The following is a 60,960-nucleotide window of genomic DNA, read 5'->3' on the forward strand; positions in this document are numbered from 1 at the left end:
CCGCCGCCGCCGCTGAGGAGGGAGGGCTGATGACGCCGCCGCTGACGGCCACACGGGGAGCGATCAGCTCCCGCAGGTCCCGGCGGGTCCCGGTGGGTCCCGGCGGGTGCCGGTGGGTCGGTGGGTCCAATGGGCGGGTGTGGTTTCATGTGGGTGTCTGTGAGAGTGTCTGTGTCTACTATACAATACGCTTGGGAGCGGTTGAGCTAGTGAACTCGCGTTCTCGTCAAAAGACGTCTGCAATGACATTTGTTCACGAGCAAGCAGGGTTTTCGATGTAGGGCACGATGCAGGTTGTTTTGGATGTGTGGTTCCGTAATTCAGCTGCTGATGGAGCTCAGATGAATTTACTGTGTCAGCACAAACTGGTCCGAACACGTAAAACGCTAATTGTGTTGAAGGAGGATTTCTGGAAATATATCCCGTCGCACAATCAACAGTGTCAGCCCATTCTCACCATGCCCCAATTCATTTAGCAGTTGAGAACCAATTGCGTCATTCCTTACGTGTATTTGTCCGGAGGAACGAGTCCGGTGCTGAAACAGCGTTTGACCGTACCTGCCTGATGCCGCCGGCGAGCCGCAGCGCCATGACGGTCAAAAACTTTTCTGAAACGGACCTTGCTCGAGTGGAACACTTTTCAAACCCCAAAACGGGCCACAGCAACATGTCACGCCCTCATTTAGATTTCGATTGGCGTACTTTTGACTCGTTACCTGTGGTGTGTCTTGTGATGGATTATTGAAAGGTATCATTGCAAATAACGACAAGATAAACGTCTTGCTTGCGGGTCACAAGCAACTAAATACCAGGCTATTGTATGACATTAGTCAATGTCATTGTTAATGTGAATGTTATTGTCTAATGCGCCTCTGGCTTGTTCCCAGACAATGCAGTAGCCATTGGCTTCACATAATAATTTTTGACGCTATGCTTCCGTTCATTCCTTACACTAATTCAGTCTTAAAGGGAAGTATGTGTGGGATCGGACCCGCAATCTGTAACACCTCCGCCTGCCCAGACACTGTCACCCTTTTCATAAACCTTTCTCAAACGACATGGAGGTAACAATAGGCGGCTATTTATTCTGGCGACCTCGACACGGACGGCATTTGGCTCGGGGCGTATGCTTAGCAGGGCCTGTTGCTTGTACACTGAATCCATGACACAGGCAATGCTATTCAAATTCAATGGATCATGATGCCGACAGCTTTCCGCCAGTCAGGATATATGTGCAGGATCGGTGCCTTCACGACTTCCAAGTTTTTATATTTAGGGGTCCTTCTGCGTTTGTACAGAGAGCATATCATGCGCACAAAACCCCGCGAGCAAAACAAAATGAATAACGGCATACGCTCGTACCTCCTGGAATCAAAACCGTGTTTTCATCAACTCCAGATTCCCGACCGCTACCAAGGCCTCCTCCTTTCCACCCTAGCAGTTTCCTCGCGGTCTGGGCCGGCCCGGCGCGGCCCGAGGCTCAAACTCCCCACCATGAAACGGCACGGCCCTCGGCAAAAAGGCCCGGGAGCCGGTGGTTGGGACGCAACGCTAATTTATGCACTGGTGCCGACAAGTCAGTGAACCTGGCGGCCTTTCTTCGCCTGCCTGTCTGCGACCCTGCGGCCCACACCCCGTGGGCTCCATTAATTACCGGCTAATGATCAGCTCATCTCCAGCGGGCCGCCCAATAACAAATAGGCCCGGTGATCCGCAACCAGAGTCGCGGCGACACTGTTTACACCGGCTATGTGGAACTACGGAGAAAAGCCATTAATATCACGCATTCATCATTATTCCAGAGACACATATTTTTGAGTCGCGACCATCAATAACATCGGAGCTCGTGATTACTTCTGGTTGGCTTCTGGCGTTGGCTGGCGACGGTCGCCGGGGCCTCAGGAGGCCTGAGAAAGCTGCGAGTGGTGTGGATCAGATCAAGCGGAGATCTGATAAGGTCCTGAACGGCGCTGATCAGGTGCTGAGCGGGCTGATCAGGTCCTGAGCAGAGATGAGCAGGTCCGAAGCAGATCGAGCAAGTACAGACAAAGGTTGATCAGATCCAGAGCGGTGTTGGCCAGATCTGAGGCAGAAGCGATCAAGCCCGGAAAGGAGATACTCAGATCCGGAGGACTCTAAAACACCCGAGTGATGCTGAACAAGATGCTGAGCCAGGTTTACGCGCAGTTGGGTTTCGAACCGGAGCGGCACTACGGGCTGACCCTGCAGCGCTGAGCGAGCACCGCGTTGTTTGCTTTGGTCGCGACCGCGCGCGACCCAGCCGGGTGGGAGGACAATGGGAGCCGTGTCCGCCGCCGTCTCTCGCCGCCGGCTAATTAATCAGTACGCTGGAAGGGTGAGTGACACAGCAGCGTCCCGCAGCCGACCAGGTCGGGTCCCCGCACCGACGCCGCTCCAAAAATGGCCCCACCCACCGCCGAAACCCGACGCCCGGACAAATTCGCGACAAGGATTAATGGCTCGGCTTTTTGCCAGTGACACACACTTGTCCCACGGCTCGATGTGGTCAAGCCGAGGCCGCAGACGCGAGGAGGATAATCGGAACGCTGTTGAGGGTGCTTACCGTTGGTAAGCGCTGGTAGGTGCGCAGCTGAGAAAACAACGGTGACGCATCGCATTCGAATGAGTTTTGGAAGTCGGCCAGGGTGAAGCGACCGGTGAACCTTAAGTTTTAATGCGAGCATATAAGGGAACAAACGTGTTGCTACGAAATACAGCTTCAAATGGTGTTGTACATGTCTAGTAGGCTTGAGCTTCCTTTTGCCGTTATAAAAAAGACTAAGGATGGAATATTAACATAAAAAGCCCAGATCTTAAACCTCTTCTGGGTGGAGTGGGGGGGGGGGGGGGGTCCGCCGTACTCTCGTAATTTTTCGTAGGTTTCTCGCGAATATCTTTGAGGAGACAATTGAAATTTCTGAAGTTTTCTAAGTATTCTGTTGTACGTGTTGTATCCAAATATCGAATACACGGTAAGCACAAGCGCAGTTTCAGGCCCCGGTATTGGGGCCTGAATAACATTGAGCAGCAAAAACGTCCTGGGTATGTCATGAGTTTTCAGTTTTCACCTTTTGCCTTAACATACCAAACATAAAACCGTTATCTACCCATGTGCAGCGACTGCGTCGAAATTGGTCATCACACGTGAATGTTGATACGAATAGCAACATACATCAACTTTGATTGTTTTTCAAGCCTGTCGTCGTCTCTTCTTTTCCCGGAGAACGAATACACGACGCGCTGACGGCTGCCGGCTGCCTATACTGCTCCTTCTCGATATGACTGCAGATTAGGTCCTCGAAGTGGCAGAAAGGTGAAGCAAACACATTTTGTATAAGTGAGACCGCGTTCAAATGATAAACGTTCAAGGAAATGGCTGAATGTCGCAATTGCATAATCGAACAGTTTACGCCGGCTCAGGGATGCATGAACAAGAAATCCATGTATAAAGTCCACTTAAGTTTGATCAGCATCGAAGACCCTGGCGCGACCTTTTCCCCCAAAAAACAAGCGTTGCGCGCTTCGTCACGCACCCTTTTATGGAACGCTTACGGAGAGTGTACATACCAATAGCAAACGCATGGTGGACAGAAAAGTGCCAGAGGAGAGTAATGCTAAAGCTAATGGCTCGTAATATTTTGGAACTCAGTTCGTAGGGTGGATGAATTCGGATTCGGATTCGAATTCGTGATTCCAAATGTTACAATGGATTACCATTTTTGTATCGGAATCTGGAACAAACACAGTATAAAACAAAGCAGAGCGGGCGACTCTGCCCCATGCAGGACTGACACATTAAATTCGCTCGACTGCGTATAAAAATAACGGCTTTAAAGGTTCGAGTGATCTCAGGTTTCAAATCAGGATTTTCACCGCCCGAATTTGTTGCTTTTAGGATTCGAGGATTCGCAAGATTCCAATCCGCTCAAGTTTGTTCGAATCCTGCTTAGATAGATCCTCAACTACGTCGTCAGCTACGTCTTTTGGACGTCTTTAGAATAGCAAGGCATTTTTAGCACCTCAGCCTTTGCAGACAGCTTGACAGCTCCGGAATCCTTGATAATCTTGGGTGCCTCGCCGGCATCACGCCTCATGGCATTATGCCAATTTTGGGGACCTCGTCGACAATGTGGTGGTCACTTACGTGGCCCCTGGAACATCTAGGTGTGCCGCCTGTCATCAGCTTGACGCCCCTGTCACGCTCAGCCTCTCTCGGGAACCGGCTGACCTTTTGGGTAGCGTCCATCGACTTGCGGTCACGTCCATTTGCACTCCCCAGCGCGTTTGGGTCACGTAGCTCTTTTGGGGCCTGGCATATTTATGGACCGAACAGGTGTTCCTTTTTAAAGATTATTGTCATTCATTGTCACGAGAGCCTCTGAAGCATCTCCTGTGTCTTTCACCATACCGAAGCCACCGTCGGTTTCCACCGCTGCCGTTTATAGGGACCCTTTAATCTTTCCGTCCGACCTTTTCGGCGTGGGGTCGCTTAACAGCTAGGGCCCTCTCCCTGACCCGCAGGGCCTCATGACCTGAGGACGGCCTCACCGTTTCGAGATCCTTAGCTGTTTGGGGGGTCTTTATCTGCTTCAAGCGGACCTTCGCTGTCCTTGACCACCCGTTGGACGTCTTCTGGCTTTTGACCATCTCCGTACTACATCCCCGGCTCTGGCTCGGCGGACCTTTGACGATTTTGATTTTTTTTTTTGACTCTACAGAGAACTTAAATGCACTGGCCCATTTGGTTATATGGTGACCAATTCGCTGTCTTGTGGTTTCCTTGCCGTTTCGGGGCCACTTGACTATTATGGTGGACTTGACCATGATGAAAGTGGAGATACTTGACTTCCTGATTTTTAAGCGTGTAGGGGCCCTGACATTTTCGCTGAATCTGGATATGGCGCAAAGAGGTTCGACACGTTAATGACCCTTTGTTTGTTTCATGCCTTGCAGTGCTTAGGACTGATTTCGGAGTGAAGCATTTTAGCCCTTGGCGACTTCTGAGAACTTTTAACAGTCTTGAAGCACTGGGTATTTAAAGGCCATTGAGGCCATTGGCCGCTAACAGCCCTGCGATTCTTTCCTGTCTCAGGGTATTTTGAAAATTATGCAACCCTTGAATATCCAGAGACCTTCAACGCCGAACGGTAATTCCGTTTCAAAGGCCCTTCCTGGTCATGGCTCTTAGGCCTTGAGAAGGTCTCACCCACGGACGCGGGCCGGTGCCCGGCCCCCCTCCCGTCCTAGCCAGGGACTTTACGCTTTATGAAGGGTTTCTAAGAAATATTGTCCAAATTCTCTGAATTTCCTGGACAATTTTCTGTTTGTCCGCCCTTGAGGATAACGTCGACCACATGTTTGTTTTAACCTCATTCCTCTTGGCCTTGCTGGTCTCTTTCGCTATCCTGGGGTGCTAGACTATGCCGGGGCCTGCCAGTTCCAGACATCCTTCCTTCCTATCGCCTATGGCCGTTAAGAGCACCGGGCATCCCAAGGCTCTTAGGTTGTAGGCCATTGATCATCGCCGTGTTCCGAATATTCCGAATGGTTTCAGAGGCCTCTTCCTGTTTTGTTGTTGTTTGTTTTGTCCTGCATTCTTCATTTTCTTTAGATCTTTCAGTATTTTGGCCACTTGGCCATAATTGGGCTGTTGACCACATCAAGATTATCGACAATCTGGTCTTTTACCTTGTTCGCACCATTTGACCATCTCGAGGACCTTGACCAGCTTTAAAATCGATAGTCCATGCGGAGCACGCGAAGGTTTTTGAAGGGCCTTGAACGTACCGTTGAAGGAATCCCCGTAGCCATTTTGGGCTCTTTGACCGTAGCTAATCTTAATCATCTGGATTCCCACGCATTTTGCTGATTTTTGGCCCCTTTACCAACCCGATGTATAGTTTGAAAAGCTCATCGGGCTTTCTGGACACCTCCTGCAAAGCTGTTGAAGAGGTCTGAAGAGAAAACGTAAAATATTGGGAGGCCTCCTGGTCTATGGAGTTGTGTGGGGCAGGACGTGCAGTTGCGCCCTCGTGTTAGACCTCAGGGAGGGGAGGGGGCAGCTTGCATCATCCCGCCATCCATCCTCTGCATACGCTGCCACTCTTCCCACGTGATTTAAATAAGAACCTGCTACTACTTTTCTTAGTAGGCACTCAGCAGAGCTGTCATAAAATCACTGAAAGACATTGTATTTTAGTTGTTATATTCCAGGTCCAAATAATGTGGTATTGTATTGTATTTCCTCAATAGGGTCATCCACAATGGAGCGTGGCCATTAGAACCCCGTGTCAAAAGCACAGGAGATAAGAACGCACAGGTAAAGAACAAAGCACATAACACACAGACACACACGCCGGCTACCAGCAGCATCAGCGCTCAAACGGCTGTGCTCTCACCGCGCGTACGAAACACTGCTGTGTTTGTTGATATTGGGAAAATCATGATTGCCATCGAACCCATTAGGAGCGTTTTCAATGCATGCTTGCGTGGCTAGTAACTTCTAATTTACTTATTTATTAGGTACGTCTGTCGTTCTGTCCGTCCGCCCGCCTGTCTGCCCGCTTTTCATGAGCCAGAGGCACTGCACAAACTGCTGTACGAATCGCCGTAAAATTTGCATATGCGACGGGTTCAGCCTGAGACAATCTTCGGCATTCACAACCGTTCGATACCGGCATTATTCACAGCGTGAGGGAGAGGGGGCATGCTTTGGCATCTAGCAGAGACATTTTTCGCATGTGTAGGAGACACCACTTATACAAAAACAGAACCGTCGAAATTATGCAGGAAAACTCCAGCAACTGATGCATATAAGGACTCCAACCACAGGGTGCTGCCAACTGAGGCAAGCACTGAAATTTTGGCAGCCAAATCAAGGCACGTAACGCATCATTTAGATACGAACCAATCGCGTGTGTCTAAGACTCTGACGTCAACGGCGCTGGCTCTTCGCGCAGTAAAGGAAGCATGCGCTACAACTGCATCACATTTGTTCGATGTTCCGAGTGCGTGGAACAGTGTTGCACTGGCAGCATCTCCGATTAATCCATGAGTGATATAGATAATAAATCTTAACTCAGGGACAAGGCTAAAGGAGTCTACAGGCGATGAAAGTTCTCATGAGTCATAATATTTTTACACTAGATACTGAACAATTTCGCGGGAGTTTGATTCAATTCGCGGTAGTTCGGAGATCATTTAGCATATCTCCCCATGAGCAGAGCTCGGAGTACGCGTCTGTGTTAAATGAGGTGCATTTTCTCACTGTTGGGACATGAGTCAACGTTACGTTGTTGGTGGCGGAGCTACAGACGCCAGCAGCGTCGCCTCTTCGCGCGATGAAGCCAGCAGGACCTTCTCGTTCCACTTCAAAATGAACGCCGCAACATTATCACATACGGCATGCGAGTTTCCCTGACGTATTTTCACATCAATTACGTGATCTTCTCGCCTATGCACCACCAGAATTGAAAGATGCAACCGTGTGCGCATTTTTGCTTCGCATTTCTTCATGCATAAAATGTTGCGCCGCATAGCTTTGTGTTATCTTGCTCATGACTCACGCAAATCTTTGTGCCGCAAAGTTCCGTACGGCACAAATAATTGTATTGTTAACTACTAGACGTATACTTCGTACGAGCACTTCTCTGCATCCACGTTACGCCTTCGCATGGGTATGCGTGGGTTCGCAGCGTACTTCTTTCTTTACATCCCTCTGTTTTGAGAGTGCTGTTTTCGGATCACATTTTTTCGCACACGAATTCGTGTACTATTTGTTCGTAAAGGGGATTTTTTACAGCACTTCATCACGCGTATTGCTCTGCAAGACTTTGTATTACGCCCTGACGTTGCATGAGATAAATGAACTTACCACCGGCGTGGTAGCAACGATTTGACTGCAATATCTCATCAGTAACATGCCCTATTTAATCAAAATGTGTTTTGTCACACCGCTCCTTCCCTCGCGGCTCCACCGTCGCTTGTTGCCCCACAAATGCCTTCGTCCCGCTGCTCCACCCTGCCCGTGTTTAAACAGCATATCGAATGTTTCGCATGCATGGCTGGATTCATAGTGTTTTCTAAGAAGAGCTTGCATTGTGTGTCCTGAACCCACCTCCCAAAACTGGCTGATCCTGTTCATCGAACAGTTTTATATAAGGTCTTCTTGACAGACAGGACCGCACATTACAGACAGGACTGACTGAACATTGCACACTTGACAGACAGGACTGAACATTGCACACAACACGCCAATATCCCTGGCGTATTTTTAAATCCATTAAGTGATCTTCTCGCTTATGCACCACCATAATTGAAATATACATTACCAGAATTGTGCGCGACTACAGTGGTACAACACGAGCGCTCCGGCTGCGGTCGACCCCATGCGGACAATTGTTTTGGACAGTTATTTTGGGCAGTTGCTGATTTCCTGATGTTTTTGTGTCAGCCGGACAAAACAATGCGCCCATTCATGGACTCTTTTTAAACGCCGTCCGATTAACAGCCCAGCATCTGTCCTCTGGACCACGGGAACGGCAAATTGTCTGAGAGTGGTCGGCGGGAAGTGCTCGGCAAATGGTCTGGGAAATATGTTTTAGCGGCTTTTTGGTGAATGAGGCTCAAGATGGTGATGGGGAAAAACGCTGATGAAGAAGCAAGCTGAGTAGAACGCGGCTAGCTACGGCTAGCTAGCCCGTCTAGCTCAAAGATGCTGTTTTTGGTACACCCAAGCACATGTAGATCGGAGCCAATGGACGTGATTAGCCGTTCGAGACGGCCCCCTGACGAAACTCTTAGAGGGAAATGGCAAAAATGATGGAGAAGGTTCTTATGAAAACAGCGATCATCATAATGCCTTGCGCGCCAAATGGTGGTGGCAAAGTACCGACTTCCAGCTGGTTCGTAGTTCAGGCGGTAGGAGTGGCAATAGTAATTTAAGCGTTGCTAACTTTTCTTGGCATCGTGCTATTGTTATTGCACATCATAGTATATGCTACCACATTTTGTGGCCATCGTCAGCGATTAAAAGTCATGCGAAATTGTTGCTATAATTAGCAGCACTGCAGTCACGAGCTTCTACAACCTAAAGACTAAAATTGACGAGTGAACATCGCCTAGTGTGCAGCGACAGCGGATCCTCTGAGTAAATGGGCCGGGGAAAGCGCGACTTTAACCACACTGCTTTCCAGGCAAAGCCTTCCATATACGCTTATGACCTCTATATAATACCTGACTAGAGTTGGCGTCCAATGCCTTCAGAGGCGGGAAAAGGGCGGTTACACCCTACGTCCGCCTTTCCGCCGTCGCTGGCAGAATGCCTAAACGGATGCTGCCACATCTGGTGCGGTGGCCAACGCGACATTGAACTGGTGCCTATAAGCTTGGTGCCAAACCCGTTTCTTTTGGGAAAGCGCAAGGTACAACAGCTGCAAAATTTGCCTCATGCCTTCAATTGGACGTTCGGAAATATGACGCCCATCTGACAAGCGTAGTACGGGTGCCTTAGCGCTAGATAGAGCCCCACTGTGTGCGTAAAGCGTTGCCGTCTCCCATGGTGTGTAGCCGTTACAGTCGGGGTCTAACACCAAGAGAACACGCCACACGGCAAGGTGGTAGTAACGGCGATAGGTAGTGGCAAAGCCAGGGAATCGCCGAAGAGGTGCCAACTTAAGTCATGTTGAATCTGGCCAGAGAAAGGGCCGTGTTGGAACGGCAGGATCACACCGTAGCCTTACTACAAAATAAGCAGGGTTCATTGTTATCACTTTATATATGTTCAAAAGACCCCTCATTTTGGAAATTGTTTGCAAAACGGTGGACCTCTGAAGACTGACGTCTACTTTCAAGAGAAGCCGCGAGATCTGGCACTTGCTGTCGGGTTGCAAAACATGCATTTATTTAAATCAAGGCAATATCAGAGGCCCACTCGTGATCGTAGGGGTGCCCTTCAAAGAAACCCGTCGGGTTGCCATGTAATATCCATCAGAATGAGTGAGCATGAGGTGGTGCTATATCACCGCGAGCTGTATGATGTTTGCCCAAATATTAGTATCAAAGACGAGTCTGCGATGCGCAACATCTGTCTGCACTCAGCTCAAAGAAAAGTGTAAATTCAAAACAAACAATAAATAACTCAGCGAAAGTATTCATTTGAACTTCAAGTTACGTTGCACGGTAGACTGGAAAAATACGGTCAAATTTATCAAAACTGATTTATTCGCCAGACAGCCCTAAACTTGTTAAACAACATCTAGCGAACAGACAAACATCAACACAGACATCGGAATAGAACGCAAAAAGTAAACAAATATCAGGACGCTAAGGCACGTCCATGTCCATGCACGCGTTTTTCTGAGAGACAGCTCCGTTAATCATGAGCTTCTTGGATTGTGCATGCTGCCGTGCTCGGATCGATGGAAACGTGTCGCTACTTCTTGCCGAACGCGTATCGTGAGGCCTCTATGAACGGAAAGGATGAAACGATGAAAGGAACGCGTATCGTGAGTTGTCACTAATCTCTTGACGGTCTGGGAGTGACATGGCAACCAGTCGTGTGTCCGATTGCCGGTGGCTTAACGATTTATCCTGTGCGGTTACCTCTGGGTAACACAAGCTCAGCTCAAGAACACAGAGGACACGAATATGCCGCGTGTCTCGTTTCCAGGCAGTAATAATCCTCTCCGCTGCTTCCTCCCACTGTTCCGCACCCCTTGCTGCTATTGCAGTTGTCAGCTATCATGACCACAAACACATTTTCGATGCGTGTGAAATGCGTTTTGTTTTGCACGACCTTGCAGGTCACACTTGGACTTTTTGACCGTGACCTCAGGAGCTCCAAGGTGTGGAGGACATGGACAGTATCAAGTACCTCTGGTGAGCTGGCAGGGTTCCCTGGCTACCAGCCGTGAGCAGAACCACGTGAGCCGTGAATTTGCTGTAGACGCAGGCGACCGCCTTATTTCACGGCACCGGTTCCCGGTTCGGGTGGACAGCGCGAAGATCGCCCGTCACCGCCAGTGGTAGCCAGCAAGAGCGACCTACAGACTGTCAGTCACTCCAGTTGGCCAATTACTTAGTTTTGTAAAAGTGTTGTATTTTACACACCTTCCGCACGTTTATTTGAGGGCATGAAGCAAATTTGTCAATTGTTGTATCTTTTACTTTCCAAAGAGAAGCGTTTTTAGCCCCACGCTAATAAGCACCAGTTCAAAATTCCAAACCAGTTGCTCGGCAAAACATAAAGCATCTATGTCTGAGACCAATGTTTTTTTATGTTTCGTTTGTGCCTGCACCGAGCAGCCCGCTCCGGCCTGACAGTAACATACTGATGGTGCAAGTTAACACCGCTCATGGCAAAGCCGTAACATCCTGGTGATTTCGCCTGCTTGTTCACAAAGTACTGGTTCACGGGTTTGGCACTAACTGGTACATACATAGGGCATGCAAAATTGAATCGCGTTCTCGAATAGGTATACACGAATAGGTTTACACGTAACTCGAAGCTTAACACAGTTAGTTTGAGCTGAGGCAGACAGAAAGATGTTGCTGCTCTGATCACGAACTGAAAACAAACAGATGATGGTCACCGCAGAGACTCATTATCTTTTCTAATATTCAGGCAACAGATCATAGAACTCATGATATGACGACACTTATTATTACGTAATCACATGGATGGATATTACATGGCACTCTGCTGAGTGTTTTATCTTAAAGATAACCAGACGATGAGCAGTTGCAGGGGTCTCTTGTATTGCTTTGGCATAACACATGCATGTATTGTGATCCGACAGGCAGTGGTAGACCTCGAGAGGAATAATTCGGTCATAGCTTCCCCACCGGAGTTGGATTGCCCCGCTTCAGAAGTGTGCTGTTTTGAAGACAATTTCGGAGTGAGAAGCCTTCTGACAAACTGACCGGATTCTGAAATAATTTGATTTTTTAGAAACATTAGGATGTGGGCCGGCCGTCTCAACATGTCCGTTTTCCGCATCAGATCTCACATGCATTTTGGTGACCTCTCTTTCGCGCTTTCCTGGGTATGACACTGCTTATAGCGCCATTAACATCACGCCATTCGGCGGACGCCATATGGCGTTGAGCGCAGGCTGCTGAGTCACGGCATCACGGGAGACTGCAACACCTGAGGGACGCCGCAGAACTTCGTTAAGCGGTGAGGTGGCCATGTTTACGCTGGTCAGATAGACCTCAGCTTTGACACGCAGCCATTTCAAAGTGGAAGTCTTTTCAATAGCTGTGCCTTGTGATTTGAAAAGGGTGTTTTGGGTCCCACTTGGTCCCTGCGCACCAAAGGCTTTGTTCGCCCTCTAATGGAAATTCATGTTTTGTATAACTCTGGCCAAGCCAGTCGATGTACGTTTTCCTTGCCATAGAATGGGGCATGCTTCGGCTAGGCTTCGATTGTGACCCGGCCATCAGGTTTTGAGAACTGATGAATATTTTCTGTTTGGACGTTACTAGCGTGTTTGTAATGATTTGGACCCCGCAAGAAAGTAAGGATCTGCCTGTTAGTGCCTGTTAGTACATAGCATAGATCTGATCTGATCTGATCATAGCATAGATCATAGCATAGTACATAGATCTGCCTGTTAGTACATAGCCAAAACAAACTGTTGCTGGTTTGTTTTGGCTATCGATTATGTGTTTTGGCCATAAACCGTTGAAGCAGTCCACAGAACCTCGTGCCGTGTTGGTGAGCTGCGGAATGAGGTCGCTCTGCGTATCCCATGAGTTTTGCCGGTGAAGAGCATCCTTTTCATGAGGCAGTCGCAACATGCCCCTTCTCGCTTCCATCGTTCCTGGCAGAATGCTTAAGAGATATGGTGTACCCGATTATCCGCATGCGAAGATTCATGGACGCGCATTTTTGCGGATGTAAATATTCTCGTACGAAGAATAGCATTCGAGAGAACCATGCGCTGACTTCTGTGTTCTAAAGAATATGGTCAAGTTTCCCCTCATTGCACGCAAAGGGGGCGATACCAGGGAAACGAGGCGAACGGATAGCACAACAAATTGAAATCCACCATCACGCCTCTGGTGCTGCATGGCAACAATGCGCCAAAGCCCCCATTTGCTCCCTGCAAGGCCCTTCCGCCCCCCAATTTCCTGTCTATGGCACCGCCTCTGGTCACAGACGAACAACCATTAGGTGTGAAAAGGTTATTCGATTGATTTTTGAACGACAAACGGCCCTCACTTGCTGAGCTGCCCGGAGAGGCGACGCCGTTGGGAGTACAGCTGGATTTTAGGAGAGGCATACCAGAAATCTAGTTCACATGAAACCCCGACGACTTTTCCAGACTCTCAGTAAGTAGAAGCATCGTGCTCCGGCGCCTTGCCACGCTCTGCAAAACCGTGAACAGTCTTGGGAGTAAATCGAAATCATTTTCGAGAACGAACCCCGCTCAAGCACAGAGACAGCTGCCACAGGGTCGCATTCGGACGTCTTCAGTGTCTACAGAAGCATAACATCCAACACTAGTCTTCCGTAAGTTATCACACGGTTTATCGTCCTGAGCTGTAGGCGGCCACACGTTGTTTGTTGGCCCGGTGATAGTGTCGGTATCGCGTCTAGTTGCAGCGATATAGTCCGCTGAATAACTGCATCTAAGCCGTGTTCACAATTCTACTGTCACGCTATAAAATACGGTCCTGGAAATTCGATGGCATGCCGGTTTGGGCGCAGGGCAAGTTCAGGTGGCCTTGATTTGATTCATGGGTCCACTATTAACTGCTGTGACAAAATGCGAGGAAAGACGGCTGGTGGTACAAAACACCGCGACGGAAGCTTCTTGGGAGCGCAACAAGCTGGACGGGTCGAACGTCTCATGGCTGCGAATCTTGCGCAGCTGCTGCGAGTTTCCAGTACGAGCAGCACAAATCTCTGTTGCGGGGCGATGTACGGAGGATATCGCTGACGGCATTGCCAGCGTGTGGTCGTGTTTAAGGTGTCTATAAATGGCGCCTTCCTGTCGCCGCGCGGCTCAGACCTGTCATCCTAAGCCGCTATCACCAAAATCAGTGTCGGGGCGCCCCTGGTCTGGACGCAACCGCGCCCCCTGTCCGGACTCGTCAGCCCGGCGACGCGCCCGCTTCAATTCATCACCCGCCAACCAATCCTTCGTGTTCACAACATGCTGTCGCCGCCCCCGCCCCCGGACCACGTGTCGGATTACATCAAAGCCTCCCTACGCCACCGGTGGCGACCTGCGCACGAGCGCGCGGCAACATGAAACGCGACCTCCGCCAATGGGAACCCGCACACGGTGGTCCGCGGGGCGACGCCAGAGTCGCCCCTATTCATGAGATATTTTGAGGGTAGAGGGCTGGTGGGCGCCGGCAGAACCGAGCGACACCAGGTAACGCTAATCCAGGCGAGGGTGGGGGGCTGGGACGTCGCCCTATACGAATGTTTTCACCTATTCTGGATTTTCGTGCCAATTTTCAGATTAAGCGGCAGATCACTCCCAAGATTGTCGCCTCAGACGATTGCTGGGTGGGGAAGGCGAGCTCTGCGCTTCTGTCGTGGTTACTGGTTGAGTGGCACTGTGCGTCCGTGCACTTATTGCACTGAACCGTGCACTTATTTCATCCACGACATAAGTCCTGGACCTACACCTGTAGCCACGCAAGGTGGCCACTACACCAACTCATCCGGCAATCAATGCAAATGAAAGAAGGTCAAGGGAAAACAAGGTAAGAGAATGAGTCAAGGCAACACCATACAAATGAACCCAAACCTGGATACGGCGGTCCTCACAAGGTTCAGAAGCACTTGCATTGTAGTGAGTTAGAAAGGTAGGCGTCTGCATAAGTGAGCTAACGTTATGTTTTTGGCGGAAAGCTGAGTATAAGAAAGGCATCGACAGGGCCGAAAAAGGCATCGCAAGAGTCGAGCCTAGTTAGATCAACACGCTGACGCGGGTAGGTGCAGTGCAGGCAGACCAAGACCAAACAAGTCGTCAGTAGAGCCAACACAGAACGTTAAGGCTTCAGTGGTCACATACAAGGTACTACAGATGTATTTTATTTTCTTCATACTCCAGTCGCGAGGGCCCGCGTTATGCGGCCGCTTTGCAGACGTACGATTTTGTTCACCTGACCGACACAGCGAATGTGAACCTCTTCACGGATATATAAGCTTCCCGGCTATAAATCCTAGCCTCCACGTACTGCAATAATATGTCATCGTATGTCTGGGGGGTCCCGGCGAACATCGCGAAGGCACTCATCGATGCTTTGGCCAGTGACAGGAATACTGGTTCGGAGCTTTTCACTCGGGCAGTTTTAGCTGGCATGCGTTTGCTCTCCAACAGTTCTGATTGTTTTTGCCAGAGTTGAAAGATAACGTGCGACAAGGACGATATCCAGCAGTAAGTCCCTTCGAGCTGCGTGTGCTGGTGCTTGTGTAAAGCTGTTTTCACGCTGGTTGGACTCAAATTTGCCGCACTATCTGGTGGATAATATCACTAGGCTGGAAAGCGGCCAGAAAAGTATAACCTTCAAGGGTGGGAAAGGTGAAAAAACTGACTTGCACAAGCATAATATCCAGTGCATGCAAAATATATTACGAACAGAGAAGTGCATACGTTCCGCCGCATCACAAGCCTAGGGTGCTACCCACTGCGCGTTTTAAAAGGATTACAGTCATATTTCACAGCCCTAGGAGCAGCGTGTTGTAAGGCTATACGATCGCTGCACGTTTCGTGTGGCGGCGTGTCGTAAGACTACGCGATTTGAAAATCGCTGCCTGCCAGTCTCGATCCTCGCACGGGGCAGATTCAACTGGACGTTTTGACGAGTGTTTCGAGATCGAGGTTTTGGAATTCGCCGTAGAAACGAGAGCATATGTTTCGCAAGCGCCGCTAACTTTATGCAGAAATTCAAACGAGCTCCAGCGCTCAGAGCTGACAAGTGGTGGGTTCAGTTCAGTTCAAAGTTCCGAAAGCTCTGGAAGTTCGGCTCAAAGATCCGACACAGGGTCCAACTTACGCTTGCCATTCATGAACAAAGACAAAATATAGAATGTTGTAGAGACGTTGCCTGCTTTTTCTCTGTGCTGTCGCCAAAATGTGACAAGCGATCCGGATACGCGAGATGACCAAGGCCTTTATCACATGTAGAAGCACAGGTGGAACATGAAGTCACACGTCAGCCTGGCAATGAGCACACCGCTGTACGTCTTTGACGAGAACACGTAAATTGAGTCCCATATGATATTCTTCTCAAAAAGTACGCCAAGATTTTTCGCCACGTGTCTCGCACACGGTGCATCCCTACTGCAACGGATTGGGATATCTTATCGAGGCTATGCCTATACGATTCAAAGGGGAAACAGAGACGAGCTGTTTAGTTTTTCCTGCGTTTACTATCAGACCATTTAGCGTGGGTGGAGATAGGTATGCAAGGACATGAACCCTGATGTATGCTAGTGCTGAGCTATGGCAGCAACGCTGCTGTCAGAAACTGGAATTTGAAATTTGACGGCGTACTATTAATAGGGGAGAGAAGGGAGGGTTGTGCTAGGCTTTATTCTAAGTGCCCTTAGATACTGACTACTGTAGGTGGACTGGCTACTGTACTAAGTTTTTATATCTACAGACAGCAATAATCTCGGGCTACATGAATGATGGTAAAACTGTGGAAAGCACGCCTTGGTTTTTGGTGAATAATTTCTAAATAAACCCTTTCCAAAGGATAAAACCTGCCTCCAGCCTAGGGTGGGAAATTGAGTCGATATTTCCTTTGCAAGTAGTAGGTTGTATCGTGAGCGAGCTGAATGCTTTATACGATATGTGCTCAGAGTACGCTCGCCCCGGCTATGTCGTCATTTGTCGTGATTGTGACACGACAAATTTCTGTCCCTTTTTGGATAGTCGGTATTTGTTCTACAACTACTGTCACCTCGGCTTCGGTAACCCAGGGAGGAATTATGGATGCACATAGCTATTGTAAATGTGGATGTTTGTCTGAATAATAAAGGTTATGGCAATCACGTCTGTCGATCACTGACAGTAAATCTATCAATGACATCATTGCCAGTAAATCAGTCAATAATATCCGTGTCGGTACATCGCTTCTCTGATACGACATGCCGCATGCACAATTGATACAACATCTACGGTCAGAGATCTTGAAAGTTTGCGCCACCCCGAAATCTTTGGATAGCGGACGCCAAACATTGTTCGGTATGTGCGAGACATGCACATCCCACCACTCAGTACAGGGCTCAGACTAGGCTGGTTACACTGGAAGATCTTACGCACAAATTGTCAACGATCGCTAGATATCTCAACGATATGAAGGGTTTGATGCGCTCACCCCAAAACGCGCGCTCGCATGCAGCCAGAAGTACAGGTGAAAGAGAGAGAGAGAGAGAGAGAGAGAGAGAGAGAGAGAGAGAGAGAGAGAGAGAGAGAGAGAGAGAGAGAGAGAGAGAGAGAGGGAGAGAGAGAGAGAGAGAGAGAGAGAGAGAGAGAGAGAGAGAAAGAGAGAGAGAGAGAGAGAGAGAGAGAGAGAGAGAGAGAGAGAGAGAGAGAGAGAGAGAGAGAGAGAGAGAGAGAGAGAGAGAGAGAGAGAGAGAGAGAGAGAGAGAGAGAGAGAGAGAGAGAGAGAGAGAGAGAGAGAGAAGAGAGGAAGAGAGAGCGTACTGTTGTGCCCTAACTGAGTGACTTAAGGCTGCTACCCGCCCGTAGATTTAGAATAAATTGACCTGGTACTACTTGGACATAATTTTGCTTGAAATCGCCCCACTCTCCACTACCACTCGCGTAATAGGGGATGGAGGTATGCGCCATCGACCAACATTTGGAATAGGAGCTAGCTGAGCAGAAACATTGGAAGAGAACGGCCCTTTCGCCTAAGGGAGGGAATCTAGAGAGCTCCATTACGAAGGGATACGTACAGGACAAGCTAGAGGCCAGGACATGTCTTCCTGTTGCATGGGTGCATTTTATTCTAGTAGATAATCCAGAGGTTCCCTATCTTAAGACTCAGGTCCTGGTAGCGCGGTTGTCAGCCGTCGTCATCCATTTTTGAATTGGGCAGAATTTAAACAGAAGTTATGTTTTATAGCACAACCTCCCGATTTGGGTTCCTAAGATTTTTGATTAAGCTGGCGGCGCCTGTGATCCCGTTGTCCATACATGATTCCAGCCGCGGCCCGTTTGATCGCGCTCGCGCTCGCGTCGCGCCCGCCCCCGCCCGGGCCTCGCTCGCCGGGGGTGGGTTTTAAAAACCTGGCCAAACCGCGCCGAGAGGGTTGCCGGCCGGCTCGCACGGCGCCCATTGGCTGGCGGCGTCACGTGACCGGCGGCTGGTCAGGCGGCGGCCCGGTTGCGTGCGGCGTCGGCGGCGCCAGCTGAGCGGACGGCGGCGGCACATGGCGGCGCCGCGTGCGCCCGCCTGCAATATTCATCGCGGCGGCGGACACGGCGGAGCGCGAGCGCGGCCGCGGCGATTGCGGCGCGCGCGGGACTGACGTGACGCGCGCGCGGCGCGGCGGACGCTGCGATGCCGGCCGGCGGCCGCCGGTGACGGAGCGTGCGGGCGGCGACAGTGCTATGCTGCGGCATGGCTGCTGCTGAGACGGGCTTCATCGGCAGCCAGCCGTCGATGGCAGAGTATATGTGCTCCATCAACCCGCTGCTGCAGGAGGGCATGCCGGAGATGCCGCCGCTCGGGCCGCCCGCCTTCATCGACGACATGGCCGGCGGCGGCCTGCAGGAGGTCACCGAGTACCCGTGGATGAAGGAGAAGAAGCCGCAGAAGAAGGCGCAGCCAGGTGAGTGGGGCAGGCGCTGGACCTACGTCAGGTGCTGGGACTGTAGTAGGCGCTGGGGCTATGGCAAGGCCAGGGTTCTTCTAAAGGCCCTGATCGTGCGGGTCAGGAGGACTCTGTGTGCGGTGCAGGCTTCCGGGCCTGTCTCGTTAAGGGTGGCAAAAAGCTCTGATCCTGCTACTCAGTGCCTTCTTTGATTTGCCCCAGCCTCCTCCAACGTTAACCACAACCGGTGGCCCCGTAAAAAACGCGGCTCGGTTTTGCGTGGAATGCTTCAGAAGACCAGTTGAAGGGTCTCACAAAGATAACGACATGCAAGCGTCAGTGATGGAGTGGCTTGCGGATGTCCATAATTTTCTAATGCCAGCTTATTGGATATCGTTGATGGGGTGCAGGGTCTTTGTCACTTGCGAATCAAGGTATAAAACATGTTAAATGCTTGCCGCGGCTGCTTACTTGTAGATGGAAGCATCTAGAAAAGCATAGTTTGGCATGATGTTTGCAGATTTCTTTTAGTTTCCTAAGCACCTCTCCGTACAAAACTTTGATGTTCTGCTGCATCCGGATCTTGAGAGCACTGCTACCTGGTCTTTCGGTGACGACCGCATTGTTTCCTATGCATTGGACAGCATCACTGAGGAGGCGTATGTAGAGTACATAGCCTCCCACTAAGATAACAAGTAACGTACTTGTGCAACACTTTGCATGCTTTCATCTATCCAATGAAATGGCCAACTCAAATGTATTCCTCACCATCACTGCAACAAAACTGCAGGCATGGAGCAACACTTACAGAAACCAGTGGCTCGGTCGAAATCCGACCACCAAGACACCATGACTTTCGGTTTCACAGACATTCTTGGCGATGAATTGTGGCCCTGCTGCACGCTCCCCGTGACTTGGCCGCGGTCGTGACGGTGCTACATCGGAGGTTCGCACGCGCTTGCTCGCGGGCTGTCCCTGACTCGGCCCGTGGCAGGTCATGCCAGCGAAGCCGTCTTTTGATTAGACTCAGACTTACGCTCAGCCCATTGAGGTGTGCCGTTGCGTTTATCCTTCGACGTTCATTTCATGATGCATCGCTCGGTTCGACTGACCGCCGGCGGTCAGCGGTAGTGGGATTCGAGCCCAGGACCTGTGTTTGTTGAGCTCCATGGGCGTGCGCTACGTATTACGCGGCGGGAGATCAATCCACCTCAGGATCCAGGCAATCTGCGTCAGTTGCTGTGAAGTTTTGAGAACGCAGCTGATAGGCCGCGTCACGAGCGGGAGAGGCCAAACCGTGGCGAGTTGAGTGGCATCGCCACGACCAACATGGGCCACGTGAGCGTTCTCAGTGCGGGCGCGCGGTGTCTCCGGCCCAGCCTGGTGGACAGCTGGATCTAATTGCCCTATACATACATGAATTAATAGCTTTGCTAGAAGCGTCCACATGCAGACTGTTTTTCTGTCTGGAAAAAAAACGGAAACGCACCCTGGATGCTGACGCAAGCAGGTTATGAACCCAGTCATTGCTCAGACCCTCCCAAGGGTGGGTTTTCAAATGTGTTCAAAGGGCTTGTATTTGACGAAGTGGATACTCGTTTTTCCATGAGAACTTGGACTGCGAATGATGGATTGAGCCTTATTGTTTGATGGCGCAGTACCAGACGGTTGACAAAATAAATGACAAGCAGCGGATCAATTTATTTGCGCGGTATTGTTTGAGCCCAGGATAATGACACATAGGTGATGGCTTACGCACGGGCGTTGACAGTGTCAGAGATGTGTTGTATGCCATGAACTTCAACAGCCAGAACCCTAAGTATGCCAGCATTAAGGCCAGCAGGGGCAGATCGGGCCTAGACCAATTACTTGACGTGAATAAGACAGGCATACAACCATTGTTGTTCGTTGCTGCTAGCACCGAATAGCAAATCATTGACCTGCCGTCGGCTATGGTTGGGTCAGGACGGGAGATGCAAATGTCAGTACAAATGCCTCAATACCCCGTATTTCAATTGGTTATGCACGCATTTTATGCGTTAGAGATAATCATGCTCTGCTAATAGTGGAACTACTTCCTCGAGGCTCAGAACTATTGGTCTTTGTACGCTTATCATCAGTTTATCATCATTTGTCTTTGTACGATCCGTTTGCGTCCAATTATTGAGTCACCTCTCAAGCTGTTAGCTTGGCATTTAGTTTATTTCGCATGAAGCTAAGCTCGTACAAGTAGCCTCTGATAATTGCGATAAAGAAAGAACGTTGCGTTGCAATATTCTGGTTTGTGATTGTCTGCGATTTTGTGACCAATAGCCTAACATTACAGACGCATTTGCAGATGTCAAATATAGCACTGATTTCCACGTTAGCTAACGTATCAAGTAAAGTAATTGAAGTGAAACACATTACGTAAGGTAAGTTCAGTTCACGATCGCTGAATGTTATTCTTAAACAATAAGCTGATCTGAAAAGTTTTTAGTATCAAGAATAACACTGGCTTGAAATGTGATTTTTCATGATGCAGATGCTAAGTAGTGTTTCTTGGCATTTTTCCCGTTGAGGATGAATCCAGTTTTGATACTGCGAAAATAAAAAAGGAGACCCAATTAGCATAAGTCATGTGTAGTCCCTTCTTGTGAACAGAATCATAAAAGCGGCTGATGGGTCCAGGTAAGTGTTAAATACAGCCATTCTACTCAGTCAACACAAACCAAATGAAATGAATGAAGTGTCAATATCTCGCTCCTGCTTGGACACTCCATGTGCGTGAATAAAATCACTACCCTCTTTTTGGGTGCTGTAATACAAATATATATATATATATATATATATATATATATATATATATATATATATATATATATACAACGCATGAGTTAGCGTAGTATTTCCCAGCCCTTCAAAGGTCATAACCATGAAGATTAATCGAATTATGATATCCCTCCCAACTAAATAATAAAACGGAACCGACATATACCCTGCATATCATTATCTCTTACTGTGGACGTGATCATGCGAGCGGCTTACCAGTCCAGACAAGTGTCATATGCAACGATTTTACTCGGGCAACACAAATTGAATCAGATAATTGAACTTTCAATGCATCACTAAGCGCCTGAAAAACGCGTGGAATCACCGTCCCTGTTTCTGGCTACCATCGAAAATATTGTCGGCTCGATGTGTGTGGTGTGCGGTAGCGCATGTGGCAACACCACTCTCCATTCAGCACCTACCTGTTGGCACTGCCTGGAAGGCGGCCTTTCTTGACCTAGACATGATTCGGCTATATCGTACAACCCTACGCCCATCCCTGAGACACTTGTGTTTCCCCTTGGGGATTCCAGGCCCCGAAAATGTCATTGCTAGACAAATTGCAAGAGCACGAATCTCGTCCGAGCACGATTCAGGTTTGCATGACAATTTTGTGGCTGACAGCTCGTGCGCTGCTTACCCTGATTTCGGTTTCGGAAAAAGGCAGCATTGGGGTAAGTGTCGCATCACGCACATCTCAGAATGGCGATAAATTCGGCTTACGTTTGACCGAACAGGAGCGTCCAGCTCTCTAGGAACTCCAGAGCATTCAGCAGTAACGGGGGAAACTCAACAGCACTGTTGTTAGTCAAGCGCTGTTGCCATATCGAGTAATTGATATAACTCAAAATAATAGTATTGCCGCTTTGACCCGGTGCTCTTTAGGCTTAGCCGCATGAATATCATCTGGACATGCATGACATAGTTGGTTTGTGCAGCACTTGAGATATATGAGGGGGTGCCTGCAAAGTAAACAGAACAACTCTACCAAAGACAGCCAAGTTGAAAGCACGTCAGAGAGCACAGGCACGTGCATCGGTCAGCCCTCACCACCCGCTGACGAACCTATCAATCACAAAACTGCCCGGCCTGCCGCACGCTGCCTGCTTGCGTCCGCCCCAGCAACTCCCTGCAGGGCCCGCGCCCGCTGTCACGACCGCCGGGGCTGACCCAGCTCGGCGACCCACAAAGCCCAGGGTCGCGGCCGGTCGCGCGCCGCGCCAGGTGAGCGCGACACGGCGGCGCCGGCCGCCGGCTCGGCCGGGTCTGATTGATGGGTGTCGGGCGCGGTCCTAATCAGCCGCGTCATGAACCGGCCCAGGTGCATCCGCCGCTGTTTAAAGGCCGGCGCGGGCGCGGGCGCTCGCGGATCCATCAGCGCGACACGCGGCCGGCCGCCGCCCGCGCCGGCGCGTCACATGACGCGCGTCATCGGCAGGCACGCTGACGCCTCGCGCCGCTCCCGGCGCCGACCAGCCGTGATGGATGCGTTCCTCTGACCGGGAGTCGCCGCCGCCGCTGCCGCCGCCGCCGCTGCCGCCGCCGCCGCCGCCGGCCGCGCCGCCCAGGCATTAGTCATTATTCGGCGGCTGTAAAACGCGCGCGGCCGGCGCGCCGGGCGCCGGGCCCCGCTCGGGCCCCGCCCGATCTTCCGCGCCGTCGCGTCGCGTTGGACGCGATGCCGCGCCGCCGGCGCCCTCCATTGCTAAGCGGGCCGGCCCCATCAATCTGACGTTTCGGCCGGCTCGGCGCGCCGCGCTCGCCTCACCGCGCCGCTTTTTGTCTATCAATTGTGTACTGGCCGGCGGCCTGTTGTTGGCCGGCGCACCCACGTGCGCCCGGCCGCCGGCGCATGCATTTTCATGACTGGCCATCTCGGAAACGGAGCCGGCCTAATCTCACTTTCAAATCGCAATGCGTCGGTGCACCGAATCCGCAGAATATAGCGACATTACCGTGCGCCGCGTGATGGATGGCCGAAATTGCGGGCGGGGCGGCGGCGGCGGCGCCGCGTCTGGCCGCGCTGACGAGCGCCCGAAAATAATTCAGCGGTCTGCACCAGTTGGCGGCAGGGAGTCGGCGCGGATGATTGTCCGAAAATTTCGCGTCGTCTTCCGACGCGTCCATCCATCAGGGCACGTGGCGCGCGCGTCGAAAAACGCGCCGGCCGGCATGTCGTGGCCCGGCCGGCGCCGCGGGCACCGGTTTCGGGCCGCACCGTCGAACAGCTCTGTCGTCCCCGCGCCAATCAGCGGCTGTCTGCCGGCCGGCCGCCGGCCGGCCGCAGCGCGCCCTGTTTATGTAAATACGGCGGCGGCGGCCGTAATTATTTTCCATTTAGCCGTATTTGTGTGTCCTCTGTCACATAATTATTCGGCGCGGGCGGGAAGCGCGGCCGGCGCGCCGTCATGCCGTCGTCGCCGCGGCCGCACCGTGTCACAGATGGGCCGGCGCGCGAGCGGCCGCCGCCGCCGCGCGGTCACGCCCCGCCCGCCCCCTGCGGCCGCAGCCAGCCGGCTCGGTCACAATCACGGCGGCCGACCGGCTGCGGCGCCGGTGAGCGGCGCGGCGCCCCCAGCCCGGCCGCAGGGGTCCCGGGCAGTCGCCCGCGCGTCACGCGTGGGGTGGGGCGACCAGCTGGTTTGGATGTGTCGCGGCTCAGCGTCGGCCCGGCGTCGTACGATGTGTGGGCCGAAGTCGGGAAGTTTGTCATTGCGATGAATGCTTAGGAATGCCGCTGCGAAGGCTCCCGTACTTCGGAAGAGCCTTCCGGGCTGCCGAAGTGCGGAACTTTTCTCGTCTGGCCACATGAAGCCGGTTTTCACCGGGATCAGATAAGCAATCGGATGGTGCTATCGGCGTCCTGCGGATCGGGATTGCAAACTACCAACTTGAACCAGAGATGATGTAGGCCGATTGCCGCATGTCTGAGGAGCATAATGGTTACCTTAGGCAGTTACTAAACAATGATCGGGAAGTTCATCAGTCAAAATGTGACCAAAGGATCCTTCAACAAGTAGCCGGCAGTTGATGTGTTGCTTTACGAAGGGGAGGCCTTTGGTGATACCCGGAAAAAGGTTCCTAGAAATAAGCTGCGTTATGAAATGTTAGTTATCTTAAAATGTGCTTCATCGCTTCAACACATCCTTCGCTTCGTTACAAAAAGTGATTCATCGAACCCACCTCAGAAATGATGTAGTGGTAATTGCCTTTCGACGTATCCCCATACAGCCGCAAGAAAAGTCATTGTTTGAGTGGGTCACAATATAAACAGTGAACCACATGATTCCGACACTCTGCCTTCACTCTGATACGCATCTCACTCTACACTCTCCATCTCCATACACGCCTCTTGAGGTGTGACACTGACGTAACACGCCGCTGTGTACACAGGCCGGGCGGTGAGGTACATGCTGTGATCATAAGGGCCCAGTCCTTACGGGCCCTCCTCCCTAGGTCACTCGGGCCCTTTCGTCGCCGCCCCGCTCTGTTCGTCTGGTCCTCACCGTCTCCGCGGCAGCCACTCAGGTCCTCCGGGCGCCACCCCGCTCCCGTCCTCCCCGGCGGCCACGCGGGCCCCTCTGAACGCCGCCCCGCTCCCGTCCTCCCGTCCTCCCCGGCAGCCACTCAGGTCCTCCGGGCGCCACCCCGCTCCCGTCCTCCCCCGCGGCCACTCAGGTCCTCCGGGCGCCACCCCGCTCCCGTCCTCCCCGGCGGCCACTCAGGTCCTCCGGGCGCCACCCCGCTCCCGTCCTCCCCGGCGGCCACGCGGGCTCCTCCGGGCACCACCCCGCTCCCCTCTTCCCGTCCTCCTGTCCTCCCCGGCGGCCACTCGGGCCCCTCTGAACGCCGCCCCGCTCCCGTCCTCCCGTCCTCCCCGGCGGCCACGCGGGCTCCTCCGGGCACCACCCCGCTCCCCTCTTCCCGTCCTCCCTGTCCTCCCCGGCGGCCACGCGGGCCCCTCCGGGCACCACCCCGCTCCCCTCTTCCCGTCCTCCTGTCCTCCCCGGCGGCCACTCGGGCCCCTTCGGGCGCCGCCTCGCTCCCCTCGCGGTCTCTGTCTCCGGCTGACCGATGGATTTGCATACTGGCCAAAAGTCGGCGCCGAAAATCCACCTCTGACACGGCCGCTCAATGCTGACGGATGGCCGGCGCCGACAGAGGGCGTCCGTCTCCGCCGCGTGTCCCCTACCCCTCCCCTGGGCTCCTCTGCGCTCTTCTCCGGCATTCAGTGCGGACAAATGGGTTATCGGCGCGCCAGCCTATGGGCGGAGGGCGGATGGGGACGGCGCGGTGGGCAGCCGGCGGTGCGGTTGCGAACACCGAGGTCAGGGCAAATGTGTCGCGGCAGCGCGTGCATGTAAGTACCGCGCGCATGGAGATGCAAGGTGAGAGGCGCTTGGTAACAACCTCCATTGAAGCTTCACTCGCCGTATGAATTTTCCCGAGGGTGATTCGAACGTATTTCTGTTAACTATGTTGGTAGAAAACCTGTGCAGGCGATCTGGCATTGGCAGCAGCAGGGGGCCCTTGGTGCATGAAAAACGCGCATTCACTGCATAATAACAACGCTCCATTTAGATGAATACCATGGACTTCTCCGACAGGTGTTGTATCCATTTGTATGATAAGGATATAACCCCGAATTGAAATGTTTCGTTTGTGCTCGAGCAGTCGAGGCGAACCTGACAATGAGTTAATGAGATGCCAACAGGACCCTTATTAAAAGCGAGCGTGAAGTCACAGAAGAAAATGGATGGACCATCTGCCACATGATTCAAGCACGGTCATCAATAAAGATATATACCATTGTCTGGGGACGCACGCGCAGACCACTCATCACATGGTCTGCGCTACGTCATCACATCATCACATCATCACGTCATCACATCGGCGCACTGGGCAGTTGAAGAGTAGCACTGGTTTGCGTGCAGTTAATGCCAGCGATCTGTGATGAGCGCATACAGTTCGCCGTACATGTTGACGTAAGGAATGCGTGGCTCTGCATTGCTGTTCTGCCTTTGTTTGCGGTAGATATTTCACAAACTTTACTAAAACATCAATGAAGGTTAAGGGAAGCAGATAGCGCAGAAATGTGTGATGTGTTTAGATATCTCACTGAGGAACAGAACATGCAACCGTAAGTATATACAAGTTCGTCATCGTTATTATACGGCAACATCTGGAGTTAGTCAGCCAAAAACGTTCTGGCTGCATTACCAGAGTAGAAGCCCATGTCAAATAAACCAGATTGATAGTGCACGGACAGGTGTAGCACATGATCGTGATGTTCAGCTGTGGCCAAGGAGTAATAAGTCATTTGTTAATTTAGTGGCGGTGCTCGTCGGCGGACTGCTTGGTGGCGCGTCGCTGCGCAGCCACTAAAGGCAGTAACCAGCTGCCACGAAACTCCGTATTTTCAACGCTGCTCCTCTATTGTTCCTTATGGTGTTTTGAGTCTTTTGCATCCAGACCAAGAAGATCATACAGGAATGCAAAATGTTTTGTCAGGCAGTTAGATTGCCTTTCGGGCCTTTCTTTCGGGCTGGAAACCATTGTTCTGGCCTTAAAGTTTCGCGCATTGGTCGAATATCAGTGCCAAAGAAGGCGTGTCGCGCACGATCGGCCGCTGTCTCTGGACACCGTGCAGCGCCTGATGCCGGCCGGCTGATCGGAGTTCCTCTCGCATCCATGTGTCGTCATCGTTTGTGACGTCACACTTGAAGTATGCATTGAACGAAATGGTCCATGAGTGCTCTATTTCATAATCTAAATAAATGTTATGACTAGAATCCCACTACATGAATACTTTCGTGCTGAAACTAGAGCGCTTCAGGTCTTGGTGGCAAGCTATTTGTGAAGAGCTATCTTAATACATCACAATATCTCTATCCCACTTTCAAAACGTAAAACTTTTCCTTCACTACTATTATTACTTGTATAAGTGCAACATAATTGCCTTTGGCCTTTTTCAGGACGGGCAATGTGTCACTGCATTAAAACTTACGCGTTGATAACTTTTTTCCCAGAATACAGCTCCTTTATAATAGTTTGTGCCTACTTATACCAATTCATCAAGCATGCAATGAAACATTACATTACTGCCTTGGAGGCTCTCCTTCAGGCGTAAACAGCGTAATTTTTGGTGCGTGTCATACCAACCAGCTTTATTTTCGTAAACGAGTACCCAAAAAAACTGGGTACGCCTGCTGCTTAATAGGCACAACCGGTCAGCATGTTTATCAGAGGCACGAGCACAACGCTTGACCATCAGATCGATTTTCGCCACCAAGAAGTCGCGCAGGGGCAGGTCGACGCTGACTGCGTGACATTCGAATTGCGTTTTTAAACTGTGTTTCTTAACGGCGTCGAAAGTCGGCTCGCACTGGCTGTCCGTGCTGTCCTGCAACACTCGATCTAACACTAGACGAAGCTGAACGCGCTGTTCCTGCGCGGTGTGCCGGAGCCAGCCGAATTATTTACGTTGTGCTCTGTTCCTATGTTTATTCCCGCGTTAAGGAGGTGCTGGGATGTGAAGCGGGGGAGGAGGGATGATAGAGAGAGAGAGAGGAGAGAGGAAGAGACATGAGGAGAGAGAAGAGAGAGGCTAAGAGAGGGAGAGGAGCGAGGAGAGAGGAGAGGAGAGAGAGAGAGGAAGAGAGAGAGGGAGAGAGAGAAGGGAGAGAGAGAAAAAGATGCGAGAGGGGGAGAGAAGAGAGAGAGGAGAGAGAGAGAGGAGAGAGAGAGGGAGAGAGCGAGAGAGAGAGAGAGAGAGAGAGAGGAGGGAGAGAGAGAGGAGAGGGAGAGAGAGAGAGCGAGAAAGATAGATAAAGGAACACAAATATATACATATATATATATATATAGATATAGAGAGATATATATATATATATATATATATATATATATATATGCATATAACGTATTTTAACATGTTTTTCCATTCTTGAACGTAGCTTTTGACGTTCCGTACGCTGTACATGGCGAAACAAAAGCCAGTTGTGTGATGCCAAGTCATGTATGCGTTAAAAACACGAAAAGTACGGAATTGGCACTGTTGGCGAACGATCGGCGCTCATAGCCAACATCGTGTGACCTCCACTCTGTGCGGCCAATTTCCGAAAGGTGCGACGTAAATTCCCCGTCATGCCAGCAGCTGAGGGGCCCCCCCCCCCCCCCCCCCCCCTCCCCCACCGGACGTGCGCCGCAGGTGGGAGGAGCCGGCCACCGCACGTGACGTGCACACTGCATGCCGCTGCCGTGCACGGGAAGCGGCGCCATGTTGAGTTCATACGGTCGGAAGCGCCTAAATTCTGATCATCAGCGATGTCGGGATGGCCATCGGACTCTTGTAGAAATAACATCGTTGTATTGATTTGATGGGAGATAAGTGAATTTGCTTGAAAGTATGTAAGGGATTGCGTAGCTCTACGAGCAGAGTGTCCGGCCACCACCTAGTGCCGAGGCGAGGGCTCGAATCTGACTTCTCGATCAGTATTTCTTCGTCACCTGCTGCGGCCGGCGTTGGTGATAGTGACACTAGCGACCACAGTAGTTGCATTCGCCCTAAAATATTCAAATAACTGTGATAAAAACCATGTTCCCGGGTGATTTTTCCGAGGATCTTAATTTATCTATGGGAGGATGCCTATGCCAGGATGGAAAATGTGTATTCAACATCTTATGGACCGACCAATAGCGCAGGTGTGACTGCTGCAGGTGCAAGGCGCATGATTTACCAGGGGCGGCTGTCACGTTTCCCTTAGGCTCAGTTTTGTCGCTTGTCTACATTTGTAATTAAGACGGTTACAACATGGTTGGCACAACTTAGCGGCAACACGTCTCACTGGCCACTGACGGGCCAGGGTAGGCTTTGTCGATTACAGTGCAATAGTGTAAAACAGTCTATTTCTTTCCCGAGCTAGAAGCTTCTCTGCTTGTTTCTGCACTCTCCTCGTCCACGTTTTTACGTTCATGATTGACATTGATGATTCGATCACTTGCCTGATGGATGTCCTCAGCCAGCTCACTATCTGAAGAGAGATCATGTGGTGATTTTGTACTCTGTGGTTTTATGAACTCTACTGCACTGTTCTACTGGATTCAATGGCTGGTTGACTGAAATACATTGGTAGGATGATTAGCAGTATATGTCAGTGGGATTTCCACTTCACCCTGACTGAGAAAGAAAACATATTCAAAGCACTTAAAAAGCTTGCATCACTTTATCAACTGGACCCGATCTCGTTCTGTCTAGCAACACACGCGTAACACCAGTTGTCGCTGGTGTTGGAATGTTCACTCTTCACATTACGTCACATCACATCACATCACACAACATCACGATAGCACAAAAATAACGCGTAACGTAAGGCACAATACAATGAGGCACAGATGGTCTCACCTTTTTTAATGAGCGAGCATCAACAAGAGGATACTCAGCCGTCGCGAACGAATACACACACACACACACACTCGGTTTGGTCGGGGATGGCCAGACCTGGCGGCCCTGACGCCGCCTTTGACCTAGCTATCCCTGAGCAGTGCCCGAGGCAGGACACGGGACGCCGGCCCCACCGTCCGTACCCGCAGTTCCCGTACAAACGCAGCGTGCGTGTGGTAGGGTCGCGGCATGTGACCCCGGCTGAAGCTCACAGTGTTTTATTATTTATTGTACTTATTTATTGTATTAAGCCGCCAGAGGTCAGCAATTGCTCCTGAAGTTTCAACAGCATGTTTTTAGACGAGCCAGCAGCCAGCTGTGATGCAATTATTCACGGAAGCTTAACCTGGCCTGGCGATACTGCCACCCTATGGCAACCATGGACGGTGTCTGCCGTGTGAATATAATAAGGTGCGCCGGCGACGACCGGCAAGACCCAAACAGAAAAGTCGTCGTCGCAAAGGTTGGTAATCGCGAAGCCCGCAGCCACGCTCAGTGTAGTTCACGCGCGCGCGATATCCGTGACCTTTATGATTATGTGCGAGATAACTGAATTTGTAATTAATCTCTCAGGCGCCACATCTGCTCCTTTTACGCCCAAATCACTGCAATTGCCTTAGCTGATCGCATTCGGGTAACAGCGGCAATAATTTTGCATGGAAAAGTGATTGGTTTTGGAAATATGTCAAAAATAGGGCTCCCAAAACTACATCGACATAAGAAGTAGTTTATCGTCTTTGAATGCACCATGGTATCATTGTATTCATTGCCCTACGATTCGTGTACCTTTTGTGCAAGCCTACAAGGCAAGCAGGAACTGAACCATGCTCACTGGTTGACTATGAAACCGCTGCTATTAAACCGCTGCAAACCTGACGTACGGTGAGACAGACACAGGCACAATATGGAGGGGGCGGCACTGGGGGTGCCCCATGGAGGTTGCCCCTTATCTAAATTTGACCTGTATTAACATGCAATATGTGTGAGCAAATGTCTACAAAAAAGACTCGAAGGAGATGCGTAAACATAAGTAGAAGGCATGTCATGTCAATGCACACCTGATCATAAATCTTTTGTGCCTGCGTCAAGCCGAACTTGAGTTTGCAGTAAATTATTTCGTGCCTCCCTCCCCTCGTCTGTCGCAAACCATTTCACACGCCCCCGTTGCGACGTCCAGGGTGAATAAGGAGACAAGTAATGATTCAAAACGCAAAGCCCCACGCATTCCAGAGTCAACAATTCAAATAAAATTTTGATATGGTCACCTTAAACTGTCGATTGAATGGCTTTCAATTTGCTTGAAGTTAGATGGCTTGTGGCGTAGCTCGCTTCGAACGAGCAATGATACTGGACCCAGGCTTGTAATCATATACGCTAAGGTACATAATAATGTTGTTATAGATGATAACATTTATATCTTATTACGTATCGCATGACCTTACTTGCTAATGCAATGACAGACCGGGATACTACATGCTGATGCCTTGAAGGCCTTAAACGTTATTTTGTTGATAACTGAAGACGTGAAAAGACCAGCATCATAATTTACTTGCTTTATTAGATTGGATCTCTTTTGGCCACGATGCCCCACTTTAGAACTGCGTGGTTGAGGAGAGAGGTCAGTAGTGGGGCCGTGCTGCGGCCGCCACGGGCTGTCACCGCCATCGAGTCCCGCTCCGCACAGGAGTCCGACTTCGGCATGCAGTAGAGGCTCTGGAAGACTGGATGCGAGACTCCAGGACATGCGGACGGGCAGGACTCCATGACGTACGGACGGGCGGGACTCCAGGACGGGCGGACGGGCCAGACCCCAGGACGTGCGGACGGGCTGGACCCCAGGACGTGCGGACGGGCGGGACCCCAGGACGTGCGGACGGGCTGGATCCCAGGGCGGGCAGACGGGCGGGAACCCAGGACAGGTGGACGGGCGGGATCTCGGGACGGGCGGGCGGGCGGCACTCCAGGACGGGCGGTCGGGCGGGACCCCAGGACGGGTGGACAGGCTGGACTCCCGAGCAGTGCGGCCGCGAGACAGACATAGGTGACGGCCGCAGCAGGCTTCTGGTGAGGCGGAGCAGTGAGGTGCAATGCCAATGACAAGCGGCTGATGAGGAGACCAGGCGGGTCGTAGCGTAATCCGCGGGGAAGAGGGAATTGTGCTGCGAGGGTGGGGGAGTTCCGCTTTAACAGGAGCCCTTCGTCATTATCTTCCCACCAAAGATATTAAATCGATTTTGAGTTATCGAAGTTCCAATATTCAGTGCGGAGAAAAATATGCTAGATAATTCAAGTACCGGACAAGGATGCAGAAACAAGGGGCATTGGGAGACAACACCACCTCCAACTTCGGTGAACCCGGCTTTTGTTCTTCCAGCTCCGGACTAACATTCCGCATTAGTCCAGAGAAAACGCGTTGTGAAACAACGTTTTAAAAAAACATTTCGCCGGCCTCTCTCCCTGCACTTCTTAGGGGGGTCTTGTCATATGCGAGTGCTTGACCTTGATGTGCCAATGATATCATCTTTCGCTATCTGATTGAAACTGACTGGAGAGAAAACGCGAAGGGAGGCAATACAGATGATGGCAATTAGGCGCGAAACCAAAGGCAAACGTTTCAATGCAAGCTGCGTTATAACATCACACAATAGGAATAACATCAGCTCTTGACTCGTTAGTCAAGGGCGTACATTTGCCATTGGAAATTTACGATGCTCACATGGATTTCCCAGGACTTTGTCTAATGCGCGAGCTGTGGCTAATTATTAGCTGCTCATCTCCACGGCACAGTGGCAGGTAAGCTGTGCTTAACATGACAACATGCCAAGGTTCGGTGCCTCTTAAGCATAAGCCTGCTAAAGCTCAGGATAACAAACCAAAAGTCGACAGCTAATTAGAATGATCGACCACAAACCCGCTTTGCAACGTACAAAAACGACTATCGCAAAATGTAAAACGTGAACCTTTCAGCAAAATCGTCCCCTAATACGAAAGAAGCAGGCCGTAGGTTCCAGGGCTTAATGCAGTGCTGCGCCGCCAATGCAGTGACTGGAACGTTGGACGCGAACAAGTTTTGTACTGTCGTAATCTCAAAATACGATGCTGGATGCGTGCCGAACACATTCTAGTGGGCCACGTCCGTGCTCTCTGTTTTCCGTTTTTCTGCGTCCATTGCCGTATTTCTCGATGACCGCTGTGGGGAATATGTGTGACGTTTAAGCTGGAATGGTAAACTCAGTCTTACCGATGATAACCTGTCACCGGTTCGGAAATAATCCTCCTGGGCGACAGGAGTACAGTAACGTTAGCGTGGCACCTTTTGATGTCTTGCTGCTAAAGCACCGACATGGGCCGTCTGTGCTCACCACCGTAGAACCACGATTCGAGGATTGTAGATGCGGGCGTTACGCTCAATTGCACCAGCGCAAGGCAGAAATTCATGGTTATGCACAGGTCGCGCAACCATGCTTCGAAAAGGCCGTGTTTTCTTCAGCTGTTTCGGGTATAACCGCCTGGATGAAGACGGAATGTTTTCCCGGTTACGGGATTCGACCATACACTGTGTGGTGCTACAGTAGCAAATGTACATCTGCAAAATAACCTTTCGAGTTCTTGTCTGCGCTCTCTAAAGTTGATTTACTAAGTGAGCAGGGTCGTCCCCACAGATGTGGATCAACGTGGATTAGGCATAATTCATAACGGTTTACAAGACGCCCAGAGCTCAAAACCATCCTCAAAACTAATTTTGTACCTCCAGTCCAGCGGTCTTTTCGTTTTGGTCAGGCTGATGGTTGCTTGTTTCGATTGCCCAGCAAAATTTCACTAATGTGTTCGTCCATAACTGCTCAGTTAACTGTTTTTGTCAACGATGCGTGACAAAAATGCCTTTACTCTTCACCTTCCCATGTTTTAAGGCTAATCTGGGAGCATCGATTGGTACCTTCTCACACATTTAACGCGGGCCATCAAAAAATGCGTTCAACCTGAACCAAATCTTACGTAATGTCCTCAACGCCAAATAACGAAATAATATGTTAATCAAGGTTTGTCGTTTCCATGAAATGGAACTAAATGACAGCAGAACAATGTCAGCTTTCAGATCAGTCTGCGTCATAAGATATTTTCACAATGTATAAGCGTTGCATGAGTAGGAAGTGTGTGTAACACTTAGTTGCTCACTTGAAAACATGAGTTGCAGTCCAGCAGAAAAGACTTGGCGTGCGCATGACGTGTGGCAGTTTCTTGTAGTGCGCGCATATGCTGTTTAAGTATATAGATACGAGAGTGAGTATTTGTTTAGTTATTCTAGTTCGGTTAGCCGGAAGATATTTATAGTCCCCCAAACAAATACACAACTGCCACTTTATCGCGTTTCTACTTCATCTGGTGCGTTTGTGAAAGTCAGATGTCATTTGAGTGGTGGCACTTATGTTTATGTTGAAGTGATAAATAAACGCTTTGCACACTATTTTTAACATGTGGTCGGGTGGGGTAAATTTGGCCCCAATGTTTTTTTTTCTCAAAATAATTTGCAAATATTTTGCGCGGCTGTGTCGCGTCATACTTAGCATGGCTGTAGGTAGATGAAAATCAAGTATTTTGGTGTAAACAGTTAGATCTGCCTTTTAAGCTCGCTGACCTATGACATGTCAAAGTCAGGCCATGGCTGTCGGTGAGGCCAATTCCAACAGAACCGGTCAATTTGATGCGATAACGGATATTAGACAAAGCCATATACATCTATAATAATTACTTGGACGATCAGCCGGTGGGATTCAGCATTGCGACCAATTCCGTCTACATTGCGTCAGGTATCAAGTTCAGACCGTCGTCAAAACCAGTCAGCTTTTATACTGAAGAACTTGCTTTTTTGGGTAATTTTTTACCCTAATTGGGTCGAGTTTTATATCGTATTTGGATATCTTGAAGGACAGATGAGGTAACTGCACTAAGATGACCCCGATTAACCTTTTGCTTTTGGAAAGCGTAATCCTTCATGTTTATTTGAATTAAGATCTTGTATAATTTCGTAGGTTTTTGCTCTCCGTGACCCACTAGAAGTCAAATAACGTTTCTGACCTGAAATGAACACCCGACATACCTGGCCCAGAACAGGTATATAGGATAAAGGGGGCTGCATGACGGGGTCTGGGGCACTTCGGACACCCATCCGGAGTTTAATCTTGGTTGACCAGCTTTGACCCGAAGGCCACGACCTAGGGATGTCAAAAACACACAAATAAGTTTACGTTACAGGCCTACCTAGCAATTGCATTTTGTGTTTCAAGCACTCTCATTTTTGATCTATCAGCGAGTCAAATGGACCTAGATGGGCCTGCTCATCCGAGCGCATCGCATTCAATCGGCAACGACACGTGCACATGGTAAATAATTAAAGTGCTCAGAATGATGAGAATGATCACTGAATGGGACTGTCTTCCTGAACCAAGACCTTGCGGGCTCGTGTCTTGATAACAAGAGCGATTTGATTTACCTGTTGCACGTGGATGAATGCATTGTTGGGCCACTGACCATATTGCTTTGACACTGCATTTCAAGCAATCGCGTACGTTCCGCAAATATGTAGTTAGCCCACGCTCTTGTACGTCAAGCGTTCCGCTGGAGCTCATGCGGTCGCTATGTTTGCGTTCGCCAGAAGTAAGAACTGCAGCCGGGCCACAGCATGAGCACGGAAGTGTGGGATAAAGATCCATTTCGTGTGGAAAGTACAAGCCCCGACTTCAGCGCATTTGAACGCTACAGCTCTGGCGTCGCAGGGTCAGAAGCGTATTAAAAACCGTGCTGTCCCTCCCAGCTGTTAACCCATGGGGATTACTGTTGTGTGGTACATATGATGGATGCTATTGTCGTGGTCCGGGCCAACCATAGGCCGTGATGCTTGCTCACGATGCGACTTGACTTTAGGTCAAAACGGCACCGGACGACACTTGACTCGAAGGACACATTTCAGCGCAAGGGGTGACTGATGGACCTCTAGTGGCTAGTCATAAGCTTGGACTGGGAAATCAATATTTTCAGGGTGTCTTCGTGCAGCCCCGCAGGCGCAGCGCTGAGTTTCGCAACCGCTGGGTACACTTGCCTTCCGTCCATTTTCCTTTGCGGTAGCCCACGTGTTGCCCCAAATTATTCGGCGGCTTCAAAGCCCTTTGCACGGCGTCCTGACATCGGCGCGGCGTTTGGATGCCAGTAGCGGCGTGGCGCGCCCCAGAGCATCGTGTCGCCTTGCAGAGCGGCGTCTCGGCCTCAGATCGGCTTGTTGACCGCAGCGCCAACTGGGCGTACAACAGCGCCGACTGCAGGCGCGCAAAGCCAAATAGACGCCCGGGACGGCGTCCAGACGGCGCGCTGTTTTGGCCGGCTCGTGTTCCCCAGCACGCGGTCCTCCTGCATTCGTCCGGCCGAGTCTCGCCGGCCGGCCCGTTGATTGATGAGCCCGCGGACGCGTGTTTATTTGCGCTGCGGAGCGCCACATGGATCGAGCAAATTCGTGTACACAGATACGGCGCTGTGGCGCTGCCTGCGTCAGCGGGCATCGCGTCCGCATCCTTTCTCCCTGCGCTCCCCGAGAGGCCTCGTCGACGGCAGCGGGTCCTTCAGCTGGCCCGCAGCCGCTCGCGCCAACAATCTGCTCCGCCGCACCATTTCTCTCGGGGACAGGCGTTTCATCGGCTTTAAAACACAACAAATAGCTCGTTTGTCAATCGGCGTGCCAGCTCTGGCGACCACAAAGTGACGCGGCGGAGACAAAAACGACGCGCCGACGACGGACCGGCCACTCGGCAGCCTTGTTGATCTGGATGACGCGGCGTTGCGAGAGGTGGCCGAGGTGCGCGGTTCGATATTAGCTGGTGCGGCAGCTGCCGGCGGGATGACAGCGCCTTTGTTGCTTCCGTTACGGCACTGTGATTAGGGGCGGGGCGAGACAGCTAATTTCGGTTCGTTTTGAGTGCAGGGCTAATACCACTCTGTAATTACTTATTATGACTTTTGCATATTCAATTCTGCAGAGTTCCATTTGAGATTAATCGACTTTCTGACATGCGGAGTGTCGGCGCCATTCATCTTGGTTTTCGGCTACGTTTCATAAACTCCTTGACAAAGAACAGACGTGAATTTATCATTGTACTCCTGACCAGCTCAGTGATGCTGCGCTTTTCGGCTCAAATGTTTTCGACCCTAAGCACCCCTTGCATGCAGCCTGACGACCGAAATGAAAGTCTCGCACTCACGGAAGTGCATCTTGGGCGAGCCATTTCAGCTGTTGAAAGCGTGAACAAATGACATCAACTGGGTCAGGCGCCATCAGAATGATAATTCGCATTGTGGCAAACTGCGCTGATGACCTACAGTGACGCCCAGCTTTCGACGTAGTCAAGTTGCTGGCATTTTATATGTACTTGTTTGTGGGACTGACAAATGAACATTTAATGGCCCACTTAAGACTTGCCGACAGGCTCCAAATATGTACATGTATCGATACAATTTGACAAGTTTGAAACCATTTGCCAATGAGAAACCTTTTTTGAAACGGTGGGAAAACGCATCGTGGGCATGTTGCATTCGCTTGTATGCTTGCAAACTTGCCTCACAAACACAGCTTATCTGCTTCCAATAACCCACGCTGCTAAACGTTTACCGGTCTCGCATGCTAGTTACGAAAAATCAAGGATAGTGTAACAAATAAAGGTCCAAAGCACGCGAGGCAACTTTAAAAAGGCATCTCGTGACGAAAGGCGCGGGGTTGTAAGGCTTTTGAAGGCCATTTACTTCTGTAACTGTCACTTTCCATCTGCAGATTTTCTTCCTAGTCACATGTTAAGACTCACGATGTTGGGTCATTTAAGCTGAGTTGGGCCCTAAGCGCCGATGAAAGGGTTTCCTGGCTGCTTGACCAGCTGCCCTTTGGCGTCCGAAGCATGCCGATGCTGACGATTGATGGAGGCGGGTTTCTCCTGAATTCAGCCTTCTCTGGATCCACGAGCATGCATGCCGTTGCACACGGATTGCTGCCATTCATACTTGTTGGCCAGACTCATCATCGTCTCACCACGCTTGCGCTGCTTGAACCGTCCGCTATGCCTGGCACCGCCACCGCCACTCGGACGCCATTTCAGGCCCCCTCGTCACACACTGAAGATGCTCAGTAAGGTTTGCAGCTCCCCAGTTCAATCCTGGCAAATCTCGCCGCCGTGTTGTCTACGGGCACCCCAGCCGATGCTGGCCGCACCTCTTTCCCTCCTCCTCCCACCGTGACGAGGCTACCACCAGATCAGCCCTGCATCCCCAACAAAACGCTCAGATTCTGCACTCCGTCGCCCACCCTTCCCCTCCCCCCCCCCCCCCAACGGAGCCCTCATCCCCACCCTCACTTGGCCATGCCCCCCTCCCCCTTCCAGCGGTGTCCGCAGCCCACGCGGCGGCGCCGCCGGCGGCGGCGGCTCGATGCCCTAATGGCCGACACCTGGCCACTCGCCGCCGCCGCCGCGTCCACCTTTATTGTCCGTGCAACCAATGGAGCCGGCGCGGGCGGCAAAAACGGCGCGCGGCGGCGCGGCGGCGGCGATTAAAATGGACGGCGGCCGGCCGGCGCGGCGATCGGCGGCCGGTTCGGCGGCCGGCCGGTCGTTAGGTCGCTGCCGCCGGCCACCGATGACTGGCGCCGTAGCGCGCCCCATTATCAATATGAATTGCAAATGGTGCTGGACGGGTGTTGGCGACGCCGGGTTGCGGGCTGCGAGGGGGCGGGGGCGGGGAGGTGGGGTGGGGTGGACGTCGAAACCGGATCGGAACCCGGGCGGGTGGGTGCGAGCGGGGCGATCGGAAGGTCACGGGTTTGATTCTGAGTCGCGGTATTCGGCACTCGTGTCAGGTGGTAGGTGAAGTGAGAGCATCAGTTCCAGCAAGGGAAGGTGGAGGAGCGGGGCTCGGGAGGGGAGAGGGCGGAACGCACCGTCCCTGCCGAAAAGAGCATCGTAGAAGCTGTGGGCTCGGGAAATGTCAGAAGTTATCAGCGGTTGGCGAAGCGATCTGGTGGGATGTCATTTCCGGCCCCCAGTAATCTGAAGTGACGATCGCGATTGTAGGTTCCCAGCAGAGATAAAACTTGGGAGAGGTAGCGAGCTTTTTTACGGAATCTCATACCGCTACTTGAACAAATCATCATTTATGTACCACGTAGATTACATTTTGAGCTTCATTAACGCTTGCGAACGTATCTGAAGGAAAAGTACCCAGTAGTAACGTCATATCATTCTGCAGAAAAGCCAGCCGTGCCACACAGCGGGGAAGCGTCACAAACAAAACCTACAGACACCACCCGGTCCTTGCGCGAGCCCCAATCATGCGCCAAGAGACCTAGCAAAGCTGATTTACTGACGGCGCTGAGTTGAACGTTTCATCAAGGGGCCCACGGGAGGAAGCATCACCCGGAGACGAGCTACTGCAGCAGCCGGCGCCGACCACGACTGACCTCTGACGGAGCCGTGGGCGACTCCGTTCAGAAATTAATCTCACCGACGGCGGCTGGCCGGCGGCGGCGGTGGCACCCTGATTAGCATTAATCGGGAGATCGCCCGAACATAGCGCGGCCCGGCCCGGCCGCCGACCGCCTCTCACGCAACGGGCCGATTAACGATACCAAAAAATTACAGAACAAAGGAGCGGCCGACCAGTTCGTTTCCAAACAGAGCGCGGCATCACGAACGGACGGTCTGGTGACCCGGCCCGGTCTGGTGACCCGCCGGCGGCTCCGACCTCGTCCGGCGGCGGCGTCATTTGCTTGGATGCGACCCGATCCTGTCTCTCAGCGAGAGCTGACCACGGGTGGGTTGTTGATTGATGCGAGGTTCGAAGAACGCTGTGAGCAGCTTCCTAAACATTTCTCCGGGCGTGTCCCGTGACTTTGCTTTGACACGACATCGTTGAGATGCTCCATAGGGCAACATGCTGACATCAGCCTTGATGTTGCATACAAGTCATTGGGGAGTTGCTCGCTCTCAAAGCTGCTGTTGTAAGCATGCACATCTGACAGTCTTCACACCTTGCCAACCCCCTATCATGTTCCATGGATCCCGTATTCTGCATTTGACTACATGACTCGTCAGTCGCCTCTTCGCTTCATCGCTGCCTTGGGCTGGTCCGGCAGGTGACCCTGCTTCGTGGGTTGCCCTGTCCCGATTTCTCAGGATTGGCGTCCGTGCGGTCCAGCGCCGACCGGTCCGCTGCTCTCCTATAGTAGTCCTGTCTCCGCTCTTCAAGCGACTCTGCTCCTTCAGCGGCAGCCCCATTAATTGACATCAGCTGTTGATTCGCGTCTCCGGGTCTGTGTGTGACACCCACTCGCACTAGTCCGGACGTGGCGCTTACCAATTGTTTAGCGTGACCTATTCAGTAATACCCAGTCCCTCTCCACTGGCCGTTTCTCCAGTCTTCCCCGCTTTTCTCCACGCATCGCGGTCGGTGCCCATTTCTGCCGACACACGACTCTCGCTGCACGCGTCTCGCCTACGCCCGCCGTAGGCGACACGCGTAAAACGGCAGCCTCTGTTGCTCGGTGGCCGTTGCCGCCGCTCTGTCGCCGTCGCCTGGCTGTCACCGCGTGCCCGCCGCCTCTCCGTCTCCCAGGTCGCCTGTCGGGGTCGTCTCTTCGCTCGGACGCCGCCACCGAGTGAGTTGCCCTCGCTTTCCGGGGCCGCCGCGTTTTTATTCAAAGAGAAAAATGGTGCGCCGTTAGACGAGTCCATGTGCCACCCTCAGCTATTTGTCATTCCATAAACCCGCAGAATTGTCGGACTCTGACGTTGAAAATATTCGCGTGGTCATAATTTTTACAATAACCGGGGTCGTTGTCGAGCAACGACACGGTCGGATCAAATAAAACCGCTAATAAAGTTTCGTCCCCACAAAACTATTTGCTAAATACTGGCCCTCATAGCGCGATATAGCGGGCGCCAGTTTGCATAATTTTCCGATGCAGATGGCTTTGCGAGGACTTTTAGACCCCATTTTTCCGTTTGAGAATGGTGGAAAGAGTCCTGTACGAGCCGTGAAGTGCTGTCCATATTAGCCGCTTCTCCGCCGTCGCCTCCCGACGCGGGCATTGTACATCACCCGGCCGCCGTTCCAGCAGACATCTGCATTGACTCGGCCGGCTTCTATGGCCTGAGGCTAAACTTGCGGTCACACGGATGTCAGCTGGGGAAAGAAGCCATGGGAACGGGACTGCCGGCGGGTCTTGAGCAGAACCAAGGGGAAAACACCTGCCGCGAGCACGGAGCCGGCCCCATTGGCGCAAGCGTGGGTCCCTATGAACATTAACTGTCAATTTTGTTTTACCACATTTGCATGAATGACAACGGTATTTCCGCTCTCGAGTCACGCTTTGTGGGTGAGCCGTCCGCTAAAGGACACACGCTGCGTGAATTCAGCTGACATCTTTTTAACAATCAGTCATTGCTGCTTGTAACTGTTAGGGTTGTGAGCGTCACGGGTCCACAGGCCGTGATACGTGCTGGGGCCAGAATGTTGTCGATAACAGACCGGTCCCTGTGTAGTGTGTAAAAAACGTTCTGATATCATGATAGCGCTCTGAATTGACTTGCGAAAGCGAGGCAGTTTGGAACCACGGCGGATGCGCTGTGTGATGTTGGACCTGAGGGTGTCGTTTTTAAGTGCAAAAAGACTGACGTCATCAGGTGTTCATGAGGTTATCTCAAGGCCTCAGCAGCTTTTTGAAAGCAAACAAATTGCTGCATCCATTATATTGCCTCTGCTTTTAAGTGAAGGACTTATTATGATGGGCTTTGCTAGTAGACTCAACAGGAAAAATGGCGGCCCGTTACAAAACCCGATGCAAATGAAATAAAGGTGCATTTTAAGCGAATGACATCATTTAAAAACAAAAGAGCCACCTTTTCACGTGTCGCACGTGTCGGGAGTGATAGCGCCGTCACGCCACGGCCGTTCCGCACGTGTTGTCTGTCTGACGAGCCGGCCATGATCACATGTTTGCGTTCAATCGATGAAGCCATTCCATCGGAACAGGGGCGGTCGATACCCTGCGGAGCTACCCGGCGGCGGCGACGCGCTGTGGGAGCAAGCCGGCTTCGTCAACCTAACCCGAGAATTAAATGGTAGATCCGGTCCTGCCCAGCCATGTGCTGAGCTGGGCTCTCGAACAGGACGGGGTCCCCTTGCGGCGCTCGCTTAAGGGTGCCAGGCTGATGGATTTGCAAATGCCGTGGAGTTGAGAGTTGTGGCAATGGCGGCATAATTGGCTTTTATGTGTGCAAGGTCTTGTCAGTGTTGTTTCGGGCCTCTCTATTTCCTGATGAATTTCATTTCGATATATTTTGGTTCTTACTGGTGAAATAAGATTTGATTTATCTCCAATGTTTGCCAGTTTTTCTTGCTCCGTTTCCGCCAAAAACATTCAGGTTAGGTCTACTGTGGCTCCTTTTGAATGGCGCTATCGTATCCGCATATGCGGATAAGTGCGTGTGGTACGCACAGGCAAAGGTTCAAAATTGTGGAATCGACATCTGACCTCACTTCGTTTCATATTATACCAAAATGAACTAATCGGTTCCACAAAAATAGAGGCAGAATTGGAAATTGCTCAAAACACTTGGAGCCTAATGTGGACGTCCTTGTCAAGAGTTGCAGTCATCGCGTGTTAGATCTCAAGTGGATGAGGAGCGTAACACCTAGGCTTCCTTCATTGCGCTGTCTTCAGCCAGGTTTTTATGACCAGCTCTGGCGGTCGCTGTGCCGACCGGCTCTGGCGGTCGCTGCGCCGACCGGCTCTGGCGGCCGCTATGCCGACCGGCTCTGGTGGCTGCTGTGCCGACCGGCTGTGGCGGCCGCTGTACCGACCGGCTCTGGCGGCCGCTGTACCGCTTCCGCTAGCCTCGGCTGCCACGCTGGCACAGGTGGGACCAAACACTGCAATAGCTTCGGTAATGTGGACCTCTGTTTTTAATCTGGCGGATTGGGCCTCCGGGCTGTGGTGAGCCGGCTGCTATGCTGCCCGACGGGGACAGCTGCAGCCCTGGCCCCGAACAGGCCGGCCGCTGTCCTGGTTCGGGTGGAACCAGCCGCCGCGCTGGCCCCGAGGCTGGCCGCCGCGCTGGCTCTGAGGTTGGCCGCCGCGCTGGCTCTGAGGCTGGCGGCCGCGCTGGCTCTGAGGCTGGCCGCCGCGCTGGCTCTGAGACTGACCACCGCGCTGGCTCCGAGGCTGGCCACCGAGCTGGCTCCGAGGCTGGCCGCCGCGCTGGCTCCGAGGCTGGCCGCCGCGCTGGCTCCGGCACTGCGGACCACCACGGAGGCTCCATTGGGACCGGTCGCTGCGCTGGCCCTGGCGAGGCCGGTTGTTGCGCTGGCCGTGACCCCGGTAGCTCCGCTGCCTCTGATAAGGCCACCCACTGCACTGAGTGGCTCCGGTGGGGCCTGTCGCCATGCTTTTACGGCAAGGTCAGCCGGCAGCCGGCGCGTAGGCTGTAGCGGTGCTGGCCGCCGCGCTGCTTCTGGTGAGATCAGCCGCCGTGCTGGCTGTGACTGTCGGCCGGCCCGCGTGCTCTAGTGACGGTGAATCTGATGCTCCCGAAGCCTGGTCCTGATCTGGTGGCGATGTAAGAACTGTAGATCGAAGAAGGATGTAAGCTGCTTATTGCAAGGTGAATGCACTGACAAATAATTGTTTTGAACATATCATCACCGGTATTGAAACCAGTGCGTTACACTGGTCACCGGTCACCCCAGGCGGGTAAAGTGAGCGACACACCACAGGTTTGACCGACCTGTTAGTCTCTCCGACTGAAGAAGCATTTTGCAAACCTTCATCAGTTGATTCGGTGGAACAAAAATAGACATCAGAAGCCTTACACGAATGTTGCAAAGACCATCAAGAGCATGACGCCACAAAACTTTAGAAATACTGGGCACCTATTTAACCAAGCATCGTGAATGTGACTTCGCTCGCGATGCACAGGCCGAGTCGGCTGTTTTCCGCCGGCACCTCCTGGCACGGCTGACCTAACAGGCCCCTCGCGGGGCTCCACACCTGGGTGGCCCCGCCCGCCCCGCCCCCGCCCCCTGCGCGCCTCCGCCGGCCGAGCCCATTAATTTCGGCGCCGTCTTTGTGTCGCCCGGCGGCGGGGTCGCCGGTTTCGACACGCCCCCGGGCCGCTGCCGTGACCGGACCCATTGCGGCGGATTCATAATGGACGGGGTCGGTGCTGTCTGTGCAGGCGCGATGAACCGGCCCAGGTCGGTCGGGTGTGACGGTTCGCGATACGCGGCCCCACACAGACAGCGGCCGTGGCGTCCACTAGTCATGCCGCTGCTTGGTTTGCCCGCTTACTTATTACTTGATAGACAACAGTTGCAGGCGAGGTGATCACGGAACAGGTATATGTCGCATGGCGCCCGTGCATCCTCAGGCTATAGTCGTCGGAGAGGACTTCGCTGGCGCTGTCGAAGCCGAAGCGTTTCTGGCTTAATTTTATCATGTCCTGTGCGCTGTTGTTTCGTGCGGGTAACATCTGGTGGTTGCAGGATCCGTATGAATGATGAGAGTTTAAGGCAAATCGATGGCTTCACTTGTCGTCGTTCTGCTCTGTGCACGTAGCGCTTATGTGATATGTTGCAAAGCGGGAGACTCTGAGGCGCTCACACTGCATTGGCCACAGCAGCGGCGCGCGTCTTCCCTCGCCTTCGCCGCGGGACCCCTCCGGGTCCGGTGCGGGCTTCCCGGCGCTGTGGCCGGCTGGTGACCGCCCGCAGCCCAGGCCTGAGAGCCGGCCCGGACCTGATCGGCGCTGTGGCCGGCTGGTGACGGCGCGCGGCCCTGCTGAGAGGCGGCCCGGGCCTGACCGGCGCTGGAGCGGCGCCAGGCACGGGCCGCGCGAGTGCGTCGGACGGCGAGCCTGAAGGCGGCAGTGATGGCGCGGCGATAACGCCGCCCGCCGCCGTCTGCAGACATCGAGGCGGAGATGTGTCGCGAGGCCTCCCGACGGCGGCCGCGCCCCGAGCCGGCGCCCCCGACCCGCGGCGGAATCCGTCAAAACTCCGCTGTTTTGGGCCAGAAATGCTGGCCGAACAGCTTTGTCTAGAAGGTTGGGCCCATAAAGCGTCATGTTTATGATTGCACGAAATGTGGTATGTTACTGAGATATTCTCTTAAAATGCGGTGGATTCGCTCCGTAGCTGTAAAAGCCGGGAGCAGAAGGGTCGGCTCGCAGGAAAGCAGTCCCAGTCTGAGTTCACGAGGTCCAGGAACGGCATGAATAAATGTTGAGTTGACATGATACTTGACGAGGACGTCCGGCTCTCTGCATGTGACGATATAGTGGACGTGGCCAGCCATGAAACAGTATCTGACGTACTATCCCTCCACATTAACAGGAGACGCTAGCTTACAAAAGATGAGACATGCAGTTACGTTTGCGATGGAGGCTGTATTATGCGGCAGTGTAGAAAATCACTTATTGACGGCCACAAATGGTTGTTTTATGCAAGTTGTTCAACGTGGTTGACTTTGGAACCGTGTCCATTACACCAAACATTGCATCGGAAACCACAGAAGGAAAACGCTATTGAAGTGGCATTTGAAGGTTGCTGAAGCCACATAAGAGATATGGGTGCAAACATATCTTACCAAAGGCCCCTGACGACAATAGCTTTTTCACAACAGCACGTCGATGCCACAAAACAACCCAGGAGCCCTTGACTTCGACCGGAAACATGAGGCAGATCCATTGAGCACACCACTCGCGCCTCTTACTATCGCTATCGGCAGAACAGTACCGTGCCCAGCAACAGGCAATGCAACGACGGCGACTGAGGCAGCTCGATTTGGTTGAATGTATCAGTCTTTCTGCTACAGCGACGGCGTTTGCTGGCCCGTGTGCGGATCCGAAGTTGGCACGTCTGATGCTGGCCTATCCTATCAACGATGTGCTGGCCGTGAGCTGTTGTGGTCGCCATCTGTTCAGCACATGTTGAGTGGTGCAAGATCAGCCCAGTTGTGCGAAGCCAACCGAGCCGTCTTGTGACGCCAGATGGGTTGATGTCTCCTGCCCCTCTCCACTATTGCGCCTAAAGTTAACGTGTTCTGCGCACAGTGAGTCTGGGGTACCTCACGCGAAGTGCGCACGGATCGCGATATCCGGATAATTGATACCGAACTCGGCTATCCGCTTCCTTCGTGGGTTCTATCCTCATCACTACAACATAATAGCTTTCGCTCATTTCCGGGCAAAACTTGATGTATTCCTTGGTCATTAGTGATTTATTGTGTTTTGTACCACCGGTGGCTGCCTGCTACATCCTGGATGTTTTGTACCACCGGTGGCTGCCTGGATGTCACATACTTTGTATATGCCGCACCGCAATCCGAACAATAATCGCACGCACTTGCTGAATCCATTGTTTGATATGGATGACCAGCACGGATTGTGCCACACAACTGGCGACCTGGACTTGAATGGCCTGCTTGCGCGTTTAGGCCATGGGTGGTGGCAGGTGTTAATTTCGATGCATGTGAGCATAATTACATAGTGGTCCTTGGGGTCATATGCCCCGCTGCCACCCCCTACCAAGATAATGATGTACATGAATGTCTGTGTGAATACTTATAACAGTTTATTCAAGGTAGACACGTAAAACATAACAAGATCAATAGCGTGCAATGTTGTTTTATGCCGGTGAGGAAATTCCGTGCGCCTGCAGTGCCCTAACCTCAGTTTTTAGTGAACGTTTTAGGACTGTATCCCCTTCCATCTTTTAGTCCTGCATACGCCCCTGGTGATGCGCAACAATGCAGTGTGCACCGTTTGACATGTTTGGCTGAAGCAGTGGGATAAGAGGTCCGCCACGACAGGCCCGGTGCACCCAAACAGGTACACGCCTGTATATCGCATCACAATTTACGGCTTAGTGACGAAAAGTTAATGCAGCGTGCAAAAACACACGATATCTCTCCAAGAAGTGTCTAATAGCGCTTGCACCGTCTGTTTGCCTGTCCGTAGGCATTCCTGAATCTAGCAGAACTGGTTCAACTGATGCTCTTGACGACCTGATACTTCACAGAAAAACGTAATCCTAAAATCAAGTCATTATAAACATTACGGCACCCACTCTGCCAATGGCTCTCCTTCAGACAACCGATCAAAATGGCCATTTCCATCAGCTTCAACTTCTTTGATGTGGCCCTGCCGCTTCTTCGCTTGCCGCCAATCAAGCCCCGATTCGCTGTCTTGCCACCCCCGTCTCCGCAGACGGCGTGTTTTGCCCGGCGCCCGTCCATCAAACCGGCGACTGGTAATCATTGGCGAAACAAAGAGCCATCAGGCGTCGGGCGTACGGCGCTTCCAAGCCTGCCGCTTTTTGGCCGACTGTTTTTCGCCGGTTTCGGTGACGATGCACTGATTTCGCTGCCGCCCCCTCGGCTGGGGGCGCCCATCCATCACGCGAGTTTTTGTCAAACATTTTTATTTCACCACCGACGGGCGACCAAAGTTTGCGCGCAACGCTTGAATTTGAAATCCCTGGAGATCAGGGGCTTTAAGTCACGTCATTGTGACGCGGCGAGCACCCGGTCTGCGCCGCACTGCAGGGCTTCGGCGCATGCAAATTATGGCCGTCCTGGCGAAAGAAAGGAGCTGGCAGCAGACAGACGTCTGTCGCGTCATGATGTGGCTCCACTTCGCCCTGCGAACACGCGTTTTGAGCCGGTCATTACGATACCAGAACCTGAAAAGGTGATGTAAGATTCGAGGCGGCGTGTCGGCTTCTCTCCTCGCACTTGAAGTGCAATTTCGGGTTTAAAGTAAGAGTTTAATGTTGGTTTACCGCTGGAGTTCAATGAGGACGTCGAAGAAACCATATTCAGCAGGGTATGTCTCTACATACGTCGTGGACAATGAGGAGGCCAGTCCGTCTTCCAACAAGGCAGTCTGTCTGCCGGTGACTACGATAGGCCCTTTCCTTTATTTAGTCCGGTCATCACCGGAACAGACACCTGGTAAAACTTACTCAACATGGAAGGATACAGGCAAAACACCACCAATCAGGGGGGGAGGGGGGGGGCGGAAGCTAAGATCCCCCGTGGGCTGAGTCCTAAATTTCTGAAAATTTAATTGGTTTCCACTTTCCTCGCCACCAACGCTCAGGGGACCTGAAGACAAGAGGACTCTTCAGAAATGCTGCGACTTAGTCCAAATGTACGGCCGCCTGGTCATATGTTATTAATCATAAGGCATTGGAAGCCGCTCTCGCATCAGTGTGTGTAAGTTATGAGCCGTCAGTGCTGCTGAAGCTGGCGGCAGTTTGACACATATCCGCTGGTTTTGTCACGTGGCGGTGCGGCAGCGGACGCCTCGTTCGAAGCGCTGGCGGCCCGTCGGCACCGTGCAAAGTATGGGTTCTAGCCGGGTTCGACAAGGTGTCACTCATTCAGTCGAGACTCGGTCAGCACTCAACCCTCAGTTAATCTGACCTCGCCCGGTCCGACTGGATCTTAACCAGGTCCTCTCATGCCAGGTCCAAATATCCAGTCAACCTGTCTTTCAGATCCGACTTATCCCACACCAACCATATATAGTTGTAACTCCTACGCGACGGATGGGGCGTAATGTAGAAGAAAATGCTGGTGCCGAATGTATGCCGAATGCATTTGAAGCTTACGGCTATCAGATTGAGAAGTGTTTCGTAACATACTGAAACAGGAGTCATGCGGAAAAGATGCAGTAAACAAAAGCCTAGTTCACGATTAACGTTGATTACGTTAACATCCATGTTGGGTAACGAGCTGGTCATGAGGATGTGGTACGCCGCACCTTCGATCACACAGTGTGGTTGGCGGCAGCCTCGTTATGCCCAGGTGAAGCATTTAGACTCAACCGTGCGAATATATATTTCGCGGCATTGGGCCATGCTCGAGCTCGCTGAACCCATAACAATAATTTGCCACTGATGCGATGTTGAAGAAATGGTCAATTCACCCCAAAAGCGCATGGCATCACGAGTACGTGCCGCAACCATGCTCTGCGGAGAGCAAACTTACCGCTTCCCAATATTGCTTCTGTGCCCAACCTTTTCGAAAATAATGATTATGCCTTTGTTACATCGCAATAGTCCTGCGTCCGACTGGGATAACCGAACGCTGACCGCGTGCTGGCGTCAGACACGCTGGCAAATTTTTCTTTGGGAGACGATGAGGCAACATGTCAAATTTTGTCCAAAGTCCTGCGAATTTGAACAGAATTCCCGCAAAACCGCTCAATGTCTAGTGCAGCCTACAGGCTCTGGGCGAGGGATATGGGGCCGTGCCCACCCACCCCTTGACCGCGTTTCTACCAAATGTTAACCTTCTTTCTCTCCGTTTGCAGCGGCCGTGCAGGAGAACGGTCTGCCTCGCCGACTGCGCACTGCCTACACCAACACCCAGCTGCTGGAGCTGGAGAAGGAATTCCACTTCAACAAGTACCTGTGTCGGCCGAGGCGCATCGAGATCGCCGCCTCGCTCGACCTCACCGAACGCCAGGTTAAGGTCTGGTTCCAGAACCGGCGCATGAAGCACAAGCGACAGACGCTGACGAAGAGTGGCGACACGGAGGAGGAGCGCGCCCTGCAGAAGGTGGAGAAGCAGCGCTGCGAGGAGGAGTGCGGCGTCAACGGCTTCTGCCGCGCACCCGACTTGCCGCCCGACTACCACAAACGCGCCGACAAGCCGGACGAGCTCAAGAGCGAGCGCAACAACAACCAGCCAGAGGAGACAGCGACGAGCCCGGCCGACGCGGCGGCGGACGCGGCGGCGGCCGCCGCCAGCCCCACCGAGGAGGCGGCGTCGGGCTCGGAGGGCCGGCACGAGTCGCCGCCGCCGGCCGCCGACAGCCCGGCCGGCTTCTCGCCGCCGTCGCTGCGCGGTGGTAGCTCGCCCGACGCGCTGACCTCGTCGTCAGCTGACCTGGCGGCGGCGGGCGGCGGCGGCGCGCCGGCGCCGGTGGCGGTGACGTCTCCCGGCGCGCCGCCGCCGGGGCCGCCGCAGCCACCACCGCCGCCGCCGCCGGCCGGCTACCTGCAGCAGGTGACGCGGGCGCAGCGCCAGCAGCCGGCGTACGCGCCGCCCCCGCCACCGCAGCAGCAGCAGCAGCCGCACCAGCCGTACCAGCGGCCCGACCAAATGGCCGGCTATTACCAGCAGTACGGCTTCGGCGGGGCGCCGGCGCGGGCCGGCCCGAGCGGCTACCCGCCTCCGGTGCCGGCCTACTCCGCGCCCCGCGCCGCCAGGCCGGTGCCGCCCGGCCGCGAACAGCTTGCTGCCGCGCAGTACCCGTACCAGCGCGCCTACGGCGACGGCTTCGGCGAGCAGTACGGCGGCTACGCCCGGCCGTGCGCGGGGTACGAGCAGCCGGCGGCGGCGCAGTACGTCAACATGCAGTACGGCGAGTACGGCTACCAGAACGGCTACGCAGTGCACGCAGGCCAGCCGCAGCCGCAGCAGGGCTACTACGCCAACGGCTACGGCCCGCAGGCGTACGGCGCCGTGGCTAAGGTGACGGGCTACGCCACCGCCGGCCACGCCGCCGCCGGCCAGAAGGTCTGCCCGCCCGAGTACGCGGCGCCGGTGCCAGCGAAGGCCGGCATGGAGTTTAAGCCGCAGGTGGGCTGCCTGCCGGACGATGTGCACAAAGCGGCCGAGTTCACGGCCAAGGGCGGCGACCCCAAGCACGCCGCCTTCTACGGCCACTACGGCGAGCCGGCCGGCGGCTACGGCGAGTACGCCGGCGGTGGATCTCAGGCGGGCGGCGAGGGCTACGGCTACTTCGAGGGCGGCGATCACGGGCCGTCTGACTTCAACTTCCTGTCGAAGCTCATCACCGACGACTCGGCGCACTACTTCCCGACCATCTGCAAGGAGTAGCGGCCGTCGCACGGACGCACGGACGGCCGTTGGCGAAACAGGGTCACGCTCGTGTAAAGGTCAAGAGCCGGGCGCGCCACGCACGTCCGAGCTGAGGTGAAGGTTGCGCTGAGATACAAAGTGTGGGCTTTACAGGAATGTGCAGTATTATTGCGAGAATCTGCGGTGCCCGGCCTGGCTTTGTGACCCGCGTCTGCCGCCGTGATCTGTGGAAGTCGCGTCGACTCTGAGGTACTTTCATTGTGTTGCTGATCGACGGGGAGCTTGCGTCCTTCTGCCGCTAGAGTTGATTTCGCATGTGCGCAGTGCTCGTGCGAGGTGTTTCGTGGGTTTTGCTGGGCCGCGCGACTGAGTGCGCCGTTTGGGAGCCCGCGATGAAAATACAACCGCACTAACGTGACCTGTCGCTTCCTTATTTAACCCGTATGTTGCTTTTCCATTGCCTGCTTTGCGCTTCGTGTTTGTTGCACTGTCTCATTCGTTCGACGCTTGTATTTAAGGACCTGCGCGAGCTCATCTCTCATGCAGAACGCATCATCTCATCGCACTCGCTGAATCGCAAACCGCGCTGACTCTTGACATCGACTCGACCCAGCCTTCGCGGGCCGCCACCGGTCCACCCCTGACGGCCTCCAGCGAGCACGGCCGGGCGTCGCCGCGCGCGCATCCTAAGCTAGCCGTAGCGGAGGTCAACCGCGCTCTAGCGACGTTTGAATGTTATCGTTGCGGCGCCGCGCGCGTCGACCGCATTGGCCCGCCGGCCTGCAAAGCAATAGGCAACCTGATTGTTGTGTCGTTCGTCACTTGTCATGTCATGATGCGTGAATAAACCCATGGTGAACTCAGTCGCCTGCTGGCGCGGGCAGCGGAAGCCGTGACGTGCGGCGCCGGGAGACGTGACGCCCGTGACGGATGGGTGTTAGGGCTCGCGCGGCCGTGCGTCATGTCAATCGCGCTGACCGGGCGCGCCGGATGTGTCGCGCACGGCAGGCCGTCTCAACATTGCCGTCACCGGGAGGCTGTCGGCGTAGTTTAGACTATATCGGGCGCGCGGTGCACTTCGCCGATGTGCTCGGTCATGCCAGACGACCTCGGGGGCTCACTCGTCGCTTGGCTTTTGTCCAGCGGACAGGCTTGATTGGTTGCACGAGGCTTCTCCGCTGCAAGATGCGGGCATGAGTCTTTCTTTTCGTCTTGCCGTACATCTAAACTCTGACCGTGATCGGGAGGTTATTGTCCACGTGACAGTGTTGTCGATCCCTCAACGGAGGAAAAGATGCGTCCCACCTTTGGTGACCCCGAGAGGGTTCCACGAGGCGGGGCAAGGCAGCCAGCAGTCCGCCATTACAGTCCGGATTGTTACAGAAAAACACACACACAACCAGGCAAAAAAATGACAAGGGGAATTCCACGAGCAGATAGACAGATTTTGGATAGAAAGAGGGAAAGAGAGATAGCATGAGAGACGGCCGGGAGAGCACACGCAGCAGACCGGGGAGGGATGGCGAGGAAGGTGATAGCATGAAGGAGCAAGAGAGAGAGGGAGGCGAGACAGAGGGGAGAGGGCGAGAGAGGCGGGATGACTCAGCAATACCAAGCCCTGCCCCCCCCCCCCCCCAAGTCTGCGCTGGGGCGCCGCTGACGGACACTATCGATGTCCTGAATGGACTAATCGGGCACATTTGACAAGGGCCTGTCGGGGTTATCTGACGGCGCCGACGACGACGGCGGATTCAAACTGCGGCCCGGAATCGGCTGCCACCAGGCCTTCTCCCCCTCCAGCGCGCTGAACCCAGCTGCATGTGCCCAGCGGACGCCGGTGCTGAGCTGAGGCCCGGAATCGGCTGCCACCAGGCCCTCTCCCCCTCCAGCGCGCTGAAGCCAGCTGCGTGGGTCCAGCGGACGCCGGTGCTGAGCTGCGAGCCACGCCAGGCAGGGCTGAAGAACACAGCGGGGTTGTGTGTCACAGCCACCGGTCAGCTTTCTCTGTTTCTGGTCGGAGATGCATTTGCGTGGAGCGCCGAGCGCGTACTCTTCCGCGCTATCTAATCCGCGGATCCGCCTTGAGGCCAGTAATAGCCCACGGAGGAGACGAAACCCGGGCTAAGTGCTGCCAAATTAGTGCCAAACTGGTTGGGCAGGAGCTGCAGGCCGGCGGTGGCCGCCTCCGCCGGCGTACCGGCGCGCGCGGATCCATCTCCGTCCGCCGCCAGCCGTAATCAGCGGGAGGAGCGCTTCATGCGCCGAGCGGCGGCGTTTTTGGCGCGCCGCCGCCGCCGCTCGCATGCCCACAATCATTACAGCCGACTGTCTGTAATGATATCCTGTTGTCCGTGGGCCTTGGACCACCGCCATGCGGCCAGCGTCGGCTTCAAACAACAAAAACCGGCCGCTCCGATGGCGCCCAGTGCGGCGCTGTCCGTAAAAAACGGCCGAAATTATCACTTAGCCATATCCGCCCTCTGGTTACCGGCTCGGCGATTAATCAAAAGGCCAGCCGGCAATTTGGCCTATTTTTTGTGCCGCATGCGTGTGTGATTGTTCCGAATACAGGCGGGAATATAGAGCCGCTGTCTGTGGCGAGAACTATTGATCCCTTTGCGTCAGATTGGTATGATTAGCGGCGTAGATGGATGACTTAATGCTAAGCTAGGGTGTACGGCAGACCCACGGGGTAAGACCTGGACCGCTACTTGGAAGCACCAGCAACAGGTACGGCCAGGTCATCACTCAGCCTGAGAATTTCCGACGCTCCGGCCCGCCAACGCCACTCCCCGATCCACGTGCGCTTAGCTGAGGACAAAGCGAGCGTAGGCAGTGGCCTCCAGCCGCGTGATGCATGATGGTGCGAACTCTGGACGGAATGCCACAGCTTTCCGACCAACAGTTCGCTGCATTTTTTGAGAGCATCTTCAGTGTAATGGTAAGGTTGTCGTCCGAAAACCAGAAGCACGTGGTTCGATTCTCTGCGGTACCCACCTGTCCCGCCAGAGTGAGCCGCAGGTGACGCCATGCAGCCTCAGCAGCTGAGTGCGTGGTTAGGCCCCAATGATTACCACATTATATTACATTATTAACCAAGTCTCAGGGCAAGAGCTTCACCACAAACGAAGATCAATCAACTAAATTACATCCACTGCTGTTGGAAATGAATAGAACTGGTATAAATGTGAATGATGTTTCTCGCATTATTTTGGCGTGGTGCATGTAGGTTACATGCCCCTGGGCACACACCGGGCAGGCCCCTCAGAGACGTACTTTCCTATATAGTTGGGAGTGGTGGCTGTTGACACGTTTTGGTGGTAGGGTGTGTCATTTTTCATTGCTCAGCCAGTTCACTCAACTCATTTTGGCGGCCTGCATGCCAGCAGTTGTCCCACATAAGACCCTAGGTCCTGCACCACTTCAGGTGATTCCCCGGATAGGGTCCGCTGGTGTCCTCGAACAGCCTGCCCGGGAAAGGAACGACCACGGCTGGCCAGTCTGTCGGCCCTAGGTCCTGCACCACTTCAGTGGATTCCCCGGTTATGGTCCGCTGGTGTCCTCGAACGGCCTGCTCGGGAAAGGAACGACCACAGCTGGCCAGTCTGTCGGCGGGCCGAAGCTGGTGTCCTCGAAAGACCTTCTCGGGAAAGGAACAACTACAGCTGGCCAGTCTGTCGGCAGGCCGAAGCTGGTGTCCTCGAACGGCCTGCTCGGGAAAGGAACGGCCACAGCTGGCCAGTCTGTCGGCAGGCCAAAGTGACAGTGCTGGGGCGAGCATGCTCATGGTGTTACATTGCACGTGGGGATGGGTTGCCAATGCAGTCAGTATTATTACCCAACATTGACTGAGAAAGAAACCGTACCACGGAGCTAGCGCCTGACACAGAGCAGCTCGTGACACTGGCAAGTGACACGTGTCACGCCAGGCGCAGGGTGACTCGTGACACGGAACGGACGCCTGATGTGGGCTGACCCGTGAGGTGGAGCGGAACATTATGCATTGGCCTAACATGGCGATACCCTCTAGTGAAAACAACAAAAATGATTTTTTTCGTTGTGATTTGAAGCTGACTTTAAAGCTACGTTATTTCTGCGAGATATTTTTATTTCGCAGATAGGCTTGTTTGGGACTTCGTGACGCATACGGGTGGCATTTTAACATGGATAAACTTGGTCAGGCCAAAGTGTTGCGGACACCCAAGAATAGACTCACTCTCGGAGTGAGCTGGGTCCGTGCTTGATGTGGTGCCACAGCGGCGCGGCGTTTCTCTTAAAGGGAGTCTGTACTTTTCACTTCTTGCTACATCAGACGCATACGATTTGATCAGTAGTACCCGTTTTCTCAAAATCGTTCTGAACAGCTCGGAATATCGATTTGAAGCAGTCGATTCGGTGGGAGAAGTCCCATTTGATTCCCTGCTCACCACTATGAAAGTGATACATTTCAGTTGTATTGCTTTTTCCAACGTGTGCTTCGTGTTGTTTGCAGCACATTTCTTTGTCAAGATATTTGGGTAATAAATGCTACGAAAGCTTGAAACGCTCTGTTAAGACAAACAGATATGCGAATATGAAGCTTTTATCCCGCGAATTCAACGAAATGGTGTGCTATGGCTTTTATTTCTTCCCTACGGCATTTGCCAGTGGCTCTTTTCGCGGCGCACTTCGACTTCGGGAATTGGAATATCCCATGATCCATGTGACGCACTAGTTCAAACTTGTACCAATGTGTTCCTCGGTAACAAGCCCTTGTCTACTGGGCCAATCACGAAGCTCTTTATTCAAACCAGTGGAGGTGCGCGCGGTCGTTGTCACGACGGTGGTGGTCGTGGCTGCAAGGAAGAATTGCAGTGTTGTTACAAATCCTTGACAGCGTAATTTGCGCTCGAAAATAATTGAAATTGATATCCTTATTACGTCTTGACAGTGCTGCAGTGGGACTACCCAGTGCTATTATTAGACGCACCTAGTCCTGAGGTTTCACTTGAGTAGCTTTTTGGAATATGCCCTAACGGTGGCATATTGAGGTGGCATGGCATGCCAAAGGTGGCATGACTCCCTTCAACCCCAAACCATGCATTTCACCCAATGCTCCCCAGTCACATTCCAGCCATTCTCGCACAAAGAGACGCCCAATTTGAATCAGGCTACCGACACCTCCTATCGCACCCCATGCAAATTTCAGAATCAGGCTACCGACACCTCCTATCGCACCCCATGCAAATTTCAGAATCAGGCTACCGACACCTCCTATCGCACCCCATGCAAATTTCAGAATTAGGCTACCGACACCTCCTATCGCACCCCATGCAAATTTCAAAGTTGTCTGAACAACGCACGGAAGGTGCATCCAAAATAGTCAGCCCCGTATCCAGCGCCCGGGCATTTTAAAGCCGCCTCACATGAACTCCACAACGCGCCGCGTGACCCTCCGACTGTCTGGCTGGCAAGCGCCGCCACCGGAGCGACACCCTGACGGTCACCTGTACACGGGGCGCCAAGACCGTTTAATACTCGGGCGTGACGGCCCTCGTAACTTGGCAGCCCGAGCTGGACCGAACCACCATGCTCCGGTCACCTTGGCTAGTGGAGGTAAGTCAAATTTAAGTACACGTTATAAACTGCGCACCATTATTTGCACTTTGTCCTTATTCTTTTCAACTGTTGCCACCTTTGTTGAAGGATGCGTTCTCGTGAACGTAGACATTTGGGGCCATTAATTTTACGGCGTTGTGGGTTGCGCCCCGGGCGAGTGAAGTTTGCACTCTGGGAATGGACAGATGTGGCCTATCAGGCAAATTGTGGCTCTGCTAAATAACTGTTTGTGGTACCATTGTGTGATACGCGAATAATGGCGGAACATTTTGGTGCTTGGGAACATTTTGTTCCGTGACGGACGTTTTACACTCGCGGTGGCGGAGCTCGGCAGGATAAGTTTTGTTTTGTTTTGTTTTGTTCTTGCTATTCAACCGTCAGCAGAAAACGTCACGCAGAAACATCGGACATCAAAAGCAAGCTAGGTTCATGGAATTTTGGGTCACAACTTCAACTTAGCTGTTGCCACTGCTTTTACGTGGGAAGTAAACCCTTAGTGTGGTTGGAAAATGTACTTACAAAAGTAACGTTTGTATTGCATTTTCAGCTATGCTTCTGGTGCTCGTCCTACTTTACTGTGAAATCAATATTGTCGAGAGAATGCTAATGAGCGTGTCATTTGAGTCTAGTTTAGAAATACATGCAATCATGCTCAAATCTGATTTCTATCTTTTACGATTCCAGTCAAAGTGCAAGCGTTGTTAAATGAGCAAGAAACAATGCTCTGAAACCTCGTCATTATTGGACATATTGGGTGCAAAAGTGTCGTGATACAAGGTTACGCGGCAGTCCCAATTTGTAAGCATGTACTCTGATATTTTATACCAGGATTTAAACCCTCTGCCCGTGAATGCGCGCCTCTGTGCATCGCTGCCGCCCTCCGGCGCTGCCCGCCGCTGCCCGCCGCCGCCCGCCGCCGCCCGCTGCCGCGCGTCGCCGTTCTCGGCTGCCCGTCGCGGTCGCGTTCGAGCCGGTGTACCGAGCGGCCGAGCCGTCAGAGCCGGAGGCGCGGATCAGACGCGCAGACGGCGCGACGGCTGCCCCGTCAGACGGACCCAGCCGTCGCCGCCGGCGCCAGCCACCCGCTTCGACGCAGTCGACGATCGATTCCACTCTATATTCGCCGTCAACCGGGCGCTATCGACCAGCGCTCATTTTTACTTGTCCCCTGCAGCTTTGCTTTGTCATCGTCCTGTAGCCTTCCTCCCGCTCATCCATCATCCGTCTTCCTCTTTCTGCTCTCCCCCTTTATCTGGCGTGCTCGTCGCTGCTTCCTCTGCTGTCGTACCCCCGACTGCGCGCCGGCCCGCCGGCGGCCCGGCCGCGTGCGCCAGCCGCCGCCCGTCGCTCCCGACGCGACGAATGCGACGCACGTACTCGGCGCCGTGACACTGCCATCTGTCATCCTCAATCGCCCTCTCAAATTCAATTATTTTCAAACAATATAATTCTGCTAACTCTTTCATGGTATTTTACATTATTACGGCAATCAGAGTTCGGTGTTTTAGAAAATTTACGACGCCTTCGTACAATTTACGGCTGTAATAAATCTGCGAATGTCGTAAAAATTGAAACATGGTGCGAAATTATGAAGTGAAATCTGGCAAAGAACGATAAATCACATGATGACAAAGTCCTCAAAAAGTCTTCAATCCGGAAAGTATCCATGACCCGGCGGCATTAAAATGCTGGAACTTTCCAAGCGTAAACCATCTATCTTGCGTTTTACCAGTCAACACTCCCGCTGAGTGAAAAATCACCCCCATCCAGAAATGTATTTTGGTTGCGGCTAGCTGAAATATCCACATGATACCGTTCAGCAAAGAAGACACTCGTGTGAGAAAGGGCTTTGTTGTACGGGTGGTTCGCTTGCGATTTCCAATCGTCGGCAGAACCTTAGTGTGTGCGTTTCTTTTTGAGCCTGGCACGATCAAAACATTCCGAAAAGACCAACCTATTCTCTTATAGTTATGATTCGCTCCGTCTGATTAGGCAAAGGTCAGGCGCACGTGCGTTCTACACGCTGTTTACGACGAGAAGGCCGCCACGTGCTTCGGAGATTTATTACGTGAGTTTCAACCAGAACGCCGGAACGACCTCAGCCGCTCGTAGCGCCATCTATTGAGCGCGACAAGAAGTTATCCTTCAGTCTAGCGTCTGCGGCGGGGACGACCGCTGGTGTATGTGGTAAATAATGGATGGTATCGCTACACGATCAAGTCCTGTCTTCAGTGGGCTGTAGAATCCAGCAGTGTGTTTGGGTGTTCGTACGTGCCTGCATAATCCTTGCTGTTTCTCGTGCCTTGAATCCGCTTGTCTTCTCTTTTCTTGCGGCGAATGAATCGCTTAAAGCACAGGCATAGGCATAGTCGCTTAAAGCCTATCAATCTTTTCTTGTTTTCACTGAACAAAACTAGCGTAAAGTAAATGCATTTTCACAACGCATGTTGCATCTTTCATCATCAGCGTAGTAATCTCCCATGCCGATTACGGAGCTGGAGGCTGAAGCGCTGGTTTGGAAGCCAGAATGAGACCCGCACGGCTGCACACCAGCATGCGCGCAATGTTCTAACCAACTGAGTCACGTGGCACGCCACCCCTCCCAATGTAAGGCAGCATGGACACATGCTCTGGGGATTAGAGGGACGTTTGCCTATTCACATAGGTGCTGCACACACACCTTAGCACTTGACGCGCATTTGATATCAAACAGCACTTGAAATGCGTCGAATGCAAAACGGCATCTGACGTGAATCACAATAAACAGCCAAACCATTAATGTACATAACAGGGTATGAGCATAACAGCTTATGAGCATAACAGTTTACGTGCATAACAGCTTATATAGGCATAACATCTTATGCTCATTCGATAGGCAATTTTCCAAATTTGGCAAGAAATGCACTACACTGAAGCCAAATTCGTGCAGTCTTCGCTGTTTTGCACCTTTTGAAAACAGCCATGGTCACGTCGGGCCCGTTCTGAAATCAACCCTTGTCCATAGGTATACCTAATTCAGATGGCTATTCGTCAAACCCAATCAAATCACCAGCTAAAGTCAAGCTGTTGTGAATGACAACGATTTTGGTCATGTAACGCACTTGTAACTGCCTGGTGGGTCAATCCAGCACAACGTAAAGAACACTGAAAACAGCACTCAAATCTGGTGTATCCCATCCTCTTCGGCTCGCTGATAGCTGGATCACGGCGGCCATTAATCTTGATGACGTCACTGCTCCCATAACTCATCATTTCGTCACTGGATGGCGGTAGCTGTCGGAAAACGTCTGCGGATCGATCGGCCGCCGGTGCGGGGCGACTGTGTCAGCCAGTAAACGCGCGCTGCAATGCCGTGACGTCATTTGGCATGTGGATCCATGGGCAATGTTTGCCTAACTGGACCACGTGGATAGGAAAAGGCAATTATAGCTGATGCCGGTTCTAAATGCAAGGCAAATAGGAAGTGGGTGGCAGAAGCGCGAAACCAAAGCATAGGAGGCAGGACTGGGCATCGAGAATTGCCGGAGAACCGGGACGATGATGAGGCTGTGGATGTGAATGGTGCACGTGGTTTATAAGCTTCGGGCCGGATTTACGCTGGGCTAAGCCGCGGTGTGGACAAGATGCGAGGGGCTGAAAGGGCCGAAGTTTCTAGAGGGTGAGCAAACTAACGAACTCTGCCGAAATGTTGATGAACCCGCCGTTGTTCTTAAGTACATGCCTTACAATTAAAAACATCGCTCAGCAACCGCTGTGGCCATTCAAAAACAAAATCTGAACGTTTGCATCTAGTCTTGGTTGGACGATATAGGTCGCTGATATGAGTCAACATTGCGTGTCAGACATACCTAAAGACATCCTGAAAGTGTTGTCAGATTCGTATGCGTACACTGCTTCTACTACCAATTTTGTCATGCATACTAGGTTTACAAAAGGCATCGCATGACATGAGCGGATAAGCTTAAGTAATCAAGTATTTGGAGTATATATATATATATATATATATATATATATATATATATATATATATATATATATATATATATATATATATATATATATATATATATAGTCTATATATACATCTCTCTCTCTCTCTCTCTCTCTTCTCTCTCTCTCTCTCTCTTCTTCCTCTCTATCTCTCTCTCTCTTCTCTCTCTCTCTCCTTCTCTCTCTCTCTCTCTTCTCTCTCTCTCTCTCTCTCTTCTCTCTCTTCTCTCTCTCTCTCTATCTCTCTCTCTATCCTCTCTCTCTCTCTCTCTCTTCTCTCTCTCTCTCTCTCTTCTCTCTTCTCTCTCTCTCTCTCTCTCTCTCTCTCTCTCTCTATCTCTCTTCTCTTCTCTCTCTATCTCTTCTCTCCTCTCTCTCTCT

General features: G+C 52.6%; 1 protein-coding gene across 1 annotated transcript; it reads left to right on the top strand.

The window, feature by feature from the left end:
* The first annotated feature begins 18,560 nt into the window (after positions 1-18,560).
* Positions 18,561-51,009, top strand: pb (homeobox proposcipedia). The gene is made up of 5 exons (XM_037234982.1): positions 18,561-18,832; positions 49,475-49,883; positions 50,019-50,065; positions 50,139-50,161; positions 50,401-51,009. The coding sequence occupies exons 1-5, from the start codon at positions 18,622-18,624 to the stop codon at positions 51,007-51,009; spliced, it is 1,299 nt and encodes a 432-aa protein (XP_037090877.1). The 5' UTR covers positions 18,561-18,621.
* Positions 51,010-60,960: the final 9,951 nt, after the last annotated feature.

Source organism: Pollicipes pollicipes, unplaced genomic scaffold (assembly GCF_011947565.3).
Source record: "Pollicipes pollicipes isolate AB1234 unplaced genomic scaffold, Ppol_2.1 Scaffold_7261;HRSCAF=8764_pilon_pilon_pilon, whole genome shotgun sequence".
Lineage (NCBI taxonomy): Eukaryota > Metazoa > Arthropoda > Thecostraca > Pollicipedomorpha > Pollicipedidae > Pollicipes > Pollicipes pollicipes.

What these genes read in the sequence shown, in the direction of transcription:
- pb (XM_037234982.1), top strand. Translation starts at nt 18,622, where the DNA reads ATGGCTGCTGCTGAGACGGGCTTCATCGGCAGCCAGCCGTCGATGGCA. An exon ending in GCAGAAGAAGGCGCAGCCAG is followed by an intron (nt 18,833 to 49,474) that starts GTGAGTGGGGCA and finishes CTCCGTTTGCAG; the next exon opens with CGGCCGTGCAGGAGAACGGT. An exon ending in GCCGCCGCCGCCGGCCGGCT is followed by an intron (nt 50,162 to 50,400) that starts ACCTGCAGCAGG and finishes GGCCGCGAACAG; the next exon opens with CTTGCTGCCGCGCAGTACCC.